The sequence below is a fragment of the Nanorana parkeri genome, unplaced genomic scaffold (assembly GCF_000935625.1).
Source record: "Nanorana parkeri isolate BGI_ZX_2015 unplaced genomic scaffold, ASM93562v1 scaffold990, whole genome shotgun sequence".
NCBI lineage: Eukaryota > Metazoa > Chordata > Amphibia > Anura > Dicroglossidae > Nanorana > Nanorana parkeri.
Window position 1 is genome coordinate 428824 of NW_017307258.1, and position 53806 is coordinate 482629.

The 53806-nt window shown below is 43.0% G+C and overlaps 2 protein-coding genes across 3 annotated transcripts; one reads left to right on the top strand and one right to left on the bottom strand.

Annotated features, from left to right (window-relative positions):
* Nucleotides 1-4327: 4327 nt before the first annotated feature.
* PNO1 (partner of NOB1 homolog) lies at nucleotides 4328-14246 on the bottom strand. 2 transcript variants are annotated; one of them, XM_018566944.1, is made up of 7 exons: nucleotides 13993-14246; nucleotides 11519-11668; nucleotides 9999-10082; nucleotides 8109-8169; nucleotides 7669-7786; nucleotides 4665-4735; nucleotides 4328-4545 (listed from the first exon to the last, which is right to left on the bottom strand). In XM_018566944.1, the coding sequence occupies exons 1-7, from the start codon at nucleotides 14152-14154 to the stop codon at nucleotides 4478-4480; spliced, it is 714 nt and encodes a 237-aa protein (XP_018422446.1). In that variant the 5' UTR covers nucleotides 14155-14246; the 3' UTR covers nucleotides 4328-4477. The 2 variants fall into 2 exon arrangements, with proteins under 2 accessions (XP_018422446.1, XP_018422447.1); XM_018566945.1 differs by having other exon boundaries at nucleotides 4328-4541; nucleotides 4661-4735.
* Nucleotides 14247-14537: 291 nt separating this feature from the next.
* WDR92 (WD repeat domain 92) lies at nucleotides 14538-35742 on the top strand. Its single transcript, XM_018566942.1, has 8 exons — nucleotides 14538-14804; nucleotides 23538-23638; nucleotides 26632-26762; nucleotides 29926-30027; nucleotides 33389-33504; nucleotides 33763-33897; nucleotides 34730-34827; nucleotides 35475-35742. Exons 1-8 carry the CDS (start codon nucleotides 14619-14621, stop codon nucleotides 35680-35682), a joined length of 1077 nt encoding a protein of 358 aa, XP_018422444.1. The 5' UTR covers nucleotides 14538-14618; the 3' UTR covers nucleotides 35683-35742.
* The last annotated feature ends 18064 nt before the right edge of the window (nucleotides 35743-53806 follow it).

The window sequence follows — 53806 nt, forward strand, 5'->3', positions numbered from 1 at the left end:
ACGGGGGACACCAGCACTAAGTAGCTGCTGTGGAGGCACCCGTGCATGCTTGTTCATGGTTGTGAAATCCTTGCATATAACATCCGATGCCAAGCTTCCACCTGCATTGAAAAAGGGGGTCTCGGGGACCTCTGGAAAGCCCAGGAAAAAAAAACTGAGTGCAGTAGCATATGGAGGGAGATGAGGGGCAGCTGAAGGAGGTGCCATACACAAGGATGACACCTCTTTGGGATCAAAGGGGTGCCCTGAGCACCCAAAGGCCAGGGAGGCAAACTACCCAAGAACCAGTCCAAATGTACATGCAACCATAATTGAAGTAGGGGCACACCTTCATGCAGAAGGAGTACCTGATGTCTGAGAGGCCCTGAAGACCTATGAGCACTCACTGCTAAAGTAGATGACCTCATCCCATGCACATAGCCGGAGTGCCCTTTGCATCTGTATAAACAGTCCAATACGAGACACAAAGTTTGAGTCTTATAATAAGCCCTCACAGCTAAAGCACAAGGTTTCACACCAGTCGCTCTGTTTAAACTGGGGCATACCTCTGTGGTAGAGGGGTCCTCTTTAAAGGTTTCTACCCATCCTGACAGGTCAAGGTTACTGTCAACACAATAGGAAGGGTTATATCACTTCGGATATAAAGAGGGAATTCAATTGTCTGACAGTGGGCACAGACCACCAGTTTACAAATCCCTTCTCAAAGGGGCAGGTTTCCTCCAGAATCTCACACGGGGCCCAGGACCCTTTGGGGTGTTTCCAGTCCAAATACAGCAATTACTAAAATAGTGGGTGAAGCGGAAAGGTCTTTGCAGCTTTAGGAGCTTAACAAGACCCAAGGCCTGGAACAGAAGGCGGATCCTGCAGATGCAAGGTAATACACATTGCACCAATAAGGTTTGAAACAATCCCCTGTACGTCTAGGTCAACTACAGCAAATTGCATTGACCCCAAAATAGTCTCTATTGAAATAGCCTCAAGGCCGACTGCTCCAGTAACTGGGCACAAACCAGAAGTTCAGAGTGGAAGCGTGGTGGTCCCTGTGAACATGGGGGTGGCTTTGGCCCCAGTTGGATAGAGCTGACAGACTTGGATGATTATGTCCCCCTATAACAATAGTGATTCTAGGTATTGGTTCCTTCTGGGTATACCAGGTAAACACCCCCCAGACCCACTATGGGAGTAGGGGCAGAGGTTATCTGTATTTGCAGGACTGTCCTATGTGTCTTTGTGAAGACATGTTGCACAGCATAATGGCAAAGCAACGAGGCCCAATGTGAGACGAGCACTCGCATATCTGGGCAGCCGGTGTTGATGAGGATCTCAGGCAGCTGAGCTGGGGGTGGCCACATCACTGTAGGTGGGCAGTGGAACCTAACCTGAGATCCACATGGTGCTTCCTATAGGCTGAATGGTGGGAAAGAGCACAAAGTACTCTACCTAGCGTATGATGTCAGCGCTGAATCCCATAGGCCTACCGTGATAAAAAATGGCACAGACGGGCAATTGCAAAGGTGCCAACAGTGAGGTAGCTCACTGTCCTACAGCCTCACTCATAAAGCAAGTCTTCAGACACAGGGTCACACCTGGGGCTGTGCTATAGCTCCAGACCTGGAAAGTACTCCACAGCTACCACAGTACACAAAGGTCTGCAAAGCGACACCATGTAAAGTCCAGTTGTCAAAAGTCTCATTCCAGGATGCACTTCCAACAGTGTCTGTGTACATCTTCCAAAGCTCATGCTGAGGAAATGCAATCTGGGTGGCTACTATACAGACTAGCTGAAGTGGTGGTATAGCAAGGAATCTTGATTAAAGACAAAGGGATGAATTCCACGAAGTGGAGCAAAGGGGGCTAGCTTACAACTTGTTCTGTCCATGGTGCCCAACTCCTGTAGGTGGCAGTATAACCCAAATTTTTCTGAATTCTTTTGTCCCTTGATGGACAATGAAAAAGGTACATTTAAAGGAGAACTATGGGGTTAGGGCTTTTCCCCATAGTTCTCCGAAGGGTAACGGGAGGACACAAACTATCGTCCTCCTGTTAAAACAAAGCTCAGTATACCGCGAGCCGCAGCTGAAACGGATCCCGACAATACTGTCCGGATCCACCCAGCTGCATGAGCGACAGCTGGCTCTGCCTATCCAGAGGCAGCGCCAGGGGAGGGGAAAATCCAGTCACGACTCTCTGGAGTGACAGGATCGAGAAGTGAGTGAGCGCCGGCATGTGTTCGCTCACTTCCCGATCTACTGAGCCGACCTATGACAGTTTCATTGTGACAGGTCGGCTCAGATTATGAGGCTCAGTGAAAAGCCCTCGCCTCATAGTTCTCCTTTAATAACTAGTTTAGTGTTTTATCTCTTACTGGAACCTAACTTTGAAAAAGAACTATGACCAAACTTCCCCCCCCCCCCCCCATAGTTCTTTGTCACAGGTGGACATAATACTAATGTCCTCCTGTGACCCAAAACTCAGCATATAGAGATTGACTGACATACACCACTCTGCAGGGAGATGAACTGGAACTGAGCAATCGGTGGTATGTTATCGCTCAGTTCCCGATCAATAGAGCTGACATGTGACAGCTTCAGTGTCACGTCAGCTCTAATAATGGGGATGAGTGTAATTCTCCTTTAACCCTTGCAGTGGGGCTACCCCTGCACTGCAAGAGTTAAGTTATAATCGCCTCAACCTTGGATATGGCCGGCTGTGACGGGGATTTCTCCAGTCCGTCTCCTCCTCCACTACATTGGTGTCCCTCGGCATCCTCACATCCTGTACACAGTGCATAGAAGGTGACGACTCAAGGATCGTTACGACTGCTGCAGCAGAGGTGGAGTGAGGCGGGAGGGACTGGTCTAAGGATTAGGCGAGTATAACTTTTTTTTTTAACAAGCACTTAACCCTTGCAGTGCAAGGGTAGCCCCACTGCATGCCTAGTCCAAATCAGTGGCTTGCGAGGTAGCAATCTAAACACAAAACGTACACAAGGTGTAAACATTTTGTTACTTTACCACAACCATCAAATTCAAATCTGACTGGTGGCTGTTTTGCAATGACTCCAATTCTTTGTACTGACACTTTGATTAATCAGTACTGCAGTCTCCGAGGTCTAGTGTTCTCCCAGGTGAGTCAAAATTGAATGCATTTCATAACCCTTTGAACCCAGATCAATGTTTAGCTGAAGAGTAAATGACTTCCAATACGTTACTAATTACGGATGGCTGGCTCTCATATCCGACATACAATTCACAGCCATGCAAGGAAAGAGGACTATTATGTTGGTTTATGGCATGAATAGCTTTTTTTTTTTGCTAAACTTTTTAAAAATTTGACAGAAGTTGTTCAGATCTCAGTTTATAGTGACAAAAAGGAACACACAAGGGTTTTTTTCTCAATAGTGAACTTACAGTTTACTTGCCAACATAATAATCAGTTGGATGGAGACAAAACAATGTTTTATGCACTGCATATTACATGCCGTACCATGTATCTCCGTGGAAGATGCATCTTGATGGAATCTGCCACAAGCAGCATTGTAATACATTTCCCTATGACATAGATGTGAATGTAGCCTTGCAGGACCTTTAGGAAGACATTTAAAAACATGAAGCTGAACTCCAGACACACCGCACAATAAATATATGAAATCGCTGTATTCCATCCTTCCAGTTCTGAAATATACAAAGTGAAGACCTGTCTGGCAGGGTAGGATAACTGATTTTTCTCTGCTAGTTTAGTAACACTTACCAGTCTTATCCCTCCCCTAGTCTGTGACTCGGCCAAAGTGGGGGGGGGGGGACGGACATGTGCCCGCCCTGGGTGCTGCTTTTGGAGAGGAGCCACTGGGTGTGTGAATGGAGAACTTCTCCCTTGGGGCGAGCAATCAGCCTTTTTCCCCGGGTGACAATGTTTAGCTTCCCCAGTGCTGTGTGCCGCTTCTTCCTCCCAATCTGAGCTCTGCTGTACAGAGACTGCAAGAGGCTGATGCCACATACAATTCAGGTACATACAGAACTGCATTTATCTGCGTCATATCAGCCAGAAGTTCAGCTTTATATTTGATATATATTTCATTCAGGTGTTGCTAATGGAGACCTCAGTCTTTCTATTTCTTAGGATTACAGAGAACATTCTTTGTGCCCCCCAACACAACACACCAAGAAGAAGCTGGCAAGTACTGGGTTTAGAACATGATGTTTGCACATTACAAGTCAATGTGTTATGTCCATCAGCATTTATTTAAATTAGCTGCAAAACTGTATTTGATAAGGAGGGCATATTTCAGGTGGTTACTGATTGCCAGAAAGTCGGCTATTGCTTGACGCAAAGTCCTTTTATGTTAAAGTTTGAATAGGGTCGGTCACATCTTCATCCACACGCTTCTAAAACCCCATTGCTGAACTGACACAGGCAACAAGTTGTCATCTGCAAACGATCGGAGGTTAGCAGCAATCCAGACATGGTGCCAGCCACATTAGAAACGATCAGCTGCTCTGCTTGCCACAGCACGAATGTTTCCATATACTTTAGATGGTGGACTTCCTGTTGGTTATGAAAGAGCCACAAAAATGTTAACAGTTGTCTTTCCAATTATATTAAAGTTTTATAGTCCCACCTGAAACTCTCCCTCCTCTACAATGTGCAGCGACAGTCACACTTACCCAGAATGAGGTTACAAATTGCTGTTCTCGCCATCTTAATATTTTGAAACGACCCCAGGATGTGTATTTTTCTGCCCGAACAAAAATAATGGTAAACAATCAGCTGATTGTCATAAAATGATACAGCATAGGGTTAGAAACTTAGCTGCAGGAATGGGCTTAGCACCCTAAAGCCCAATAAGGTTATTAGAGATGCACCGAAATGGAATTTTGAGACAGAAAATAAAACAATTTGTCAGGCGAAACTGAAACAGTGTTTTTTTTTTACTGCGGGGGACCCGAGAAATATTAGGGATCTAAACATACCCCTGATATTTCCCTTTTAAAATAACAGGAATCCTCTATACTGAGTGCTCCTGTCCAGTCATATATTGTGTATATAGTATGAGTTACTAAGTCCACAATCATAAATGAACAGGAGGTGATGTAGATCACTTCCCATTCATTCATAACTGGGAAATTGTAGATAACTCAACATAGTGTGCTTACTAACGATCAGCTGATCAGAGTTTGTATACCGCTCTCCATCCTGAATTGGCTGTCACAGGAGGCCGAGCACACGGTGGGGGAGGAGAGCACCACATCCTGTGACCGATCACAGCAGTCTCTCTCCATCCTGACACGGGAGGAGAGCTCCACCTCCTGTGACAGATGACAGCGCTCTCCTCCACTCACCCCTCTCCAGCCCGACACAGAAGGCGGAACTGGGAGGCGCAGAGCTCTGCCTCCTGTGACAGATCATAGTGCTCTCCTCCACTCAACGCTCTCCATCCTGACACAGGCACTTAAACTGGGAGGAGAGCCCTGTTCTGTGTAGGGAAAAGAACAGAAACAGTGAGATAGGAGCTGTCAATCAAAAGGCCATCTCCTTTACAGATTGTGGTCAGAAATGAAGAGGAGTGAGCTGTCAAAGTCTGTGGTAGGAGATGTCACGGCACACCGGTCTCCACTTGACGTTGGATAATCGTAACATCACATTGGTTCTAAAATGTTACCTTTCAATGTGATGTTATGACTATCCAATGTCAATAAAGAAAGAACGGTAAAGTGGAGGCTGATGTGCCGATGACTTCTATCTTTGATTACACGTCGCACCATCCGCAGTCACTGCAGCGCCCAACTGAGGAGCACAGGTTTATATCGGTCAGGACTGCGAAGACTTCTATAACATTTTGTACATGTGCATTGCTATTCATTTTAAATGGCACCCCAATAATAGCATTAGCAGTAATAGCAATAGTAGTAGAATTAGTAACAGTAAAAGCAATAGGAACAGGAAGAGTAGTAGTAATAATTGTCTTTCATGCAGCCCAATAGTAAATATTCTCTACTTTGAAGAAGTGCTTTTGTAAAGTTAGTGAATGAACTCTTATTCTCATCTCGGAGTACTTTCCATATACAACCTCTAGCAGTGATGCATGAATTATTCTTCAGCCCAGCAAGCCTCTCACCTGACTAGGATGTGCAATACATGTGCATTAACCAAAAGAAACATGCAAGCAGGAGATTAGAGCTTTCGATGGAAAAGATTTATGTGGAAAACTCAAAGTCAGGTCGGTCCGGGGCTTCCGACACGTTTCTGAAAGCTCTCCACACCATTTATGGTCATGGGAAAGTTTCCTGCAAGGGACGATCTTCAATCTTCATCAACAGAGAACAAGCTTTTAAACATAATAGGTCTGTTCCTGCGCTGACACTGTTCTGTGCCTGTGGCAACACACAAAAAGGATATTTTCATGGTCGCATTCTGCCTTGAAAGTCAGATACCAACTGTAGGATTGGTCAGCGTGAAAAGCAGACGTCTAGACGGAATTATTATAGCCTAACAAAGATTCAGCAAAAACTAGTAAATGATGTTTATGAAGCTGCATGACAAATAAACTGAATTTGTGCTTCTTCTTGTACTAACCAGAGGAAGCTAGCCTCCATCTGGCCAATGTAGAGCCAACATGGCTGAGTGATAGGCAGGCAGAGATAGCCAATACCAGTAATTGGGTGCTGGCAAACAGTCACATGACCAACACAGATCCGGCTTTGCTGAGTGCTCTGCAAGCACAGCTAGCCAGTAACTGGAATTTAGATTTCCGCTGGTGAGTAATTGTGTGACCAATACAGTGGCAGCTTGGTTACATTATAAGCAGGCAGAGAGCGGCAATAACATTAATTTGGTCTCCCTCTGGCAACCAATCACGTTAAATATGCAGAGGAAGTTCACTTGGGAAACATTCTGGCCAACTATGGTTGAATTACCTTGGCAAAGACCAGTAAGTAACCTGTGCCATAGCGCTTGCCTGACTGCTACGGGAAGACCAAGAACGCATCAAAAACGCACCATCAGTAAGCACCGCGTCTGCAGATCCGCACCTGATATCATGTGAACAGGCCCTTAAACAGGTGGGGCTTTCTGGGCTCAAACATTTTCACTTACTTTTCCAGATTTCTTTAACCAGTTGACATCCGCGGTGTTAAACCCCCTTCCCATCCAGGCCATTTTTCAGTATTCAGCGCTGCGGAGTGGCGTTCAAGTGACATTAAAGGATAAAAATGTTTCCCTCCCCCCAATGTTAATGTAAACACTTACCTTAAATGATGTCTCTTAATCTGATCTTTCCTGTCCTTTTCAGCCTTCTCACCAATGCTGCGACGGGTCTCCGATCCAGTGCTGACTCTGTGGTTGCTGGCACTTCCTGTCCCACGGTGTCTGCGTCCATGGGACTTACCTTGTGTCTCTCCCCGTCTGCCAGCTCGTTTAAGTCTAGGGTATTAGGAAAAGCAGTTCTACTTACCTGATCCCCCAGCAGTCAGCGTTCTGCGGGGATCAGGTAAGAGTCCTTTTTCCCAGGTAACCTAGACTGGAGCAACCAAAAAATCCTTACAATGTGAGGGCAGCCCCCCCCCCAGATTTAAGACCAAAAGGGGTGCAGTTTACAAAGTACAAACAATTTATTCAACAGGGTCAAAAGGCAGCTCTGATTTTATGCAGGAAATGAATATATATACGTACGAGTCAGCAAGAACTATTCTGGTCCTTGTAACATTCTCAATGGTAAACTTCGTTTTTCCTCCTTTTCCAGCTATTCTGCCAATTGCACGAGAAAGATGGTCTCCTTTTAAAGGTTTAACTGGAATGGGAAGAAAGTAGATTGTAAAAAGAATCTGAAATACTAACAAGATAAACAGCAGCATCCTCCATATAAAAGATAAATGGTAGTGAATAATGAGGCTATAGTGCAGCATTTTCATCCTGGGCTCAAACCCAACCAGACCCTGCCAGCAAAGTGTTAATGTGCTCAACTCATGTCAAGCTGGGTTTCTTCCCACAGGTTCAAGGCATACTGGCCCACTAGTGAGCCTGTAGAATGTGTATGACTATGCTAGATAACACAATACAAAGTACATGGATACTGTGTAAATATGGGAGAAAAAAATATATCTGCAGCTTACCGTCTGTGACTTCAAAGGTTTCTAAGAAGAGGTCATCTAATCGAACCAAAGCTAAGGCATCCTAAAGTGAAAAAACAAAAAAAACTTACTAAAAACACAAATACACTGCAATACAATTACAACTGATGCCCTCAATAGCAACTTCCACTTATGTAAGAAACAGGCCCTCACTATCCTCTATAGCTGTGGAGCAATTCATCCTCAAAACTAACAACGGAAGTTATTCAAGCTGTTCTCTCAGCAGTTCTGCTCCCCCTGCATTCTCGCTCTGCTGGGGGGGGGGGCAGGATGACCAGATCTGAGAGTAGAACTTTGATACCCTGGATGATTTTCTCAATACCTTAAGATACATAGGTCAGTTAGGGCATGCTTTAAAGTTAATTTGCTGCTTGTTAAGAATGCTTAAATTCTTTAATTGAGAAGTCCATAGTTCCAAACGCTGAACCTCATAACCGAGGAGAACCATGCTCACCTAAAGCAAACTGAGAACTGGTGTTCACTGCACACAAACATGGCACAAGCTGCAATATTACAGAATCCCGGACCAGCATGGACAGTCTGCCCTTAAAAGCCAAGACCACAACATGTCCGCCATCAATATTCATTGGGGTACTTACAACCCACTGTGGGACTCTGGTTGTGGTCTTAGCCTTAAGAGCTGCAGAATGTCCATACTGGCCTACAATTCCCAACACTATGCACTTTTAATTGAGAGAAGGTATGTGAAACGGGTTTCTTGGCCTGAATGCAGCTCTTCTCTACGGCCATCAGTAGTTTTAACATATAAACTGAATGTGGCTCTCTATGTTCTTCAGGTAATAACATCTACACTGTATAACTTTCCAGCTCACTACAATAGGGAATGTTTAATGGCCTCTTTCTCTCGCATAAACCACTGTAAGTTTCAGATGTTTCTATAAAGTTTTATAATCTTTTTCCTGGCATTAAAAATGTGTGGCCGTCAGTAGATGTAATAAGACCCCTTGAAGATTTACTAACGTTTTACAGCAATGTCTCTATAGGGGGAGAAGGTATTCCCAAAGTGAACGGCAATGACACCAATAGATCATTTGCTGCCCTAAAGGAAACCCGTAGAGAGATATGGAGATTGCTGACCTTTCTACTTCTGAAACGCTAGTTGAATGGTTGTCCATTTCAGTACTTTAAGTCACTGATCTGCAACAAGCATGCAACCAGTAAAGTTCATCCACACGTAAAAAAAACAAAACAAACATGCACCAAGAGATTCCCACACATACCTGCAAGATGGTTGCTTGATAGCTGCATGTACAGCTGAATGCCAGAAACTTTGCTTGCCCAGCCCATTCCACACATTCCTATAGGCTAATAGGGCAGCCCATCATTGTAATGGGCTAACTGGACAATGGGCATGCAGCAGGAACAGGCAAGCCCCAACATTGCCCAGAACTGAAGGAGCTTTGTTTTACTTGTCTGCTGCACACCTGAAGGCCAGAATATCCCGGTATTCAGGAGTGTGGCAAGCATGTAAAACTTGCTGTGGTATGTTCACCTTCAGGTACCTGCACTTTATACCAGCTTTATTCATTTCAAGTGACACAAGGCAGTTCCAGGATTAAAGCAAATTGCTCAGCTGTCTTGGGCTTCTAATATATGCGAGTTATTGAACCAGAACAAAGTATAAAGCAACTAAAACGGAGGGCAGAGCTCTCGATCGATATTTGTTGCAGTCATTACCTCAGAAAACACTGAAAGCAGACGGACAATCTTGGCAGCCAGGGATGTAGCAGTTTCAAATCAGCAATCTACCCCAGTATTAATGGTTTCTTTACAGCCATTGTAGAAGCTTTCTTATCTACACATGATATGAGACAGCCAGCCCTTGCATTCTCTGTATATCAATAAACCTACCTCCACCTGGAAGCCCAGGATAAACGCTCGGACAAAATCTGCAGCTTTAGTGAGTGCGCCGACATCTGTTGTCTCTTTACAAGTCTGTAAAAGCGAGAATATTTCATTTAGCAAAACCAATTAAACAGGAGACATCTGAATCTGCCCTAGAAGTGGTCACATACTGCACAAGCTCTGCCAGTACCAAATTTGGTGGCATTCCCAGAAAATGACTACAATGAACAAAGGCAGCCATTTATATTGATCGCAAGAAGTGTACAAAGAGGGAAAATAAACTTGAATCTTCAGTACATAAAAGAATTCAATATTATGCGTCAATAAACAGTAATGGCAGGCAATATGTGTACTTATTAAACTAGATCTCCAGCCAGAATGGCTGTTATTTAGTCTTGGATAGAGGGAAGGGTTACAACCGGTCAAGTCTTTATTGCTGTCTGGATCCACACTGAAATTTCCCCGCACTTCCTGTTCCATAGACACAACCTGATGTGAGTAGAAGTCTCCACAGAGACTCATCCTTTGTTCCCTACCTTTGACAGCTATCAGCAGAGCAAAAGGCTATCCCCCTCTACTCCTGTTCTGGTAACAGTAATATTTCTGTTTTCCCCTTATTATCTATGCTGGCGATAGTGAATTGAGGGGGAATCTTTGCAGAAGACACAGACTGCAATAAAAACCAGACAGATAATCCAATTCTTAAGCTGGTTATACTCTGTTCATTTTTGTTCAACTTGCAGGCTGAACGAAAAAAATAGAACCGATTCCTCCTTAAACGCTTAGGAGCATTGATTGAGGAATCCGCCACTGTTTCCTTTGTATTCTGACAGCGGCCGCCAAATCTACAGCAACAGGATCCATAGAGGGGGCAAGAAACTACTCACCAGATACTACTGTGTCGCTCCTTTACTAGCCAAAGTGCTGCAGAATATCCCATCCCATACAGAGCAATGCTATAGAAACAGGCAAGTAGTTTCTTTACCCCCTATAGTGATCCTGTTGGTGTTAAGCTTCTGCCAGCAACAGGATAACTAGTGTGCATAGGCCTAAATGAGCTACCATTTTGCTGGATAGCATTAGCGATAAGCTACTAATAGTGTCTAGCAAACACTTAAACATTTCACTTTCCCTCAACTTCATCCACAAAAATGGAGAGAGAGAGAACCTCAGTGTGCTCTGTGAAGCCTGTACTGCTTCTTCTCTCCCGTATCACTAATCACAGCTAGGTGGAATGGAGAGTTGTGAAAAGCTCCATAGTACTGATATTTCTTTCTGTATGAGACACATCAAACAGCCTGTAATAACTGTGTTTATGCATCACAATCCAGGGTGCAGAGATCACTATATTACTGAATAGAGGAGAGCTGGGTAGTCTGGGGCACTGAAGCAGCGGGTGAACTATTGAAGCACCGAGCAAGTCCTCTCAGCTGTGATCTTGGTATAACCACCACACACAGGTACATCCTATGGTCCTGAACTGGGTATACATCACCTAACCAAACCTGTTATGGGGTAACACTTACCCTTATCTCCACATTTCTTGTTTTTAGGTTAAACCGAACTTGAAGCTGTAAGTGTTCTACAATTGGGGTGAAGATCTTCATCCAGTTCTCTTTCAGAGGTGTGTAGCGATGTGAGGGGACAGGGATCTTTCTCATTTCTTCTTTATCACCCTGGAGAGGAGAGGCGACAATAATACAGGCGGAGAGGCGACAATAATACAGGCGGAGAGACGACAATAATACAGGCGGAGAGACGACAATAATACAGGCATAATGTTTTGGGGGTTTAAAGTAATTTACAGGCCTAAAATGTGGATTATAATATATAAAGAAAAAAAAAAGGTCTTTGTCCTTAAGGGGTTAATAGGGACATTGGGGGGTATTACCCGATAGGAGCTCTAACCCTTCCCAGCTTTATCTGATAGGAGATCGGCTTTGGCTGGCTTCAAAGTCTAAGTCATTCCTTGTGGATGGACTGGGACCACTGTCAGGTGTTCATGTCTGTCTGTGTCTCTGCTGGGAAGATCCAACCTCCCTGTTGGTCCTGGTGATCATGACTAGGGCTGCAACAACTAATCGACATAATCGATTATTGAAAAAGTTGTCAACTTTTTCAATAATCGATTAATCGGCTTCCGATTGGTTGGCCCTGTTCACGGCTCCACACACGCTGCACGCCACACCTCCTCCCCACCTCACGCTCGCCGCTGCCAGGCCCGCCCGCATCCACACCTCCTCCCGCCTCACGCTCATTGCTCGCCCAAATCCACGATCGGCACAGGTGCGCGGGGAGAAGAAGTAAGGAGGAGCAGGCGTGAGGGAATGACAATAGGCCCGATCTCAGAAACAAGTTGCTGGAAGACTGCTCAGGTAAGCCTGCACTTTCCCACACATGGTGCTCTATAATGTATTGCTGGGATTTGTATTCCTCTATACCTGATGGTACATTGTGATGTATATTAGATCAGCTATAGAGGAATACAAATCCCAGCAATACATTGTACACTGTATGTATAATGTATTGCTGGGATTTGTTGTATTCCTTTGTAGCTGGTGGTATTCTGCATTGCGCTGTATGGAGGACTACAAATCAAGGAATAATATATTATACAGCGCAATACCACCAGCTATAGACGAGTACAACAAATCCCAGCAATAATACATTATACAGCGCACTGCAGAATACCAGCAGCTATAGAGGACTACAACACCCAGCAATAGTACATTATACAGCGCAATGCAGAATACCACCAGCTATAATGTACTATTGCTGGGATTTGTTGTACTCCTGTATAGCTGGTGGTATTCTGCATTGTGCTGTATAATGTACTATTGCTGGGTTTTGTAGTCCTTAATAGGCGTTGCCATTCTACATTAATTGCTGTATAATTTTACATAGTATTTGAGGTTGAATAAAGACACATGTCCATCAAGTCCAACCTAGTGTGTGTGTGTGTGTAAAGATCCCCGAGTCCGTAAAGATCCCCGAGTCCGAATTTTACACTTTTCATTTCACTATATTGCACACCACACTTTTTTTTCCCTTTTCTTTACTTCCACCGCTCCAAGCTTGCTCCTGTGATGGACTACAATCTCAATACAAACTAGTAGTCCATCACTGGAGCAATTTTTTAAAATGTATTTAATTTTTTTATCCGATTAACCGATTAATCGAACTCAATAATCGTCCAACTAATCGATTTTGAAAATAATCGTTAGCTGCAGCTCTAATCATGACCCCGGTACAGAAAGCGAGGAGATCCAATATTTGGTAGTGGTCATAAGAAGTGGAGGTGCATGAAAATCTTCAGATGAGTTCACTTCTTCCTGGGAGAAATAGAGCCGGGCACACACAGATAGATATGCAGCCAACATTCTAACAGTGTGCAGCCCGGACAGCTCAGCAAAAGTCAATTACTCACCTGACTTCTCTCCCTGGATCTGGGCAGAAAATTGTCAGCTGAACAGTGACCGAGGCAATCAGATGAAGCGACTGTTCAGGTAGTCAGGGGGTCAAAATACAATATACCGGCTGCGGGGGAAATGCCTCCATCGGTGCTGTTGAGCACCTTTGGAGAAATCTATTAGCGTATGGTGAGTCTTAGAGGGGAACTACGCTCATTACGTAGAGATTGAGGTCCTGCAGCTACACACATATGGTGTGTTGCAGCGAGTTGTGTTACAGATAAAAAGTACATACGCCTTTTCTTGGTGTGTATCGGTGCACAAGGCAGCCTATTCGAGTAAATGGACGGCCTTAATGCAGTGCAAAAATGTGAACAGGAGCTTACTCTCACTTCCTGTTGCATCTTTCAAAGAGGAAGTGAAAGGAAATCTCCCCCAATAGGAAAAAATTAAAAAACTGAAAGGGATTTAACTGTCCATACTCTATTGAAAACATAGGCAGAGTGCACCCATGATGTAGCACCCTTCTGAAGCCCAGCAACACCTGGAGAAGTGCTGGTCGCCTAAATGTGACACACTCAACCACACACCATGAGCTTGTCTCCCGATATCTGGGGAAAGTCCGGCCTCTTGCTGCGCTGCTCCCCCGTGTCCATGGGCTTGTCATCAGGCGCCCTTCGCTTCCTACTCTTCTTGCTGGTCACACTGGTGAAGGTCTCTTCGGAGGAGGCGGCTGGGCTCTCAGCTTCCATCTTGTCTACAGAGCTCACACTTCACTCAGACAGCCGCTACACGTGCGAATCAGCTTCCATCCGGGCACTCAAAGGGGCGGGGCTAGACACTAAGGCGAAAATAGAACCTTTTCAGGATGACGTCAAAGGAGAAGCCTGACAAACGTCACTTCCTGTGCGAACTTATTGAGACGCCCAATCATATGCCTGTTTCAAACATTCCAAATGGTTTCAACGGAACTGCACCTTAACGTTATCATTTGATATATAACTTAATTAAAACAACTTCTATTTGTGAGATTTACAGAGAATGGGATGTTACTGCGACCGTAACCGTACTTTTGAATTTCTTTAGAACAGGCACACGCCAGACAGCTTTGTGTCCCACAAGGTGGCAGTGACAGTTGCGTTGCAGAGGTGGGCGGTCCCTGTGTGTTTGGGTCAGTGTTGAACACTGTAACAGTACAGGGGGTGATAGAAGAGTCATGAGTTCCCCGCTGGAGAAGCCGCAGATCATCGCTCATGTACACAAGTCGGTGAATTACACGTTGTTTGACTGCAAATGGATCCCGAGCAGCGCCAAGTTTGTGTGCCTGGGGAACCTGGCCAGGGGCAGCGGCATCATGCAGATCTACGAGATACAGCATGGAGAGGCCAAGCTTATCAAGGAGGTCAGTCTGCACCTGCAGGGAGCATCAGCTTCCGGAAGGACCACAAGTGCCAGCATGTCCTGTAGCATCAGGTCCTATGTTGTCCTGCTGAAACTGGAGATCACTTTCTCTGTACTGTTCTGTGTATCTGGAATTTCTTTCCAGTTTTGGATAAAGTAGGGAAGAATTTAAGGTGAACTCCACTTTATTGGCCGTGTTTCATGTTATTCCCATTTTTAGGGTGTAACATAAACCATGATCACATACACCACCCACCAAAACCCAAACTGCCCCTCATCCCACCTGACCTGTGGGATGCTTCTTGCTGGAGCATAGATGGCTCCAGTCACAAAGACACATAATCTATTGATTGGATTAGCTCAATGGAAATACTCAGGTCAAATCTGCTACCATGGCAGAGTGCGCCAGCAGCAGGGTGGTGACGGTGTGGCAATTGTTGTCCAGCCAGCCCCATATCAGGAGGTCCGCACCTCGGTACAGATCTGGGGCTGGGAGTAGATGAGAAGCGTTTGCAATGCTCTGCAGGCAAAAGAATAACAAATGCACATTTTTTTTATTATATCCGTATTGGTGCATTGTGTAAATGTTACTCATGTAATGTATCTTAACCCAAAAACAAAAGTGTAATTTATTATCATTATACAGGATGTATATAGCGCCAACAGTTTGCGCAGCGCTTTACAATATAAGGAAGACATTACGGTTACAATACAATTCAAGACAAGATGGTAAGGAGGGCCCTGCCCGTGAGGGCTTACACTCTAAAACTGAATATATTGCAGCTTATCCTTCCCAAGATTTGATGGCTGCATTCTGTTTTTTTCTCCCCTTTCTTTTCACCTGATATTGCCTGTAACACACTTCTTGTCCTAGGGTGACAACGCTGGCTCACTGTGTTGTATCCATGGAGGAGTGTTGTCACTCTAGACTGCTTTCCCGATCTTCTTATCTCCATCACATACAGTGGAGTTGCCTAGAAGAAAGGTGAGAAAGCTGTTCATATTGTTGGAGATTTCTGCTCCATCCACAGGAAGTTACAAAGACACAAGATTTCGGATAGGATCAACATGTATGTACTTGCTGAAAAGTTTATTGGAAAAGAAAACTAAAGCCCGTGACACACTGCACGCAATGCCGTGCAGAGCGAAGCAAAGCTGTCTGGCACGGAGCTTTGCGTGCAGTGTGTGAGCTGAGTGCAGTCAGATGATTGACTGCACCTTCAGTCAATCGGCTCGTGCGTAACAACCAGCCAGACGACGCATGCTGACGCGCGGGGTTATGCGCGCGAGCCGATTGGCTGAAGATTAAATTTTTCATCTTGGCACGCTCAGCTAAGCGAGCTCTCGCAAGCTGACGTGCCGAGGAGAAAAATGACATGACACACTGCTCGCGAAGGCAGCGCGCCAACGCTCCGTACTGCTTCCCGTGCAGTGTGTCACAGCCTTAATGCAGTCACGACATCCTAGGACTGGTAAGCTGCAATGTAGTTCCATTGCAGGGCCCTCCTTACCATCTTGTCTTAAATTGTATTGTGACTGTAATGTCTTCCTTATATTGTAAAGCGCTGCGCAAAGTATTGGCGCTATATAAATCCTGTATAATAATAATTTCTGTTCTTGGGCGAAAATATACTTGTCAGCTTTATTGTTTGCTGTCCGATGCGTGAGATTTCTATTTTCTTCCTCTTCCCAGTAAGAGAAGTGAAAGAAAATCCTCTACAAAGTGAGGGGAAGTAATGGTCACCAGGACCGATAGAGGAGGGGAACCTACCCAATAGGGTTGTAGACAGCAGTAAAAGGTTTACAGGGGTTCTAATAGTTCCCCACTTCATTACACTTCACTTCCACTTCAAAATAATGTCTGTGCATGTACTTTATCATGCACCTCACATCTTCATTTAGCTATTATGGTTCTGCCTCAGGCCTGATTCACACTCAGCGCTTTGTAGCGCTTTTTCTGCCCTAAAAACGCCCCCAAAAAAATGCCCCCCCCCCAAAAAAAAAAATCTAATTAATTTCTATGGCCCTGTTTACATCTGAGCGTTTTGTCGCAATAAGCAAAAACGCCTGTCACAGGAAAAAGTACAGCAACTTTTTTTGGCATATTACATCTCGTCTTGGCCCCATAGACTCAATACGAAATGCTTGAAAACGCGTGTTTGCTGTGTTTTTGCGCATTTCTACACGTTTTATGCGCGTTTGCTCATCAAAGGAGAACTATGGGGTTAAGTCTCCTTAGGGTAAAGGGAGGACACAAACTAGCGTCCTCCCGTCACCCTAGGCTCAGTATACCGCAAGCTGTAGCTCGCGGTATACTGAGACGCCGCAGCTGAAGCGGATCCCGACAATTGTGCCGGGATCCGCCCAGCTGCGTGACTGACAGCTGGCTCTGCCTATCTAAAGGCAGAGCCAGCTGTACCCGCCCCCTCCCCCGTCCGTTCCGCCAGTCAGCGCTGGCGGATCGGAGCGGGGAGGGGGGAATCCAGCCCCCTCCCCTGTCACGGCAGAGAGCTGTGACAGGATGGAGAAGTGAGCGAACGCCGGTATCTGTTCGCTCACTTCCCGATCTACTGAGCCGACCTGTGACAGTCTCATTGTCACAGGTCGGCTAGAACTATGAGGTGAGTGGAAATAACTCGCCTCATAGTTCTCCTTTAACATCAATGAGCTACAATCTGCTCACAAAACCCGCAATTTGGTTCGTGCACATAAAATGCATAAAAACGTGCATAAGGCTGTCGCCTAGGTGTGAACCCAGCCTTAGGCCCCATTCACACTGAGCGACATGAAAATCGCGCGACTTTGAGCGATGAGCAGCGCAACTTTTTCCTATTGGGCTGTATGCAATCAGGAGCAATATCGCTCAAAATCGCTCTAAAAAAGGGTCATGTAGGAGCGACAAGCTACCAGCGACAAGCGATATTGAGCGACGAGATGTGAACAGCTCCATTGAAATGTATTGGAGAAGCTACATAGAGCGATATCACGCGGAAATATGAGCGATATCGCTGCAAAAATCGCACGATAAATCGCTCAGTGTGAACGGGGCCTTACAAGCAAAGGGTGGTTACCCGTGGCAACCAATTCAAACCTACCAAAAACATTTAAAATAGCCTAGAAACACGCGCAGTTGTGAATGGGGATAAATGTCACCCATAGCAACCACCCCAAGCTTCATCAATAGCAGGTAGGAAATGCTTTATACACCAGGCCCCAGCATGCTTCCTGTCCTCTATACACTTCTGTGTGTTGTGCTGCCATGGTAACCATGCCTAGCAACAGGACCTTCCCAAAGCCAGGGCCATGAATGAATGACCGGTTTACCAATTCAAAACATTTATCTGTGTAGTAAAGTGCATCGCAGTTACCAATAAGCACCAGAAAACATTGCCAGTAATAAATGCTAAAAGCTAATTTGTCTGTTGTTTTTTTTTTTTTTTTTTAGTTAAGGTTAACCCAAATTTTGGATATAACAAACTGTCAGCATTTTGTTTCATTGTCTAAGACAGCTGTGCTTTAAAGTACAAATCCCAACATGCCTCTGGGAGTCACGCCTGTGCTGTCAGTCTTGCAGTGCCTCATGGGACTAGTAATTCCACAACAGCTGGAGGGCCGGAGTTGCCCAACCCTGGCCTAGGAGCATGAAACACTTAGGCCCCATTCACACTGAGCGATTTATCGAGCGATTTTTCCACGCGATATCACTCTATGTAGCTTCTCCAATCCATTTCAATGGAGCTGTTCACATCTCGTCCCTCAATATCGCTTGTAGCTCGTCGCTGGTAGCTTGTCGCTCCTACATGACCCTTTTTTCGTGTGATATTGCTCCTGATTGCATACAGCCCAATAGGGAAAAAAGTTGCGCGATAAGTCGCTCAATATCGCTCGTCGCGCAATATCGCTCAAAATCGCTCGATTTTCATGTCGCTCAGTGTGAATGGGGCCTTAGTCAGATCAGTTGCCATGTAAATTAAAGGCATAGTGCAATTTGTGCAAAAAATCAATAAATGCACCCATATTGTAAAAATGAAAAAAATGAGTGTATTATTTTTTTGCGTTGGAGCCTGCACTGCATTGCAACTGCGAATAGCAATGCTCGGGCTCCTGCAGATTGTTCCTCCAGCCCATCTGTACAGAGGTACAGCTCTTCTATAATGGAGCTGGAGGAAGTTATCAATGGACTACAAGTGCTGCGACGTCACCACAATTGTGCACCATTGAGAATTGCATGTCCCTGTACCATGGTGGCAGACAGGATCTGTAGATTTTTAATTCATAGATCATGTGAATGAATGTAATAATGATTGACGGCGCCACGTACAGCCGATTTAACAAAATCCAGGATCCAGCAGGGCGAAGCACCCCTCCATTCAGGTGAGGGCGGGGGCTGTGGAATGGCACCATGTTCCATGTTACACCCTAAATATGGGTGTGACATTGGACATGGTGTTAAATCTGGACTTTGCCTTTAACTCCGCTGTTGCTCAAGATTTTTTTGGTTCATTTTCCATTAAAGTGTATCTAAACCCAAGAACAAACATGTAATATATTGCAGCCTACCAGCCCTTAGACGTGGTGGCTGCATTAGTTTCCTATTTTTGCAGGCATTTCTCTTTATTTTCATTGGGTTATCCTGCCAGTAACACACTGCTTGATTTGTTTTGGCGGAGCAGCTTTGTCACTGTAGGAAAAGACTGCAAAACCTCTCCTCCTTTCCTTTTTGCCATAGCAATATGGTGTTCTGTAGTCCTCAAAGAGAGCTGGGAACAGTGAGGACTGATGGGGGTGGAGCAAAGGCAGACAGCACAGGAAGCTATCTGTTCAAAGAGATTTCTCATAGAATCGAGTAATATTTGCACTTCTCAAATAGGATATATGCTTTCAATGGTATTTTTAAGAAACCAACATAAAGCAAATAAAAGTTTGTTTATTGTTAAGCTGGCCATCGATGGCTTGAATTTTGGCCAAAAGACGAGCCGTAGGTAGCCCTGTAAGCACCACCCGGCTTGACAAAAGTCAGTTTAACAGTCGACCGAACTGGGTGGAAAACGTTCGCCCAAACAGGGAGTGGATCCGATGAAATGCGGTGACTGTATTCAGGAGTCTGAGGCTACCAGTGGAGATTCTTCCATTCATGCTGTTTAGCATAGACGGGGCACCCATTGATTTTTCTCTCGCTCAGCCCTTGAAAGAGCTGTACAGAGTAAGGAATGCAAACAAGGTGAGTGATGCAGATAATACAAATATATAAAATATCACAATAACAAACACACATTTGTAAAGCAAATCTCTGCCCATTAAAAACAAGGATGTAACAGTCCCAATAGAAGAGAAGTCCCTCGAAGGCCTAGATAAGTGTTCCATTTCTTTATGTGGATACACATCTTCCTAAGGGGTTGATGTATTAATATTGTTTTGTAGAAAATAGAAAAAGAAAAAAGGAATTTGGTTGCCGTGGGTGACGGCTTCAGTGTTATAAATCAGCCCTGCTGCCATTAGAGATGTGTGCTGACTTCATATAATAATGGATTCTAGTGATCTTGCTGCCCCTTGAATGGGGACATATACACTAGACCAGGGGTGGGCAAACTCTAGCCCTCCAGGTGTGGTGAAACTACAAATTCCATGATGCACCTGTCTCTGGGAGTCGTGGCTGTGAGAATCTTGCAATGCCTCATGGGATTTGTAGTTCCACAACAGCTGGAAAAAACGGAGTTTTCCCACCCCTGTACTAGACTTTTGTGGAAACTTGGTAATTCCATAGGAGATGTTCCTTCATTGCTCAGGTCACTAGGACTTGCTACATTTTGAATAGCATCCTGCGAATTGGGAGAGAAGCTTGTCCCTGGATGCAGATTGTGTATAGGGACACGCATCTCTCCCGAAGCGCAGGTAATTATACCATGTAAAACTACATGCGGACAGCCACTGACAGATGAGGCCGGTGTCACACTGCCATTATCTTGAATAGGCACAGCAGACACATCTGTACAGACCCACCTGGGATTCCTGCTGCAAGACTTCACAGACACCGTGTACATGGGGCCTAAGGTGCACGTACAGATGTTAGAGAAGTTTGATCTGAATTCTCTAAGAGATTTCCATCTATTAGAGGAGCTGACAGAGGAAAATAGCATTTGAGGTATTTGAGTCAAGCAGCAGGGCTAAAGGAGATCTAAACCCAATCACTGAAATCTCATTTAAAGACCAATAAACCCTTCAGTTACAATCGCTAGATCCATTCCAGATGCATCGAAACAAAAGTTGTGCAAAGTCTTATACTTTGTGTTCTTTCAAAACCAGCTTCAGCCTAAGTAGAAAAGCCTGTCCCTTGCCAGCACACTGCAGTGTGGGACCATTGCTCTGTGCGTGGAAGCACTGGCCTCTCTGCAGAGGTCCAACACACCTCCTATCTAATCAGACCTACTGCTCTGCAGTTGACAAAGCTCATGCTCCCTGCTATTTGGAGTGCCAGGTTCTGAATAAGCAGGATGTAGCTGCTTCTATACAGAGAGCAATGATCACATTCAACAGCTGCTGGCCATGGACTGGCTTTTCCACAATCTGGAATTGGGTTTTAAATAATTTGAGCCACAGACCCATGAGAAGCAGGCGGCTCAGGAGTTTTGTCTTTTACTTGGTGCATGCTTATTCTGGGTCAGTGACTCCCGAGACCGCTGGGAAGTTTTTAATTTAAAAGATAGACCTGAGTGTCAGCCCATATATTTTTATGGTGGCAGCTGTCCTTTACCTGTCCAATCTAATGATATTTTTGTTGTTTCATTTGCGAAGCACCCGCTTTTGTAGAAACCTAATAGTGTCCCTGTTATACACACAGTATAGTTCTCTGTGTAGAATGGTAACTCGGTGGTTGGACATGTAGTCACAGGAGGTGACCCTGCTGCATTTCACAATGGAGGGGGTCACTGTTGTATTATATTCAGTATTTATGGCATACTTATAGCTATGGCAGCTATGACTATGGCTGTCATTGGTTGAACTTGAAATGCAGTATTTTGTACAATGTGAACTATTTGTACATTGCTATGGAAATAATATATTGGAGTTGTGTTGTGGACTTATCATCAATGCTTTAATGTTAAGATTGAAGGTGGACAGAGCCTCACCGAGGACCAGCTGTTCCCACACATGCCATTCGGGGTACATGTTGAGCAGGGATGCAGTTCTAATTTCACGTGTTATACTACAAGTAGCCCTGAAGAGGTTAAAAGATGTTGTTGCAGGGAATGCTTCTCACCTGTGTAATTTCAAGTGTCCTCACCATATCATAGTATTCGTTCCCAGGGGATTTTACAAACCTGTTTTGATTTTGTGTTGTTGGTGCTGCTTCGGGACGACAATCCTACAGGGAGAGCGACACTAAACTTTCCTCGTTTTGCTGGGTCAGCAGGGAGATGAAGAGATATGTAAACACTTGCGAGCTCACCTGACTTCTAAGAAGAGATGTCGCCCCCTCCTGCTGTTTAAGCCCTTGTTCACCCCTAGGCGTATTGCATATGCACGTCTGTCACGCTGGTTTTTTACCACGATTCGCTGTAAAAAGTAGCGCGACCCAGAAGGCTACTTGGCTGTATCCCAATGGAAAACGCCCTACAAAACGGCCCAAAGTAGTACCTGGACCTTTTCAGGCGTGGGCCGTTTTGTAGGGCGTTAGGGACGGGCGGAAATACGGCAAGGTGGGAACGAGACCATTGACTACAATGCAATTTATTTTTTTGACCGTTTTGTAGAGCGTTCGTCGAGCGTAGAACAGGCTACAAAACGGTCAGGTGTGAACGAGGGCTTAAAGTGTACCTGTGACCACCACACACTGAAGAGAACCTTCCCGAAGGCTGGATTGTTATGTGTGAGGTTGCAGCCTATAAATTCACCAGGAAGACATTGACATTCGGGCCGTACTGTTCCAGGAATTCAGCACACCAGGGGTGGACAAATTATTATGGAATTTAGGAGCCGGTCTGTCCAATCCAGGAGCCAGCTCCACTGGCAACAACTAAAGAAAACCCCAAAAGACACCAGCTGGAATTTTAAGGAACATTTTTTGAGCCCAATTTTAGGCCAATTTTCAGCAAACATACTAACAAATTACTAAGTGACCTTCTTAAATAAATAAACCACATTATATATTCCAGTTAAGGGCTTGTTCACACGATGTCCGGATTCTGTCCGGACCAGAAGCGTGCGCTTCTGCACCCAAAATGCATCCCAATGTCTCCCTATGTGTTTTATATGGGCTACAGTTCTCACCAGCGCAGTCCGTTCTGGACAGAAAAAATAATGTCACATTTTCTACGGTCTGGAAACGCATCAAAGCAACGAAAACACACCAAACTGACAGCCCCACTCCAAAAAAAACTGGAACACATCAAAAACCCACGCATAGCACTGCGTCTGCAGATCTGCTCCAGAAAATGGTGTGAACATGCCCTAAAGGAGAATGTTGGCTGGTTCATATGACTTTCTGTACTTTGTACATTTTGCTTGGCCTTGTTAAATGGTCTTAGTGGCGTTCTCTTTTTGTTCTTGTTTCATTATAGCGTTCATGTTTTAATCTGTTTTATACTGATTTATCCAACCGGGAGCAAGTAATATCTAGGTTTCCTATCGGGCATTCGAATGTTTGATCTATTTTTACTTTTTTAGGAGACCATATTAAAGAATGCTTAGACGTGAAACATTTCATCATATCTCTGCTTATTAATGTCTTCCATAGATTGAAAAACCAAAGCCATTGAAGTGTGGAACGTTCGGGGCCAGCTCATTGCAACAGAGATATTTGGCCACAGGTGACTTTGGAGGCAATCTCAATGTATGGTAAGGTTATATTTCAGAACCACTATACCTTAAATAAAGCACGTTGTATTCAGTACAGGGAGAGATGAGCACATTCATTTCATAAGTGTTATAAAGGCAGAGCCGCCGGACAATAGGAAACTATTGGGCGGAGCTAGCTGTCACTGCTAGCTCCACACAATCGTTTTCTATTTACTTTTTTTAACTTTATTCACTCTTTTTCTGTTCTGCTCGGTACCTCTGAGGGACCGGGCAGAACAGCCGAGCTGAATGCCGCTCAGCGGCATTCGGCTATTCTCTCACTGCTGTTCGGGATCTTTAAGAATAGCCCGAACAGCAGTGAGAAGCCTGCCGGAGGTTCGGCTCAGCCGATCCAGATGTTGGATCGGCAGAGTCAAACTCCTTCTGCACTTCGGGTCGGCGGAACATGCTGAAATTAGCTGTACCAGCCTGAAGTGAATAGCTGAACAGTGTTCGGCTCCCTTCAGGTCGGTCATTCACTCGGCTGCCTACGGCAGCTTAGTGATTAGACCCCTAAGTGTTTTTACTGCCCTAAAAAAATGCTCAAAAAATATGCCCCCAAAAAATCCCATTCGTTTCTATGGCTCTGTTCACATCTGAGTGTTTTTCGTTGCAATAAGCAAAACGCATGTTGCTGGGCGAAAAAGTACATGAGCTTTTTTTTTTGGGGGCATATTGCAGCTCATTTTGGCACCATAGACTCAATAGGAAATGCTTGAAAACGCACGGTTGCTGTGTTTTTGCGCACTTTATGCATGTTGGCTCATTAACATCAATGAGATGTTAATCTGCTCACAAAAACACGCAATTTGATTTACGTGCATAAAACGCACATAAAAACGTTCATCCAAAACGCTGTCGCCTAGGTGTGAACCCGGCCTTTACTCTCTGTCAAGGTTTTTTTTCTAGCTGCCTATGTCCCTGCTGGAGTGATTCACTCCTTTACTTGTTCTCGTGATCTTCCTCATTGGGACAGAAAGTAGAGATCTACAATGTTAGCGTTGTCACAAGACCAACAGGTGAGGGTAAATCATCCAATGGGGACAACTGCCTAAAGGGAATTCCCCTCACTTTGGGGAGATTTTCTCTCACTTCTTGTTGTGTCTCTAGGACTAGAAGTAAAGACAAATCTCCCCAGTGGGATGCAGCAAAAAAATATCCTGTTAGGATTTTTGACCCTTTCTTCTCTAAAACCGAAAAACGAATTGGCTAGCCATAGACTGCAGGCATATTGCAGATGCTTCTGTTTGCATGAAGATATGCATGTAGATTTTTTTTGGTCTGTAGAAAATCCCAACATTTAGAAGACATAACCCTGTCACTACAGGTAGCAGACTTTATTATAAGTCAGGCTATGATTGACTATTTACATGTCTGAGCAGTTTTCTTTATAAAAATACCATTTTATCATCTACAACTAACTCGTCCTGTAAGCTTCTGATTTATGTACGAACACTTGAGGCTTTTTCCAGTTACTCCACTGACAACGGCCGACAAGCTTGGAGCAGCTATTTGCAGTTTGGAATAAATGGCTCTATAATGTTAGGCTGTACCTGTACTGTACACTAGTGGTTCTGGATGTACTGTTAGCCCTGAGGGCATAATAGAATGGTTTGAATGACTCCACCAGCTACCCTAAAATGAGGAATGAAATTATTGTTGTTGTCAATAATATTCTACAGATTTATACAGCACCAACAGTTGCGAAGAGCTTATTTTTTGGATTTGTTATGGAAGTAAGAAGGCTTTATTTACATTTACAGAAACTTGTACTGAAAAATGGCCTGGCCAGGTAGGGGATCTAAACACCTGGTCTTCAAGCAGTTAAAGAATAATTCCAGGAAACAAAATGTATCAAACCTTGCAGTGGGCCTAACCCAGCACTGCAAGGGTTAACTGCTCCTTTTTGTATAGGTAAAAAAAAAAAAAGTTATACTCATCCGATGCTCTGAGCTGGCTTGTCCCTGGAGACTCTCTCCCCCCCTCTGCAGCGGTCTACGGTCCTGTAAAAAAAAAAAAGATTCCAATGCTGCAGCGGAGGAGGAAACAGGGTGGAGGGAGTGCTGGTCAGCTCTGAGCTGCGGGTGAGTATAAATTTTTTTATTTCTTTTTTTTATTTGTATTTTTTGTACCTAGTTCCCCACTGCAAGGGGTTAATACATTTTCCTGGAGTTCTTCTTTAAATATTACAATGGCTGACAATCCCACAAACACAGAGGACCACAGTGCACTCTTTTCTTTGGAGGTGTCATTTATACACCAGCAAGAGTAAACATAATCTATCACCCCCTGTTATTCCTTTACACTATCCAATACAAATCACTGTATGAGTGATTCCTGGTTTTAGGATAGTACCGTATATACTCGAGTATAAGCCGAGATTTTCAGCCCATTTTTTTGGGTGAAAAGTGCCCCCCTCGGCTTATACTCGAGTCAGCGCCAGCGCGTCATCTTACTTACCTCGCCGAGCGTCGTGTCATTGCTGCTCCGGTGTGCGGCGACTGTTCATCTGTACCACCTTTTATTCTCCTTCTCTCATGTATCGCCAACAGAGTCCTGGTGGCAGCAAGCTGAAGTTGGTGAACAAGTGGCAGACCAACAACATATGTTCTCTAACATGGTCTATGCCCCCCAACCCAGGGTTTACCCTCTTTACATATTTTTCTATATATTAGACGTATTAAGACAAGCTTTAAAAAAAAACACATTCAATTTTTAGTAAGGTATCCTTACCATCCAGCCATCCAGTACAACACAATGCAAGTGGTGAACCACACAGGACATTTTACCTGTGCCAAACCCGCATTGTAAGAAAGCTGAAAGTGGATTGTGATTCTAGTGCTATACAGCGCCTCCTGCTGGAGAAACGCCAAACAAACACAAGCTGTTATATTAAACTATTGTAATGTGTATTGGGTCGGCATTTTACAGTTTCTTTGTGTATGGCAAACTTGAAATCATATTGCTAATATTTTGCTGTTTGTTCCCATTAGGAACCTGGAAGCTGCTGACACTCCAGTGTATTCTGTGAAAGGACACAATGAAATCATTAACTGTATTGATGGAGTTGGTGGTTTAGGAATTGGAGAAGGAGCCCCTGAAATTGTAACAGGAAGCCGTGATGGTAAGATGTCATTATAATCGATGTATAGGAGCATCGTATAGCTGGCCTGTCATAGTAAGATTTTTCTGGTCACATTCAGGCATATTATTGACAAGTACTTAATAGATGTATTATTCTTGAATCCAAACCCTATACCAGAGCTTGTCAACCCTTTTTTTGGTCATGGCACCCTTAAAAAGTATGCAAAATCCTAAGGCACCCAGTCTAAAATGTAAAAAAAATATAAGGGGGGGGGGGCACACAAAAGCACAAAGCAAGTGAGGTTCCCCCCTTCACATTGAGGTGAGGGCCCCCCTTTACATCAAAAGAACCCCCTTCACATCAAAAGCCCCCTGCTTTCACATCAGAGTCCACCCCTCTCAAACTAGGAGCCCTTTTCATATCAGGAGCCCCCATTTTTCCATCAGATTCCTCCTTTACATCAGAGGCCCTCGTTTATATCCGAGTCCCCTTCTTTCACATCACAAGCCCCCTTCACATCAGAGTCCTCACGCCCCCCCCCTTTACATCAGTGTCATCAATCCCTCTTCACATCAGAGTCCTGCCATAACATCAGGAGCGGCAGCATGGCAGATGGGAGGAGGCACGGCAGGCCTGGATGGAGGCGAACTTCCATCCTCTCCCTCATTGATCCCACCCTCCCTGGATTAGCGTTATTTATTTTCATGGTGTGTACGGCCAGCCTGCCTGCACCATGGTAAGGCATGAAGCTCTGCAAGAATTTTAGGGCACCCCTGATGGAAGCCAGAAAGCAGCCCAGGGTGCCATTGCATCCTGGTTGAGAAAGGCTGCTCTATACAAAAATAAAACAATGTAGCAATGTATTCAATAAAATGCCATTAAATGTATTAAAAGCATTTTCAATAAAGCTGGTATAAATACCAGTGTTTAGTTACCTGTAAGATGATCAATGCCCGATAAAGCTGCCTGGCAAAGATTGTTATGTGCATTTACCTCCAGTCTGCTTTTCTCAGAGGAATAGTCAATTGTTTGTCTTATTGTTTTCATTCCCCCACCATACAAGACCAATGCTCCTGGTGTGTGCCCATCATTCCCTATTATATTTAATCTTAAAATGGGTAATTCGGAGGTTACATTGTTCCTGTATTGGCTCTGTGAACGTTTTATGAATTCACTTCAAAGTGTCCAGTGCAAAATATAAAGGTAATCTGTGCATAAAATATCCACAAAAGGATATATCATTTCCTTCACTTCCATGATTATTTGTAAAGTTCTGCACTCTGGGACTAAAAACATGCATGCATCATACATTCTAGGGCAGGGGTGCCCACTATTTTTTGTGTTAAGATCTACTTTTCAAAATGATGAGCTACATGAGATATACCAACGAAAAAAAAACCTCCCTCGCGCTCTCCTGGCTCTCTCTGCTGGCTCACCTTGCTGTATTTTGCAAACAGTGTTGTGCAACAGGCTGTGTAAAGTAAAATTCTATAGCACTTCAACCACAAGAATCCACCAGAAAGGTGTCAGGGAGCTTGGCTCAGCAGACTCAGACTAATAGGTAATCATGTGTGCACAGCTAAATGAATATACCAAAATGTAATAAAGGGGCCACCATTCACACCCTTCTTGATCTACCAGCATCGGCTTTGAGAGCTACTGGTAGATCACGATCTACCTAATGGGCACCCCTACTCTAGGAGTAGTATATTTGGGGGAGCCAATGATCAAGAAGGATCTGGGTATTCTGGTAGACCATACACTCAATAATAGCACACAATGTCCCACTGCAGTTTCCAAAGCAAGCAAAATACTTTCTTGTATTAAAAGACTTATAGGCTCCAGAGAGGGAGAGTCGTAACCAGCCCCTGTATAAAGCATTAGTGAGACCTCATCTGGAATCTGCAGTTCAGCTTTGGGCACCAGTTCAATAAAAGGTGTTGTAGAACTAACTGAATTTGTTTTCTCTGGAGAAGTGGCAATTAATTGGGGGTATGATCACCATGTATAAATATATAAATGGTCCATATAGTGAACTAGGTGCAACATTATTTACTGTAAGGTCCTTGCAAAAACAAGGGCCACTCTTTGCATCTGGAGGAAAAGAGGTTTGCACACAGAAAGGTTTCTTCACAGTAAGAAGAATCAGGAGCTAGTTCTAGCTAGCTCGGCTAACTGTTTGCAAAAAATCATGATGCTTTCCTGAATGCAGAGAATATAACTAGATATTAACATAGGTAAAAAACACCAGATGCTGTCGAGCCAGAGAATATCCAATTTCCTTATGGGATCAGGAAGACTTTTTTCCCCCCTGTTGGGACAAACTGAACCGTGCTTTATAGGGGTTTCTTTTGCCTTCATCTGGATAACGGTGGGCATAGGGTTCTGTTAATGAATGTTTTTCTATTTTTTTTTCTCTGTAGGTTTAACTCTAAGGTCTTTTTACAAGCTAACTATGTGCTTTTTGTACTGGCCATTTATAAGCTTAGGAATTTGGGGATTTCCTTTATACATATAATGTTGCATTTACGATTGCTGCACTGTTTATGAATCAATGTATTTTTTTTTGGGTTGGTTAGCATATTTAATTGGTGTTAGCTGCTAGATTTTTTTTTAGTTGTGTCAGGTAAGCATAGAAGATATTTTCCGCTTTTTTTGAAGCTTTACTCTTGGTATTCATCCATAACTGGAATGGAGACCTGATCATTTTAACAGTTTCAATATCTTTTGGACTCCACCAGATAGTAACTTGCTCCACTCTGGTAACTGCTGAAGTTTGGCCATTGAAGTAAAAGAGTTCTAATAGCATTGTCTCTCTATTTCATGTTTGTGGTGTCACTAACTAGTAACGTCAGTTTTGTCCTCCAAAACCATACTTACAGGAATGGTGGTTATTGTGAGATCCTCTGGTAGGACTTATCCCAGGACTGCAAGATCTGTCAGGGCTGGTTACCGTCAATTTACAATGGATATGATATTCTCATGGCCATGTCTTTTGGAGTAGACAGAAGTCAGAGATCTTCTTTCCTTGAATGCTTCCTGGATGGCTAGAGCTATCCAGCACCAAAAAGGCCTAATAAGTGCTTCGTGCAGGATGTTTACTACCATGACTTTCTACAATTCTAGGGCCTGCCTATAACACACACAGCCAGGATCATTTATGAAGCATTAACATTTGTGTTCCTTATTGCTGTAATTCCAGGAACAGTGAAAGTATGGGACACCAGGCAGAAAGATACTCCAGTTGCTAATATGGAACCAGCTGAAGGAGAAAACAAAAGAGATTGCTGGACTGTGGCCTTTGGTAAGTGAGTATGTAACTCTTGCAATAGCAAGAAACCAAATGATGTCACTTTAGATAAAAACATAGTTACATAGTATTTGAGGTTGAATAAAGACATAAGGTCTCTGAGTGTTCTCATTCTTAAGAGTACCTGTACCCTTGTATATTACGGTCTCTCAGGAAATCGTCCAAAAGCTTCTTGAATGATTCCAGACTATTTGCGGAAATCACTGCTTGAGGCAGCGAGTTCCAGACCCTAACCACGCGAACTGAGTAGAACCCCCTTTGCCCCTTGTGTTTGAATTTTTTTTCTACCAGTTTTAGGTGGTGGCCTCTAGTCTTTGTTACGGAATTAATCTTAAACAGACCTGCAGTGGATTGTTCGGTCCATTAAAAGTGTACTTCCACTTTTACAGTCAAATATGAGAAACCCCACTATCCTGTATACATCATATTTTAAAATCCTCTTTTTTACCTTTTCTTACTGTTTGTTTGGAGCAGGATTATACACCACAGGCAGCTTCTAGTGGTTAAAATGTGTGACCCACTCTCCTTCCTCCCAAGTCACATTGTTGGTGCTTGCTGATTAGCCAGTCAGGCACCAGTACTGTCGCATGACAACTGGGAGAGAGTCCTTTAACTACCTCCCGCCGGCCGTTGTAAAAAAACGGGCGACCAGGAGCTCTCTAGATCTGAGCGGGTGTCTTTAGACGTCCGCTCAGCCACGCCCACTTGCGTGCGGCGTGCAAGCGCGAAATACCTAGAAATGTAAAAACAGGTGCAGATGCTTGTTAACATACAAGCGATCGGCCGTCTGTATAACCAGCGGATCGCTTGTATGAGCTGCCGGCCCGTGCCCCCTCCCTCCGTGGCCCCCCCTCCCATTGTCACGCGGTGCCCGGTGCGAGCATAGTGCCAGCATAGTGCCTCTCTGACGGGATCAGAGGGAGGTCGGTACACGATCTCCCTCCGGTCCCCTCTCCGCTGTAAGAATGCGGAAATGATGTATAATACATCACTTTCGCATTCCTGTGTCACTCTCCAGCTTCAGAAGCTGGAGAGAAGCTAATGAAGCAGATCTGTGCTTCATCAGCTTCTTCAGGGGTCCTAGGGGACATTACGGGTCTTGGAGACCCCTGATGTCTCCATAAAGAGGACCTGTCACATCTTTTGCTATCGCATAGGGGGGTTTCTTAGCACCCTATGTGATAGCAATAAAGTTAAGTGAAAAAAAAATAGGAAAAAAAATAAAAGTTTCCAAAAAACAAATTTACACATAAAAAAGAATACATTTTTTTTTTAAAGTCCCCACCCATACATGCACGCGTGCAAACATGCGTCGGGTGCGCATACCTGCGAAAACAGCGATTACGCCGTACATGTTACATATCGCCGCGTACGTCGCAGTGAGAGCAATAATTATAGGGCCATCAATCACTGATAACACTAAACCGATGAGCGGTAAAAGCTTTTAAAGCGTCGCCTATGGCCAATTTTGGGTATGGTAGTTTTCTGCGATTTTTTGCGGGTGCGCGCAATTTTGAAGCTTGACATGTTTGGTGTCTATTTACCCGACGTGACCCCGTCTTTTATATTTAACCAAAAAATTGAGTAATAATAAATGTTTCATAACAATGTAAAAATAAATTTCAGTAATTTCCCCGAAATATAGTAAAAAATAAACCCCCCAGTGGTGATTAAATACCACCAAAAGAAAGCTCTTATGTGTCCCCAAAAAATGGTATAAAAATAATTTCAGTACAGCGTTGCATGACGGAATAAACGTCAGTCAAAGTACTGCAGCGCAGAATACTGAAAAATGGCCTGGCCAGGAAGGGAGGTCTAAACACCTGGTCAGCAAGCGGTTAAAGATGCCCCTGCTGGGTAACTTCCCCTCATCTGCTGTTTTCAGTGACAGCTTTCAGCTTATAAATCACGTCATTCCTCACCAGGACATTAAAGTAGTATTAAACTCTCAATGTTTTTTCCAATAATTAAACCAGATCAAATAAATAGATATTGCCCAGCAAAGTATTTCTTTATATTGTTGATCAAGCACTTACAGTTATCATGTTTCTAAACAGCTGCTTCCATGTTTCTCAACATCTGTTCATCTACTAGCTTGGAGGAGGGAGGGAAGTAGAGTGATTTGCTGTGTTTGTGGAGACACACACAGCTTACTGGCACACACAAGGGTGGCTCTATAGAACTCTTCTTGAGAAAGGAGTCACTCTAAGGGCTCGTTTCCATCAGCCCATGCGCTCATCGCACTGTCCCGTGCCCGGAATGCATGGGATCACATACACAAAGTCTCCTTGCGTTCTGGCGCGGGAGGGGGCGTTGAAGTACCATTCATGTCAAAGGAACTGCAGAAATGCCCCCCATCCACAGTGCGATCGCCCGCCCAGGACCACGTGGTAATATAATACCCTGCGTTCCAGTGCGGTATGATTGCAAAATTAGGGATATTGACTCTTATTTAAAGTGATATTAAAGTCAAAAGGGTTTTAAGCAATTCCAAATGCTGATGAAATCACGTACAATGAGTGCTGCTCCTTGATGTTTAAAAGGGTTAGTTTCCTGCATGTGCAATTTTTTGCGATTGTACCGCACTGGAACACAGGGCATTATATTACCACACGGTCCTGTGCGGCCAATCACACAGCGTGGGCGTGTCTGCAGTGCCATTGACATGAAAGGCACTGCCATGCTCCCTCCTGCCCCAGAATGCAAGGAGACTTTGTGCATGCGATCCCTTGTGTTCTGGACACGGGACAGTGTGATGAGTGCACGGGCTGGTGGAAACGAGCCCTAAACCAGCAAGTCAGGACCAGTGCTCAGGAGATCAGCTGATTTTGCAGGAAACCAAAACTTTTAAACATCAAGGAGCATCACCCATTGTAAGTGATGTCATCAGCATTTGGAATAGCTTAAAACCCTTTTGGCTTTAATATCAATTAAAATGAGGGTTAATATCCCTAATGCGGACACAGACACAATAAGAACCCGACAGAGGTTCCAGCCCTTTCACACTTTATCCAAAACTTTGAGCAATATTTAGCTGAAGTCTGACTGAACTAAATAGATGAGTTGATATGTTTTTTGATTCCTTTTTCACTTTGCAAATAATTACTTGTGCTCTTCATATTCTTTGAGAGTAGATTATCTCTTGGCAGCACTGACTTTTCCTGTCCAAAGAGTAGCACTTCTATGAGTCAAAATAATGAGTGAAACTGAGGGGGTAATACATCCAATGGCTAACTGTAGTGGAAATCACAACAAGCTTTTGAGGCAAAAGGTTGGCCAAGTAATGCTTTGTAAATGTCGGGATTAGCCTGTACCCAATTTTTATACTGTATTTCTGGAATGTGTTTTCTTCAAGGTAATGCTTGCAATCAGGAGGAGCGTGTTGTATGTGCCGGATACGACAATGGAGACATTAAACTGTTTGACTTGCGAAACATGTCATTACGATGGGAGACCAACATTCGAAATGGGGTATGACTAGTGTTTATGTAGCCTTAAAGAGTGGATATTTCACCTCTTTTTCCAGGACCTCCCAGCTGTGGTTCTCCTGGTGACAAGACCTCTCACCGTCACCACCATGCTCTGCTTATAATTGTACAGCATTCTTTGCAGTTTGAATGCAAAAATCTAACTTTCATGGTTGGGCCCCTTATCTCTCTTTCTCTTCCACAATAATTTACCCTGTGACTAGCTGTTTATTTGAACTGTGATAATCCTCTTTGTGTTCAGGTCTGTTCCCTGGAATTTGATAGAAAGGACATCCTGATGAATAAATTAGTTGCTACTTCCCTGGAAGGCAAATTTCATGTTTATGACCTGAGGACCCAGCACCCTACTAAAGGGTTTGCATCAGTGACAGAGAAGGTAAAGTCTTTTAGTCAAACTATCAAAGATAAACCAGCATTGCGGGTCTTTATGTTATGTCAGCACAGCATCACTGAAAATTGATTTTTAAGTACTGGTGGAGTGGGGCAGTGTTCATTCTGTTGTAGGGACTTCGTTGGAAGTCTGTAGTCCTGTTGGTAAAACCTCCATAGCAACAGAGCTCAACATTTTAGCAAAACATTGGTTGTCCCTTGCCATAGTGATTGAAGGCAGTAATGTTAAAGAAGTAGTATTGTGATCTTCCTGATCAAAATGACAAATCCCTGGGCACGTAAAACAGTAGACATATATGGATTTTAACCATGTATTTAGCAGAGTGCCTGAAGTTCCACTCTAACTGGGCTTTAGCGCAACATACCTATAAAAAGCCCAGCAGATGTAGGGATTTAAACACCACACCAATTAAAATAGTCTAGATACAACTTTATTCCATTAGGATCATGGGACATTCAAGTAGAGTATCTGATGCATTTCGGGGGCCCAAAACACATCCTCTTCATATTTAAAAAACCCCATACAGCTGCCAAGTCTGTGCTGTTGCATTATTGCACATTGCCCTGTGGCAGCCCGGCTGCTGGCATACAGTAGGTACACTGGAGTCAACTTAAGGTGTCAGATGGAGTGTTAAACCTTATTTGGTATGGTTTTTACTTCAACCTGTGTTGTGAAAAGGAGCTTGGTCTGCACAGGACTATGGACATCTTTTTAGAGCATGTGAAGGAAAACCATTCTTGTTGGCTAATGTGAATACAAATGTATTCTCTTGTTTTTTCTGGGTGGAAAATCTTTAGCTCGGTTCTGATTTTTGCAGGCACACAAATCTACTGTTTGGCAAGCTCGGCATCTGCCACAAAACAGGGACATCTTCATGACGACAGGAGGAACTGGGAGTCTCCATCTTTGGAAATAGTAAGTGTTCTCTTCTCTATAATAACAAAAGAGATATTGAGAAATAATGGCCTTACAGAGATCCTACCTCTCATTAGAATCTTATTCATGTAACCCATCCAAACTCCACCGGATCTTAGCAGTTTGATAGGCTGCATTCTTATCCATGTTATTAATAGGTTTGAAAGCCATATTCTCATAACTGGGATTTGACATAGACCAACTCCTGGGCCTGGGATAGGACTACCATAGCTCTTTGCATGCTAGATGAAAAATAGCTTTTTTTATTGGCATCAACATTCCTGAAGCTGACCATCTTTGATTTGAATCCTTTCATACCTAAGTATACAGTATAAATACTTGTTTATGGGGCCCACTATCCCTTTCATATTGGTTTATGGTTGTTATTGGTTCAGTCCACAAAAATAACATTACAAAAAGTAACTGCTGCACTTTACAGATATATATTTTTTTAAACAAAGCTTGATTTACTTACATCTCAGATTCAGAACGTTTTTATCCCTGTGACACAAGGACATGAAGAGATTGCAGGTCACCAGGACAGATGGCAGTTAAATCCTCATTTTCAACATACGTATAACTGATTTAAAGTAAAATCATAATTCACAAGAATACTTCATTATTTATTATTTTAATTTCCTTTACAGTGACTACCCAGCTCAGCGGACAAAGAAAGACTCCGATGGGGTTGATATGGGTGTGGCAGGAACTGTCAGCCTCCTACAGAATGTTACACTATCAACACAGCCCATCTCCAGCATAGATTGGAGCCCGGATAAGAAAGGACTGTGCGTTTCCACAGCATTTGACCAGACTGTCAGAGTGCTGATCGTCACCAAACTCAACAAACTTTAATGTCAATTTGCTACTTCAGAGACAATTAGAATCCGGTTCCCGGACACCACCAAAACTTACTGGATCTCACCACTTTAGGCAGTTCTACTATACATACACCCCTGCTGGCTGCTATCTGTAGTGACAAACTCGATGCCCTTTACTGGGGTTTTCTCTTTGAAAATATGTGAATGACCTCCACCCAAAGCTGTAAGTTAGTTTTGCTAGAGGCTACTGCCTAGATCTAGTGCCGTGGCGTTCCTTTAGCTGTCCTTTATCCTTCAGTCACCTGTCTAATGCAATTAGAATTCAATGAGGAATGGACTAATTCCTCATTGACAGCAGCAGTTAGTGGGGGAGATTGATTTTTAACTACATCTGTCCCACTTATCTTCAGCTTGAAGAGTGGAACAATTTGATAGTTAGGTGGAGGTCTTTGTAAAGATACCAGTCATATATGCCTACTGATCCTCTACCACTAAATCCTGAAAATGTTTGCTGCTAGAACCCCAAAGGCCTGTCTTCTGCACTAATAGTGCTCTGTTTTTTGCAGCCTATTATACATGCAGAGTAAACAAATATATTGCATTGTGAAAGCCAACCTACAACAAAGTGTGAAAGATACTTTTTACTCTGGGAGCGGTTGCAGTGCCTGTGAGTCAGAGCTTGTTTTCCAGTTCTCCTCATAGACTCACCGATGATGAGATTATTGGTGTTCTCTTGCACAGGTTGATACAGCTTTGCTCTGCTAGTGTTAGGGAAATAATACACTGATGAAGGGTGTGGACAATGGTTTAGCACTACCGAGAAAAAGGAGCCATCACAGTGGTGAAACTGTTGAAGTGTGAGAAGCCACATTGATAACCCTTTAATATTTTACTGTCTTTGTTTCTGTTAAGACTTAACTTCAGGCACATTAAAGACCATTTGATTATTTGTTATTGTGAATGTTTATGTAACGCCCAATTGAATTTTCAGTTTACATCAGCTAAATACATTCCAAGTGCTTCAGAACAGATGTACAAAGCCTTGTTTTCTTTGGAAAGCAGCTGCAGCCACAGCCTGAATATAAAAAAAACCTGTCTCCTGGCAGCATGCTGTAGAGAAATCTTGCTGTGTCTGGAGAAGCAGTGGTCTCTCTACAGAGGTTCAGCACAACCCCCTGCTGAGTTATACCTATAGCTCTGTAATTAGCAAAATTCATGCTTCCTGCTGTTTGCAGAGCTATACTGGTGGGTCTGACTCGGCAGGGGATGGGTCAGACCTCTGCAGGCAGATCACTGCTTTCACAATGTGAGCAAAGGATCCTCCTCTACAATATGGTTGATTCATGCTTATGTAAACTGAAAGTTCAGTTGGTCTTTCAAAAAAAGTACCTGGACTGTCGTTGGTACCTGATAATCCCTCACTCAACAGCAAGTAGACTTGGGAGAGTGAGAGTCAACGCTTTAGCTTATTGCTTTACACTCTACTGTCAACATTATCATTGAACATATTATTATACCGGTGGAATGACCTCATCACTATTTTGTCCAATCACAGACTGGGGTGGTTCTCTTCCTGTAGTGCTTAACTCCAGTATACTCTGAAGGAAGGTTCCGGACCTTACCACGCTATCTGGAAGTGGTGCCTAGAAAACATGACTTGCTGTAGAGAATGTCAAATCAGGTCACATACGTGTATGCCAACTGTGTTTTAGTTGCCTGCCTTGGATTCAGTTTTAAATACCAAACTTTTTTATTTTACAAAGTGACAGTCGATCAGTTTAATGTTTTACCTGCTCTATGTGTTCTGTTTTATACACTGTCAAAAGCAACAGTAAAATGTTATTGGTTACACATATACTGTACACTTCAGATTATTTTCCTGTCACATAACTAAGCAAAAACAAAAATATAATATATATATATATATATAGAGGTGCACCGAAATTAAAATTTTAAAAACGAAACCGAAAGGAAAAAAAATGTCGGACCGAAACCGAATTTGTTTTTTTTTTTTAGCTTTTTCAAATTTTTAAAAATATTTTATTTTTTATTAAATATTTTTATTTTTTACTTTTAGGGGCTTGGGGGAATTATTAGGCATCTAAACAGACCCCTGATATTTCCCTTTTTAAAATAGTAAAAGAGATTGAGAACAGAGTCCTCCAATCTCTTTTTCTGCAGCCCGTTATAAATTAACAGGAACTCTCTATACTGAGTGTTCCTGTTCATTCATAACTTGTTGACATAGTATTTTTACTATATCCACAACCGTGAATGAACAGGAAGTGATGTAGATCACTTCCCAGTCATTCATAATTGAGGATATAGTAAACATACTCTGTCCTCAATTATGTACAAACACTGTGTTTGTACCTCGCTCCCCATCGTGACAGCTGTCACAGGAGGCTGATCAAGCGGTGCAGGAGGAGAGCTCAGCCTCCTGTGACTGCGTGCTGTCTCCGCCCATGCACTGCTCTGCCGATCTGTGACAGGAGGCTGAGCGGTGTGGGAGGAGAGACGCCTGCCGCTCACAGCACTCTCCCCCTGCAGTGCTCGGCCACCTGTGACAGTTTCTCTCCTCCCTGCTGGGACACAGAGCAGCGCCCAGCAGGGAGAAAAGAAAGCAGGGATGTGCCGCTATATTGGCAGAAAAATTGCACTTTTGCCATTTTAGCCAAAAGTGCCATTTTCGGGCCGATATGTTTCGGTGGCCGATATATATCGGTGCATCCCAAATAAATATATATATCTATACATATATATATAGATATATACATATATATAGTAGGGTTGCACAGATACCAAGTACAGTACTCGGTACAAGTACGAGTACATGTACTGATACTTTTGAGCTCCTAGACTAGAGAAAAATTCAAAAATTAGGAGGCAGATGTCATTTGTAAGCAGCACACGGAGCTCTCAGGATTTGTACACCTCTGTTTTAATGTACGATTTTGTTTTTATAAATAAAGGGATGCACAGATACCAGTTTTGCGAGTACGAGTACTGGTACTTGCCGAGTACGAGTACTGATACATTTTTGTTTATTGTCATGTGACAGTTTTTCTAAAACAATACAGACTTATAATTTCAGGACAGTGGTGGAGTGCCAAAACTAGGTCCCAGCTGCAACCCTGGTAGTTCTCATGAAAATGACAAGTATCGGCACTGGTACTCGAAAAGTATCTGTGAATCCCTAATATATAGATATACTGTGTGTGTGTATGTATGTATATGTATGTGTATATATATATATATATAAATTATTTTTTTTTGACAACTGTGTGCTTTCAGCCTTGTCAAGAGTTTAGAGAAGGTCCTTTTCTGTTCCAGCATGACTGTGCCTCTGTGTACAAAGATTCCTTCATAAAGACATACTTTGGAACTTGAATAGCCTGCACAAATCTCTGACAAATCTCAACTCTACTGAACACCTTAAGGTTGCTAGCCAGGTTATCTCACCCAACATCAGTACCTGACCTCACAAGTGTTCCTTGGCTGAATGGGCACAAATTCCAGATATGCTCCAAAAACGTCTGGAAACAAAGAGGTACAACACCCCCACTGCTGAGTCAGACCTGTAAACCTACAAACATCTTGCAACGGAAGTAATTTAGGATAGAAAAGTAACTAACTGTGTAAGAAGTGGTCAAAATGTCAGTTGATGTCAGAAATTAGTGGCCAGTTATGCAAAAGGCCTTCAAGAAGTAATTTTGCTAATGGGGCAATACCAGCTTCTGAGGCCAATGGTGTATTTTCTTTATTCAAAGTACCCCATTACATCTCTTGATATCCTTAGTCAAGTATATTACCGTTATCTGTAGGAAATGAATGCAGATCTAATGTTAAATGTGTGGAAAAAGTCAACATTTTCCATGTGGTTTACTTACTTTTTGCACATGCCTGTATGTGTAAATCCGATCTCTGATGTGGTTGTAATTGGGTAATAATGGAGCCCTTTTGCAAGTGTTTTATATTTAATTTGGAATTTGTTATAAAAGGAAGAAGAGAGAGATGTGGCAACAGCTCTGAAGATTTTTTTATACCATGCACTCATTTAAATACATTAGTCTATGATGTATAGTTTAGGCCAAGAACTGCTCCAATCTTTATATTCACCAATTTAGTGGAGACAAGTTTTGCCAGACCTGGTATAATTTTTAGCAAATACCTCCTCCTCAGGTATTTCCCATGTGTTGCCAAGAAGATGTCCTGTCAGCCATACAACATATTGTTTTCAAGTATATTTAACTGCAATGGGTCTCTTATTTGAACACTAGAGATCAAACAGAACTAGAATGGAAAAATAAATCAAATTGTACTGCCATACCGAGAGATCAAAAGGGGGTAAAACTGTGTTGTTCTGGTCATGGAATTTAATTTGTTTATAAATCACAAGAGATAACATGACATGAGCCAATAAAATATCCAATCTGTAGATAAAACTGATTGATCAAGGATCATGTGACCTGCAGCCTAGAAACAGGTTTGTGTGTTTGCCGGATGCAATTTCTGTTTAATTAAATGGAAATACATCAAGGCATGTAACTTGGTGTTAAAACACACATTACACATACACAATAACACATGTAACCGTGCCTTGACATGCAACGCAAAGTGCATGTGAAAAGGTGTGGCAATGCTGAATAATGCTCATCATCATACCTTGATGTGTTTCTGCTGATTCCAATAGAAAACACATCAACCAAAACACAAAGCTTAGGATGGGCCCTCCCAGAGAGTGCCAATTAACTTCTGAGAGGAACCCAGATGAGCTCATTTTACTTCTCAACCTCCGAGTTAAGCAACTGACTACAAGAAAAAATTGACATTTTCCATTAAAATTTAAGTCTATGACATTGGCATTTCAGATATATCTGCAGTCTGGCAGGCTGCCTTCTTATATCTCTTGGATACTCCAGTGATGAGATGTTCCTGCCATGGTTTTGGCCAGACCATTATTAATAGCTGATCATTTTAGAAGTTGACAAAGCTGACAGAGTATGTTATATCTCTTCTTTTATATCCAGCATTTAAAACGGAAGAAATCTTGCAGGTCTTGGTCCTCTTCCGATTTATTATGGATGCCAGCGTAGACGGTCTTGAGAATGTTGGTTTTAAATCTCTCTTCAAGAATGTTGATATATTTCTCCAAGCAACCTGAAGTTATAAAGAAAGTTGTTATTCTTTATTCTTTTTGATAATAATTTCCTGATTATTGTAAGTTACTAGCTCTACATCTGTCTTCATAAATTGTATTTGATCTAGCATCTCAGATCGACAGGAATGGCTTTTTGGTGCTTGAGTTCCAGCAAGAATGTGCCCGGTACCGCCAGTATGGCCACCCCCACCCGCCTGCCATATGACTTACTACTGACGCCAGACTCTTAGCAGTCAGCAGTAAATAAACATTTAAATGCCCATAGGCTGACCACAGGTCTACTTTAAAGTACAAGTATACTTGCTGGATGGCTGAAATATGGTTTAACCCTAGCAATGAATGGGACCGCAGTGTGCTTGCACACTAAGGGTGCCCACACACCTTACGATAATTGTACGATAATCGTGGGAAATCATACGATTATCGTAAGGTGTGTGGAAGCCGTGCGACCTCTACTACTGTAAGGTCGCGCGACTTTTAACTTACGAACATGTTCGAAAACCCGCCGAGCATCGTACGATGTTCGGCGGGTTGTGTGGCAAGATAAAAGCCGGACGGGCCGCTGTGCCTGTTCGGCATTGCGGTCATCGGAACCCCCCCCCAGGTGGGCGCGGCTTGCGATCATCGCAAGTACGATCTGCCTGTCCAAGATAGGCAGATCGTACGTTTTTTTAATTACCTTACAACCAGACTTTTGTCTTGCGATGGTTGTAAGGTGTGTGCCCAGCATAAGAAAAAGAGATAGCAGGGCTGCACAGTGAAGATTGCTGGAACCTGTGGGAAGGTACGGTTGCACACAAGACTGTTGGGTTAGGTATAGTACAAGTTAGCTGAAAGTGGACATGTACTTTAATGTTTGTGTAAAAGTGTACGTTACCCCCAAATTTGTTTTTTATTTCACACGTCTGTCATGTAATGTAATAGATTTTGAACTAGGCATTAGAGAAAGTGTTATAACAGCAGAGCGTGGTACAAACTTGTCTGCTCTGCTTCTGGGAACAGATACGTTTACCTGTAAAGGGGAGAAGCAAAAGGCTGCCAGTAGTGGCATAGTGGAGGAGAAACAGTGATCAATAAGGGCTTCTTTTCTGCCTGATCGTCCATTATCCCTTACAGTGCCTTGCTGGTAACACTGGGGCAGGCCCATTGACATCAGATCATTTTCTGATCTAGCTAAACATGGTCTGATGGGGACTGTCATCTCATATCTATGAGTGTCCTAAAGCTGGCCATACACTGTGCGAGTTTCGGCTGGTTCATTTGCTCAATGGGTGGCCCCGTCGGCAGTCTTCCGTCTGGCATCCTTAGATCAGAAAATCAAGAGTGGGTTGGAAAGATTTCGGGCTAGCAGTGACAGTAGCCAATGAGCTGCCATCACTGTTCTGGTATTCTGATAGCGGCACACCCGCCACTGTCAGAATACAACAGCCCAGCTTAGATCAGACAAAGTGATAGATCAGATAAAGAGACCTGTATGTACATAGGCACAACCTTTGTATTCTTTATAGCGATGTATAACACACCATTAACTGTACTCATCAATAAATAACACTGCCTCCAGCGCACATAATAATAATTACATTACGCTTTTTAACAAATGGTCCTTTTGCTTTTTAGATGGAATTAGTCTGATCGATAAACATCTGTGTTGTGCATGCATGATATATATTTCTGAATAATTAAACGGTTTTCAGATGTCTTTCCACCATATGCCGTTTTCCTTTGTCCTCAATACGCTCGCTATTTTTTTCAGATGCTGTTTACATTAGCCTAGTTTCCATGGTGACTATAGAACGGGAATAAGAGTGAAGGATTTAGGCTATTCATTCAAAAGACAATAGAGGGAGGATTACATCATATAAATATAAATATTTCAATTTAGAGGTTTCAGAATTAGTTTGTCACACTTTTCCCTGGCTAAGAATGAAACGGAGCACTTTATAATTACCATAAATTATAATGCAGATTGTTGAATCTGCCAGTTATATATTGTTGTTGTTTTTCGGAATGTTGCGATTTGCAGATTAGAAACTAAGCAAGTTTAACAAAACTGTATAATGAGGAAGGGGCGGTGTTGTTGCCACACAAAAAATATTAAATGTATAAAAATCTCTGTGTTCACTAAACACATAAAGCGTGTGCTGTAGTTTGTCTCTTTAACGCTAAACTCCAGGCAGATGTAGGAGACAAACATTAATACAGCTCTGTATTCATTAATAAACCAATACATGTATTTTTTTTAAATGCAGCTAGTGTAAGTAGCCACATATGGCTTGATCGCAGCTTCTTGCAATCCCCTGTACAGCAGAATCCAGATTGGGAGGGCGAGGGGCAGCAATGGGAGCTAATGGTATGATGAGCTGCATGCAAATGTGCTACCAAGGACAAGCTGACAGGAGAAGGCAGAGGGAGGAGAGGGATGGCCTCATTAGACTGCTGCTGCTCCTTTACTATTCAATCAGCAGGCAGGGGATGGGGAGCTGTCAGCAGTGTTTTCCTCAATTGTAACAGAGAAAAAAAGTCCATCCTCTTGTGCTGTCTGGTTGGGATTTATAAAACTTAAAGATAGATGGAAATACTAATCCTTTGGCAGGATTAAACAGTTGCCATGTATGTATTTCACCTGGGTATTTAGATATTTGTCCTGAGTTCAGCTTTAACTGCAAAATGTTTTTTTGCCTTTCATTTGTAGATTTAACCAATCACCCCATGAACTTCATGAAAATTATAGGATTATAGAAACTTGCACTGAGAATATACATAGAATTATATTACTTAGGGTCTATTTAAAACCCATTTGCAGAACTGTTTGACCTATAAATCTTTCTTAACATTCGTTCTGTGAAAACAGATGCAAAAACGAATATTCTCAGATATCTTTTCCTTCCCCCTTCTACCCCTCAATCTCTACTTGTGCTGCCCCAATGGGGCATAGAAGTTTATATAGATAAGATTCATATACAGTAGTGTATTCTTTGTACCATATTCCTTTGGACATTTTATAGTAAGTTATATGTTGCCATCTAGTGACCCTTTTTGGTAATGAACTTGTTTTTCCATGTTCTCTTTCTTGATATCTATGACACGTTTCCCCTTTGTGTATGCTCCACCCTTCTTGTTGAGTATAGCACTTCCTGTGTCATGGATGCAACTAACAGGCCACATGTAACAGGGACACATGTATTCTGCATAGTACGCTACGCAAGTATCGTCTTTTGAACGCATAATACCGCAATCATTTACCTGCTGTTATCCTGTTGTCTGATGTAAAGAATAAAGCAACACTTGTGGATGAAAAGGTAGTGGTGAGTTCAGCTATCTGACAATGATGGTCCTCAGTGATTAAATCTGCTTATACAGGGCAGGCATAGAGGTCTCAGCAAGGGATAAGTCACTAGCACAACAATCGGAGTCAGAATACTACTCCCTCCATCTTTCTCCATCCCCCCTTCACTACTCTTTCACCCTACTCCCCCCTTCCATACCCACTTTCTCTCACCTTTCCCCTCTTCTTTATCCCTCCCTCTCCTGGCCAAATCAAAAGTTTTTACAGTTTAGTATCACATTAAAATGTGATTTAGGCAGCATAATGTGTGCATTTGGATTATCATTGGAAAGACTAGAAGGTTATCACAATTGTAGAGTAACCCATAGAAATGAGATCCATGTTTACTGAAAAAGATTAATTGTGAGCAGTTATTATGGGCTATTGGTCTTTCTCAGGTAAATGAGCCCCCCTGGACATTGTATCTTGTGGTGAGAGTGACTCTTGATTACCTATTCCCACCACTTTTCCATAGGAAATCATGTTGACAGGTAGACGCGGGTCATCATACTTCTCACACTTCATAAGCAGGCGTACAATTTCCCCAGGAATAAAAGCATCATCGAATGACTGCTCTTCCACTGCCCTTTGGGGATACTGGCAGTAGATCTCCACAGCGCCTAGAGGATCGTCTTTTAACAGAAGTTCAGCCAGCTCTGTATAAGCATCATGAACCTGAGGGAGCACAAATTCTAATAAGCAATCCATCTATACACAGGAGGGGCTTTATTTAGTTCTCCACTATACCTCCAAAAATAAAAACCACAATCATAATGGCACATGGCAATCCTGTGCTGATATACAGGTAAAACTCGAACAATTAGAATATCGTGCAAAAGTTCATTTATTTCACTAATGCAACTTAAAAGGTGAAACTAATATATGAGATAGACTCATTACATGCAAAGCAAGATAATTCAAGCCGTGATTTGTCATAATTGTGATGATTATGGCTTACAGCTCATGAAAACCCCAAATCCACAATCTCAGAAAATTAGAATATTGTGAGAAGGTGCAATATTCTAGGCTCAAAGTGTCCCACTCTAATCAGCTAATTAAGCCATAACACCTGCAGTGGGTTCCTGAGCCTTTAAATGGTCTCTCAGTCTGGTTCAGTAGGAATCACAATCATGGGAAAGACTGCTGACCTGACAGTTGTGCAGAAAACCATCATTGACACCCTCCATAAAGAGGGAAAGCCTCAAAAGGTAATTTAAAAAGAAGTTGAATTTTCCCAAAGTGCTGTATCAAAGCACATTAATAGAAAGTTATGTGGAAGAGAAAAGTGTGGAAGAAAAAGGTGCACAAGCAGATCATCACAATTATGACAAATCACGGCTTGAACTATCTTGCTTTGCATGTAATGAGTCTATCGCATATATTAGTTTCACCTTTTAGGTTGCATTAGTGAAATAAATGAACTTTTGCACGATATTCTAATTATTCGAGTTTCACCTGTATTCATTTAAGGTACAGTGCCTTCCTTAAGTATTCACTTTCCTTTACAGATTTTGTAGTATAAGGCTTCATTTACATCTACATAGTAGGTGAGCTCTGGTATTCCCGTGGCAGGAACCTACAAATTCCTGTGCAGGAATCCCAAATATGCCGTCTAGACGTGGCAGCTGCCACCCGTTCAAGTTAATGATTGGGTAATAGCAGCAGCATTTGAACGCGGCACTACACATGTAATGATACTACATGTGTTTACATGCAGAGTGCCAGTTAGAAATAGATCACTATTCCTGGACACACACTTAATATACTTAGTACAAGGGACTGTGCTGTCACCATCGGACAAGAGACAATAGTGGTACCTCCAACTCCAGTGGTGTGACCTGTCCTGCATCACAATCGCCAGAAGGTTCACCAGTGTGCTGTAGCACCTCTGCCCATGTTGACTGGACAACGTTTCTGTGATCATCTGTCTCCTGTCCAGGGATGCAGGCACATTACATTCCACATACTGGTGGAGGGCCAGGATGGTCTTCTGGGTAAAAAAAGCAGCTGGGTACCTAACACAATGATGTAGCACAGGCCATAAACGTGTGAAAGGGGACTGAATACCAGGCTGGAACTAGAGCAGCTGCAGTCTTCTGTTCCAGCAGATGTGGAAAAGACAACTTCCTGGAGCAGGTTGCTGCTGGAGATGTCGGGGTAGGTGTAGGAGAATTCTGCAAAGGATCAAACCTTCACCTGACACTCCTCAGTGTGGCCCCATGACCCACTTCCCCACTTGGCAAGGCATATCTTAAGCCTTTGAAACCCCTTGTAAAATTTGCACCACAGCCTATATATGTTTTTTTAACAGCAAAGGTGGTAAATTCTTATGAAATAAATACATTTACAATTCATATACATATATGTTTTAGAAAACAGTTCAATATTATGCTCCCTTTTGTATAGATCCTGTCATCTCAATTAAATCCATTTTAATGTTCAGTTATAGACATGTAACCCAGCAAAAATATTTGTTTTGTTTTCGGATTTTCATTTTTCGGGATTCGGGTCCGATAGTCAATTCGGTTGAGGATTCGGATGAATCTGACATGTTCGGTAATTTCGGATGCGGTAGTATTTTTGAACAAACTTTTGTTGCAGCACAGTGACATTGGAAAAAAAAACAGTGGGGTTCCCCCCAATTGATACCAGACCCTAGTAGGAATGTTACGGGGGACCTCTGAAGTAAAGAAAAAAAAAAAGAGCGTGGGGTTCCTAAAAGGGTATCAATTGGGGAGGGACTACACGTTTTTCTTTTTTTACTTTGACATTTAACAACAAAAGTCCATTCTAAACGACATTCGGAAAGAAATTCGGTTGCAACTAAAATTTTCGTTCTAAAAAATTAGGATACGTTCTGATTCGTTATATTTTCATTTGGAAATTTGGATGCATCCCAATTTCCCAACATTTTTCTAAATTTCAATACAAAATGAATAGTACTTGTCTTTTCAGTTATAACAGTACTAAAGTCGACAGGGATAGGTAGAGGGAATGTTGTACAGTGGTACCTCGGTTTACGAACGCTTCTGTTCTCGAACAATTCGGTTCGCACACAGGAAGTAAGCCAAAATTTTGCTTCCGTTCACAAACTCCGCATTGGGTGACGAACACAACCACAGCCATCTTCCCTGCTCCGTCACATGGTTGCAGCTTCCTTTAGTCGAGATTGCGGTCACAGTTTGATTCGGTTCGTGACCAATTCGGTTCACGACCAGAATCATGGAACGAATTAAGTTTGTGAACCGAGGTACCAATGTATATGGTTTCTGTTTAATATACTATTTCTTATCTATACATTTAAAAGCTACTTTCAGCTATATTGGTATTTTCTGCTCCTACTGGTTCTTACCACTCAGAAAAATATCATTATGGCAACTAACAATAATTGCTTAGTGAATGAAGCCTTCTGTTATTTGTCTAGTACAGGTTAAAGAATGAAAACAAGAACACCATTCCCATACCTCTGGTGCCATTTTGATGACTTCTCGATAGAGCTCTGCTGCATCAGCTGTGCTTTCCTTACTGCGAGACAAAGCGCGTGATAAACCCAGGCGATGCAAGAAGGAACTGCGATTAATAGACGCTTGACCAGGAGCCTGCCCTACATTACAGAGAATAAAAAAGTGTTAGTTCTTTAACTTTACAACTGATTAATACTAGAAATGTTTGCATGGGGTTATTAAGCTGAACGCCAGTGTACTGAACCCACTGTTGGCTGTCATTTAACCGGGAAGAAGAGATTCATCTAGTAGCAGAGAGTAGTTTCTGCAGGGTGTGGGGAAGAGCGCCGGATTAAAGGTGAGTATTGCAGCCCAAGCTGGTTTATGTATTCTAACGTTTACTCGGCTTTTCTTTTTTCACTGGTGTTCTGCTTTAGGTACTGCCTGTGCTTGACCTCAGTTGTTCCAGTTTCCTCTCAGACGCATACTAGTAGGATCATTTATTTATTCTTTACAGGTATTTATATAGTGACGTCAATTTAGGCAGCACTTTACATATTTGCACATTCACATCAGTCCTTGCCCTTACAATCTAAGGAGCCAATTAACCTTACAGCATGTCTTTGGAGTGTGGAAGGAAACCGGAGTACCTGGAGGAAACCCACACAAGCAAAGGGAGAACATGCAAACTCCTTGCAGATAGTGTCCTGACCAGGGTCTGAACCAGGGACCCCCAGTGCTGCAACACAAAATAGGCATGTTAATCTACTTCCTTATCTGTATATTGTCATGGAAATCCAATGTTTGTTTAGTCATATCTGCGCAGGCACCACAAAGGTCAACATCCGCTAGGCAGACAGAAGTGGTTTAAAACTAGTAATTCTGGTGTTGCCCTAGTTTTACTATGTCACTCAGTTAACCTGAATGAGACTGATCAGCAAAATGCATCCAAAATACAGCACGTGGGGCTTCTGTATCTTTTGCTCACATTATGGAAAGGCACCGCACAGGCTCTTCAAAATGTTCACTGTCGGGCTCCGCACCTCCAGTACTTGATTGCCACAATCTCAATTCAGTCTAATGGCAAGTTCTTATTCTGATGGCACAAGCCAAGTACAAACTCTCCACTGGAAGGAATGGAGATTGGCACAGAAGGAACAGGACCATACGGTAAACATTTTGATGAAGAGGCTGATGACTCAACAGAGTAGAGACAGGTAAGTGTGCAGAGGAAGATAATCGGAGCTCACAATGTATAATGTATAAATCCACTAAATGGTTCATCTTTGTTACGCACTGCTGCGTTACGCACACCATGGCCCATCTTAATTATAAAAATTGTACTGCGGTGTGAAGCAGGCAAAGCCCCCCAGCGTTAAGAGGAGACATGTTTGACTGGCTCGATGCAGATATGCCGGCTTCCCATCCAATAAGCATGGAGCTGGCTTCCGGGCAATCAGGAATCCTCGAGGCCAGTAATGACCTGCCTCCCGGCTTCCTGATTGGCCAGGAAGCCGGCTTCATGCTGATTGGCCGGAAAGCCAGTCTCCCAGCCAGTCAGTATGGAGCCCACTCTTCGGCTGGCTCAAAGCTGATTGGCCAGGAAGCCGGCTTCCCAGCCAGTCAGCATGGAGCCAGCTTGCCGACCAATCAGGAAGCCGGGAGGCGGGTCATAACTTGTCGCACTGACTTTCTGATTGCCCGGGAAGCTGGTTCCATGTTCCCCTAGGGCACTGCTGGTCAGAGTGAATCTTCTTCTGACCGGAAGTTCCCAAATACTCGCTATCCGCACCGATACCGATACTAGTATCCCTACTTATCACACTTAATAAGCACATCACTGTGCTTTACAAACATGATCAGGGCCGCCAGCTTCAGAGCCTTGAAGACTTGAAAACAGCAACAGAACTGAATAAAAGTTGCAAAAGAATGACAGTTTATAAAGCACATCACTGTGCTTTAAAATGTGCAGAGCATGGCAGCGGCATAGCCACGGTGCAGCCATATCATTGTTTTTTGGATATCCGGAGCGGGACTAAGTACCACCTAAAGAGCACCTTGTAGTTTGCCTCTATCGTTTGTACATTCATCGAACTCTTGGAGGTTGTTCGCCATATTTGGTCCCAAGTGTCCAGGGAGATGGAGCATCCTAGATCTTGTTCCCATTTAAGGGTGTAGGCGGGTAGGGAGGCATGCAACTTTTCCAACAATAAGGTATATAGGGTCGATATAGTCCCTGAGTCTCGAGTCCCGTCATGTACCAGTCTCTCGAAGGAAGTGAGGGGGGGGACCCCTCTGGGACCCCAGGCGGGACAGCAAAAAGTGTTTGATCTGAATAAACTGGAAGTCTGGTGGTCTGCGCAGACCGGCTCGAATGGTATGATCCCCTGTGCCGAACAGAAATCAGTAATCCGACTCAGGGATTGTAAGAGCCATGGTTTAAAAGCAAGTTGGTTGGAAAATCCCGGTTGGAACAGAGGGTTACCATGGATGGACATCAGAGGAGTGTGGGGGGACATCCAACCCATAGGGCGCCTCAGCCCATCCCAGACCTTCAAGGTGTGTCTGAGGATAGGGTTGCTAATGTTCCACCTCATTTTGGGTGGTAGCCAAGGGAGATTGAGGAGGGAAATTGGGGAGCAGGTGTAGGCTTCCAGCGAGACCCAAAGGGGCATTTCAGTTTTCCCAAAGCTTTGTACAAGGGGAGCCAACTGGGCCGCTTGGTAGTATTTCTGAAAGAACGGGAGTCCCAGTCCCCCCTCCAGTTTGCTACGATAGAGTACCCGATGTGATACCCTCGGGAAAGTTCCTTTCCAGATAAAACGGAGTATACGCCGCTGAAGTAACCTAAGTCTAAAGGCGGGGATAGGGACTGGGAGAACCCTCGCGTGATAGAGGAATTTGGGAAGCAGTGTCATTTGGACCGCTGTAATCCTGCCAATCCACGAGATAGGATGTTTCTCCCAAGAGGATAACAGAGATTCCAAATTGGACAGTAGACTAGGGTAATTGGCTTGGTAAAGGCGATCATAGGAAGGGGTGAGGTAGATCCCCAAATAGGGTAGTGCTGTGTCCACCCACTGGTAGAGGAAGGATTGTTGTAATGTAGAGCATATTGATGGGGGTAAAGATACATTCAACGCTTTAGACTTTTTTTCTTAACACAGAGCCCTGACAGAGTGCCAAAGTGATGTAGGAGGGGTTGTGGTTGGGGAAGAGAAGTCATTTGGTCGGTAATAATCAAAAGTGCATCATCAGCAAACATACTAATCTTGTGATGATAACCATGTTTTTTAAATGAGCACCATAGTCTTTTCAGTGACTCTTCACATATACATGTAAAAAAAGATAATATTGAAAACTGTAAATGATCTTATCAGTCTGTGTTCATATTGTAAACACTTTGGTTCTGCGTATAGTTATTAAATAAATATGTACAGGGAGCAGACATGTTTGTTCATTACATATGGTGGCTCTTCGTCCTACTCTGCAATACTATATAGCGGTTATGCTTTACTATTTCTTGTCACCATTCAAGTCTATGGACTGGCCAACTAAATGAAAACAATGCACTGATATGCATTGCACTGATGTGACTGATATCTTATTTCAGCACTTGTTAAGATGTACTTGTTATTAATCTACCCTCTATGTATCAACCTATAAAATATCTACTTTCAGATAACAAAATTGTGTTCATGCCTTGCGTATAAAAATGCAAAAATCATATAATAAATGACATACATAAACACTGCAATAGTAACATATGTATGACAGTTTGTAAAGCACATTGTGCTTTAAAATGTGCAGAGCATAGCAAAGGCATGGCCACAGTGCAGAGCATATATGTGCTTACTCAAAATACACGATACTTTCTTTTTAAAGTATTTTATTTTCACCAATAAAAAAAGATTACCTTGAACTGGGTGGGGCTTATCTTTGCTTGCAGCCTTTACAGTTGTAGCTGCATTGACTTGAGCTTGTGCTTTAGTGGAGGTTGCTGTGGCTGGTTTAGGCAATACAGGTGCACCGCGCCCTCTGCTGGGAGATAAGATTATTGTACAGCATAAACTTGCATAATCTTAGTCTGCACTAACAGTTGATAAAATGCATGACTTCAATAAATAAAATATACAAAAATGCTAGTTTCCTGGCTGTTATGGTGACACTCTGGCTTCAATAATTTTTAGATCACAAATGCAGAAAAAGTATGCAGATCAGATAAGAGTAGAGTCAGAAATCTTTATCTGCATACTTTTTTTAGGTCTGTCATGAAGCAGGAGGGTCAGGATGATATCCATATAACTAGGATTTCATAAACAGATCAGCAATATTCAATTAAAGGGTTATTAAACCCAGGTGGGCGCAAAGGATCTTGGGGCGGGGCGCATGCGCAGTTCAGATGTTTGGCCGGGAGATGAGGAGAGACACAAGGTAAGTCTATGAAGCAGTGTGCAACAGCACAGACACCTTAGGACATGAGAGAAGAGGAGTCAGCGCTGGATCGGAGACCCGCACCAGCGCTGGAAACCTGCATCCAGATTGTTCAAGTATTTTGACAGCCAGCAGGGCCAACTAGCAAGTTACTGAAGCTTGGCCCAGCGGGAGATTCCTCCATCCACACAGTTTAGTGTAGATGGAGGAATCTGTTGCACTTTTTCCATCTGACCATAGAAAATCTGCAGATAATCTATAGGGGTATGGGCAGTTTAAGACCAAAGAGCCAAAATGAAATATTACTATGACTCACTTTGCTTTGCACTTCGGCTTAGCTCTTTAAACGGCCATGTTCAAAAAGCATATATATCTTATTAGTAACTATTGTATAAATAAGTATACATCATATCGTGAGCTTTGTTCAGTACTACATACCTGGTGACACTAGTGGAGCCCGAACTACTACTGCTTCCTCCAACTGGGTCTGTTTTTATGCTGCTTCCCCTAGGTGTTCCTGTTTTAGAGTTGCCTCCTTGTGTGACCAAACCTCCTCTCTCAGAGGGACCAAGTCTAACTGTTGTATTTGCTCCTCTGGACACTGGAGCTGCTCCTCTCCCCTTTGGAGCACCTCTTGTAGGTGCAGTTGTAGAAACTGTTGGTTTATCTGCATTAGCTTGGTTCAGCTGCTTTTGTTTTTTCATTTCTTCAATAGCCTTCCATTCCTGCCACCACTTTTGTGCTGTAGCACACGTAAAATAAAAACATTTAAGTGCTACCTTCTTGAGTCAAAACATTATATACTCACAGACCAATCTACCCAAAATATTATACACCCACAGGCCAGCCTATCCAAAATATTATACACCCACAGGCCAGCCTATCCAAAATATAATACACCACAGTTCAGCCTATCCAAAATATTATATACCAACAGACCAGCCCACCCAAAATATGTTGTCAAGTAGCCACCACTCCAAGCTCCCCCCTGTGATGGACTACAATCTTAATACAAATTAGTAAACTAAATGTGAGATTGTAGTCTATCAGGGGAGTGAGCTTGGAGCGGTGGCTACTTTACAACACACACAGGGACCAAGGGGAACAAAAGTAGCCCCCTCCAGAAGGAAGGACAGTGTCAGCATGAACTCAGAGATGATTTGAGGATCTACAACTGAGTGATGCACAAATAAAGTATAGTTTTGTTAAGGTAGTTGAATGCATTTTTAAGATTGAACTCCTTTGTATTGGCATGGGTTTGTTTTGTTAGGTGGTTTAAAAGACATGGCCTATTACATCCCTAGTGAACTGTGCATCACAATATATCATATATGTGATCACCTGTCCTTGTGGACTCTAGAAACCAGGGAGTTCAAAGTTTCCGAAAGAGATTAAATAAACACCACACATCACTAGTTTTGAGGTACCCCTCACCCATTTTTAATATCTGGCAGTTGGCCAGTCCTTTGTTGGCTACCATATCTGTTTTACTTATTCTCTGGCTTTCCTTGACTTACCCTTTCAGTTAGGATACCCTAAACATATATTAAGCATTCACCAAACAGTGTTTTACCATATTTGTATACACTTTATCATCTTTCCATCTTCTATACACCAACCCTGCCCGTAAAATCCATATGATTTCTGTTCCATGAATTTTGATTTGTTTTAATAAGTTAATTTAACCAGAGCTATTACGGCACAGTCTAGACAAAGATATGCTTAGTCACAGACTTGCATACAGTACAGTAGAGATGCATTGATTGTTTCAAATTAAATTATGTGATACATAATT

Excerpts from the sequence above, each read along its gene's own strand:
- PNO1 (XM_018566944.1), bottom strand. The coding sequence starts at position 14,154 with ATGGAAGCTGAGAGCCCAGCCGCCTCCTCCGAAGAGACCTTCACCAGT. Across the intron at positions 8,170-9,998 it reads TCCTGGGCTTCCAGGTGGAG|GATGCCTTAGCTTTGGTTCG; the intron begins GTAGGTTTATTG and ends TTTTCACTTTAG. Across the intron at positions 4,546-4,664 it reads AATTTGTAACCTCATTCTGG|GAAGTCCACCATCTAAAGTA; the intron begins GTAAGTGTGACT and ends CATAACCAACAG.
- WDR92 (XM_018566942.1), top strand. The coding sequence starts at position 14,619 with ATGAGTTCCCCGCTGGAGAAGCCGCAGATCATCGCTCATGTACACAAG. Across the intron at positions 14,805-23,537 it reads AGGCCAAGCTTATCAAGGAG|ATTGAAAAACCAAAGCCATT; the intron begins GTCAGTCTGCAC and ends TGTCTTCCATAG. Across the intron at positions 34,828-35,474 it reads AGTCTCCATCTTTGGAAATA|TGACTACCCAGCTCAGCGGA; the intron begins GTAAGTGTTCTC and ends TTTCCTTTACAG.